This window comes from Myodes glareolus, chromosome 17 (genome assembly GCF_982192425.1).
Source record: "Myodes glareolus chromosome 17, mMyoGla1.1, whole genome shotgun sequence".
Lineage (NCBI taxonomy): Eukaryota > Metazoa > Chordata > Mammalia > Rodentia > Cricetidae > Myodes > Myodes glareolus.
The window spans coordinates 68,650,679-68,722,489 of NC_142042.1; the positions used below are offsets into that span (position 1 = coordinate 68,650,679).

The 71,811-nt window shown below is 41.5% G+C and overlaps 2 protein-coding genes across 7 annotated transcripts; both read right to left on the reverse strand.

Moving 5' to 3' along the window:
• Positions 1 to 5,759: 5,759 nt before the first annotated feature.
• Positions 5,760 to 20,380, reverse strand: LOC125412791 (Fc receptor-like protein 1). 6 transcript variants are annotated; one of them, XM_048453610.3, is made up of 11 exons: positions 20,234 to 20,360; positions 16,870 to 16,890; positions 14,335 to 14,619; positions 13,258 to 13,545; positions 12,823 to 13,101; positions 12,198 to 12,311; positions 11,228 to 11,252; positions 8,774 to 8,856; positions 8,515 to 8,586; positions 7,929 to 7,960; positions 5,760 to 6,837 (listed from the first exon to the last, which is right to left on the reverse strand). In XM_048453610.3, the coding sequence occupies exons 1-11, from the start codon at positions 20,262 to 20,264 to the stop codon at positions 6,766 to 6,768; spliced, it is 1,302 nt and encodes a 433-aa protein (XP_048309567.3). In that variant the 5' UTR covers positions 20,265 to 20,360; the 3' UTR covers positions 5,760 to 6,765. The 6 variants fall into 6 exon arrangements, with proteins under 6 accessions (XP_048309567.3, XP_048309585.3, XP_048309594.3 ...); XM_048453628.3 differs by lacking the exon at positions 16,870 to 16,890 and having other exon boundaries at positions 20,234 to 20,380; XM_048453637.3 differs by lacking the exons at positions 16,870 to 16,890; positions 20,234 to 20,360 and adding an exon at positions 16,682 to 16,851.
• Positions 20,381 to 25,651: 5,271 nt separating this feature from the next.
• Cd5l (CD5 molecule like) lies at positions 25,652 to 36,190 on the reverse strand. The gene is made up of 6 exons (XM_048453541.3): positions 36,015 to 36,190; positions 34,613 to 34,648; positions 30,003 to 30,326; positions 28,741 to 29,058; positions 27,858 to 28,178; positions 25,652 to 26,517 (listed from the first exon to the last, which is right to left on the reverse strand). Exons 1-6 carry the CDS (start codon positions 36,040 to 36,042, stop codon positions 26,492 to 26,494), a joined length of 1,053 nt encoding a protein of 350 aa, XP_048309498.3. The 5' UTR covers positions 36,043 to 36,190; the 3' UTR covers positions 25,652 to 26,491.
• Positions 36,191 to 71,811: the final 35,621 nt, after the last annotated feature.

The following is a 71,811-nucleotide window of genomic DNA, read 5'->3' on the forward strand; positions in this document are numbered from 1 at the left end:
TTATCCTAGCACTTCTTTAATTGGGTCATTTGTTTCCTTGATGCTTCTTTTGAATTCTTTATATATTCTGGGTATTAACCCTCTGTCAGAAGTATAGATGGCAAAGTTTTAATGGAGCTACCCTACACAATGGAGAGTGCTCCTCTTGGAAACCATGGGTTATAAAAATAAAAATCCATGTGCTAGGTATGGGATATCTTCCTGTGGATTCTCTGTACCCTCCATGACCAGCAGAGTGATGTTCCACAGGAGGCAAGAAGGCAGTTTGGTTCAATGTGACAAAGTAGCCTGTGTTGGTTCAAACTTTGAGAGTCTGACCTCAAGAAGTTTATTTCAGGCATATTTAAGCACAGTGCAATTTGCTGAAGGCTTTCATGGTGATAATTAACACGTTAACTCTCGAGGAGCAAAGTAACTAACTAAAGGTTGGGCATGACTACAAGACAAACTGTGTAGTACTTGTGACCTTTCATAAAGATAGGTTCTATAGACTGATAGAAAAAAATATGCTTATGATATGGGTTTGGGGGAGGGACCAGTGTAGTCTCTGACCACACAGCACCAAGATCACTGGGCTACTAAACATGTTCACTCCCAGCCTTCTGGGTGGATAACAGGTTTTATAGCCTTTCCCTTGAGGGAACAGCTGTGTGTGCTAACATTCCAGGGCCCTCTAGTGCTTGTCTTTGAGCACAAGGACTACTGTGACTCCTGAGCCATTGTTGAAAGGAGTCTCAGAAGCTCCTTGTATAATGCAGGCTAAGGTCATTGCTCTTGGTTTCCCACCAGGACTAGATGGAAAGACCCTATTGCAGAAGATACCACACATTTTAATTGCAGGCACTGGTAAATCAAGCTGAAACTGAGATGGGTGCTTCCTACCTGCTAGCTAGCTTTCATAGTACCTGAAGGTGTTACTCAAGATGAAACAATGCAAAACTCATCAATGGTCTCATCTAGCATTGCACCCAGAAAGTTTAAATAAAAACCTCCTCGACAAGATGTGCCTATTGGTTCAATAATTGCATGGTTATTATATGGACAACCAAGGACATTCTGGTTTTTAAGACCTGTTCCACAGGAGGAAACTTACACTGTTTATTTTAAATCTGATTCCCAGTGGTAGGGAGGTCACAAGCTCTGGTGAGGGGGGAAATTATCATTTTACTAAATGTATGTGTTATAAAACTGTCTTCTTGCTACTTAATATTTATATCAACAAACTAGACCAGCTCTCAGTCTAGATCAGAGAAACTTCTCTTGCAGTGCATGGCAGTTAATGCAAAGGCTCCTAACTAATCAAAATCCTGAGAATGACTGGTGAGTGATCAACCCTTACCTCAAGGTTCTGTATGAGCTGGTGAATGGTGAGGTATACTGTGAGACAATATCTTACAGACATTTCAAGGATGTTTGTTGTGTGACTTATCCTGGTGCAGCATGAACAGATATTTACTTTAAATATGGCACCAATGATTAGCCAAAAATATGATTCCATCAAAGCTCACTTTGGTGAGGTAATTGGGGCTACTTACACGAGTATGGACGAGGGGACAATCCACCTAAGCATTGGTGATGACCATGAAATCTTCAACCTTGGAGCTCAGAACATTTCCTCGAGGCAGCTCTGCTGGTCTGAGTGTCTTATCCCCCAGCAGTTTATGCTTCCATAATTTTGGGGAGGATGTTTGTGAATCTTGTTAGTTTCAGGTACTTTCTGAGACTTATGAATTTTTACTTCCTCTTTCTTTTCCCTCCTGGAGGGATTATTTGAAGTTGGAGAAAGTTGCTGCATGACATAATTGCACGATGAGATCACTACAGCTGTGCTTATCCCTCAGAAGATCAGAGTAGACTAGTCCCCATTCAATATGGGAAGGAAAAGGGCTCCTAAATCCCCACACCTTCCTGTGATCTATTGGCAGCTAATGGTTGCATATTTGTGTGTGTGTCATTTTCATCAATGGTGTGGTCACTGATAATTTGCCCATGCTCCAGTAAGTAGCTACCTACCATGCTTACAAAAGTACCTCTAACTAAACTCAGTAGGTCACAAACATTTTTTTTTTAAGACACGAAACTAGGAAGGGAACAGAAGGGTTTGGCCAGAAGGGTTTCATCAGGAAAGGGAACAGTGAAAACAGCAAAAATTATATATGCATGGATATATGTATGTATCTATGAAATCGACAAATAATAAAATGTACTACACAAACACAGATGCAAAAATTCATAACAAATTCTAGTAAACCTAATTCAAAAATAATGAAAGATTCAATGTATTATGATTATGTGTAATTTATCCTTGGAATGCAAAAATGCTGTAACATAAACAAATCAATAAATGGATACACTAATAATAAATGAGAGATTGTAACATGAAAAGGCTGGGCCTGCTTGTTTGTGTTTCAGTCCTGCCTGCCCCCCCAGCTGTTTAGTCCCAGAGAAAAATCACACAAAGGACTCTGTAAGTTATAATGCTGATTGGGGCAGCTCACATTCTGCTGCTTCAGTGATCTGGGCAGGAGTGGGAGGAATCAACTTCCTCCTCCCCAGAATTCTCCTGCTCTCCTTGCATCATTTCCACTTCCTGTCTGGTTTTCCCTCCTACACTTCCTGCCTGGTCAATCAGCGTTTATTTAAGACATGATTGACAGAATACAGACAATTCTCCCGCACCATGCTGTAACATAAACAAATCAATAAATGAATACATTAATAATAAATGAGAGATACTGAGAGTGAGTTAGTATTTTTTGCAGACTGACAGTGAGGGAAAAGGAGATCTAGGTTGACACAGTTTTGCCACAGCATGTCCTAAGGTGGTGGAGTCAGAACCCAATGATAGACGGAGAGACTGGAGTAGAAGGCATTATCTTGGCCTTCAGGGGGTCTAAGAAAGGTCAAAGCAAGTCTATGAATTTATAAATGGCAGATTTTTAACTCAACCAGCCACTGTTAAAAGCTTCAGAAGCTGGCCACTGAGCCAGGAAAGCCACTAAATGGTTTGATTCAGGCAGCTACTGTGGTGTTTTGCAACCATGATCAGGAACCGTATATAGGAAAGCAAGGATATAGAGAAGGAAGGATGCAATGGCAAACATCATGAAGAACTTTGGTTGCCATCAAGGAAGCGCCTGAGGGAACACAGTCTAACCCAGGGTCCTGCTTTCTCTGTGAGTGGGAAGGCCATCTCCAAAGTTAGTATCTTCAGAGATGTAGGCCACCCTGGGACTTTGCCCCACTTATAAAGGCAATCGCTTGGAAGGATCAATGCCCCAAGAATCTGTTGAGGCAGAGGTCTCAGGGCCTCGGCTCCTGCTCCAAAAGCAGATCTTTAGGGGCCCTGAACAATAATGTCTGCAGGAGAGTGGCAGATCAGTTTCCTTCTCAATACAGGTCCTTGATTCTCACCCCCTCTGTTCCCCTGGCCCTAAATCCCAACAAACGACTATCATGTGGGAATATCCAACTAATCCCTTAAAAGATATTTTACTCAACCTGTTGCCTTCTCCTGGTGGAGATCTCCATTTCTGTCACTCCTTCCTAATAGATCCCGAGACCCCAGATCTTCTGGAAGAGACTTCTTGCTTAGAACAAAGACTAAACTCCTCCTTTCCTCAGTAGAGTATTGTTGTTTGCCATTGGTAGAAGCCAAAATTAGCCTTACAGTGTCTTTGTTACTGCTCTATTACTGTGAAGAGACACCATGACCAGGCTAAAGAAAGCATTTAATTGGGTCTTGTCTACAGCTTCAGAGGTTTAGTCCATTACCATCATGGTGGGGTTCATGGTGACATGCAAGATGTTGGAGCAGTAACTGAAAGAACAGAGGAAGAGAATTGGGTTGGCCACATCTCCTAACGTCTATTCCTATCAAAAAGTTCCACTCTCTAGTGACTAAGCATTCAAATATATGAGCCCATGGGGACCAGTTCTTATTCAGACCACTGCATACAGTCACCTGCACCATCCTGCCACAGGGATTTTGAGAGAGCCCACACTTGTTTGCAGCAGCTTGCTCCTGGGACCGAATAGATTGGACACAACTCCAAACGGTGCTGCTCCGAATGGATTGCCTTGTCTTCTGTGGAAACTCTGAGGGAGTAATATTCCAGGGTACAGAGTCTTTTTGGAATCTCTTGGGAAAGAAGGAGGTTAAAGTATTTCAAATTAAGACCAAACTCTATAAACCCAATGTCATGTGTCTGGGTCTAACCTTAAAAAAGGGCACCAGGGCCTTGTGACCTGAATGACTCCAATGTATTTTAAACTTCCTTTAAATCTTGAAACATCTAAGAGCCTTCCTGGAAGTTACTGGATATTGTAGAATTTGGGTTCGTAGGTATGCGGAACTGGTTAGATCTCTTTATAAGTCCTGAGAAGAAACTCAAACTTAGAGACATTCATTAGGGATATGGACCCTTGAATCTCAATGTGCTTTTCAAAAGAAAAAGGGAGCCAGACTCCTGCTTTGGGACTATGCATTCAAATCCAGTTTCATCAGTATGTGACAGAAAGGGGGTGGCTTTGAGTATGATTGCATAACTTGTAGGCTCAACTGCTCAGCTAATAGGCTACCTAAGTAAGATTTAGACCAGGTAGCAGAGGGGCAGCTTGCTTATTGCTGGGCAGTTGCAGACATGGGACTTTAGACTCCAGAAGTTCAATATTTACCCTTGGGTATTCTAATGGTTTACACCCTACATGCTATTGATGTATTTTCAACTCTAAGGAGAATCTGTGATATCAAATTCCCTTACTACATACCAAGCCCTTTTGTTGGAAGGTCCTGAAGTGATGCGTCAGGCTTGTCAAAATTTAAATTCTTCCTCATGTTTTCCACAAGGATATTGGAAACCCCTCCATTCCTGTGAAGAGGTCCTCCTAGTAGATAGCTAAGCTAAGCCGCTCATCTCGACTGAAATACTCAGCCTCCAAAGAATTCCAATTTAATATTGTACACTGAGGGGAGCTCTTTCTTCAAGGATGGAATTAGATATTTAGTTACACTGTGGTTATGAGTTTAGGTGCCCTTGCCTTGAGGACTCTACTCCAGAATTCTACTGCCCAACTTACTATGCTCTTTGCTTTCACTAGAGCCTCTGAGTTATTCCAGCAAAAAAATGTTTATGAAGATCCTACATACGCCTTCCTAATTCTGCTTGTCTACGCAGCTATTGGAGGGAAAGAAATCTTTTAAATACCACTGAACTTCCCTATCCCTATTAGACATTCACAGAAAAGCTCTCAAACTTTTAGATGCTGTCCTTCTCAACCAAGTTTCTGTAATTCTTTGCTCAGGATACAAAAATGGGAAGATCTGTGGCCAGGGGAAATCAAGCAGCTGCCTCCAAGTGTAAAGGGGCAGCCCTGGATAACAAATAACATGGGACATGCCTTGTTCTTTGGAAGAATTCCCACAACCTCTTGAGAGAATCCAATAGTTCCCCACCAAACCATCTTTGACCTCAAAGAAAGAATGTCAGCTAGACTCTTGCAAAAGACAGCTTCCTCCCAATGCAATTGTTACCTGAACTCCTTCAGTGGTGAAAGGTATTAAAATGTGAGAGTAGGTGACGTCTCTAGACCATACATTTAAAACTGTTAAAATGAGTAGTGCATGGTGGCACATGCCTGTAGACCCAGTACTTGGGAGACTGAAGAAGAAGAATCTCAAATTTCAGGTGCATTTGGTGTACATAGCAAGGTCCTGACTCAAAAAAAAGTTAAAATGCTTAAAAAATTAAAATAATCAGTTTTAGGTTATATATATTTATTACTATGTAAAAGGAAAAATGCATCCATTATGATATAAACACATGACAGAATATTTCAGAGTCTTTTGAAATAGTATAATAGACTCACACACATACTTGGACATGTTTCAGCTACTTGAGTAGCTATACTTTTGACTATCTATATTTATATTCAAGTGTTTGTGCACAAGCAGAAATCATCTGGAGAAATACAGGATACGTTTTTACAGTAGTCGTCATTTGTGGTATCTCATAGCCAAGACTTTACTTTTCACTTTATTTTTAAATTGTTTTAATATATAAACGCAAATATGTAATTGATTTAAAATTAAAATAGACTTTGAGCCAAATGACTATATTTAAAAAGTTTGACAATTCAAAGAGAAGCACTGTACTTAAATATATTCATAAAGTTTAGTCTAAATACTGTACAAAGTTCAAAACTTAGAACTTGGTGAGCCTTTCAATGACTATTATAAAATCACGAGAGGATTTAGACTAGCCTATACACCCAAAATATGTCACTAAAGTTAGGTGTAGTCACAGTAAATTTTTTCCAACTGTGCTTTAATTCTAAATCGATGCCATGACTCAAAGTACATTGACTCAGGTGTTCTAAGTGTAGACAGGACATGTGCATAGGGGAAGCATAGCTCTCTATTCACAACAGACCTGCAAAGTCATTGATGTTGGCTTTGTGCACTCTAAGTTCCTCTGCTCCAAAATCTCAGTGGCTTTCATCACACCACTTTCCTCTTGTAAATAAAGAGTAGCACGCGATTTGTCACACCCCACAGTGAATGGGCAACAAGCAGATCCTTCCAGCTTCTGGATCTAAGTCAATTTTCCCGGGTGGTTTCTTCAGGACTTGTACCAACTTCACACTGCATAGGTGAAGGAACCTTCTCACAAAAGGAAGCATGTGGGGAAGGTGTACTGACAAGGTATCCTTCCTCAGTATCCTCAGAGTACTCCTCAGGCCTACAAAGATGCTGTTCACATAATTTTATATAGTGTCTTCATAGTCCATGTACGTAATATCTTTCTTTCTTGCCTTAGAATAGATTTCAGAGGAGACCTGGAAGGACCAAAGAAGAGAAGACAAAGAACAAGTCTTCCACTGGGCCTCTTCCCAGTCAGCCCAGATGAATTTTGTCATATGCAACTACAACACTTTAAAAGGAGCGTCTTGGAAGCCAGAATCCTTCTGTCAGTGTGGTCAAAGAAGCCTGTCACTCCTGAAGCTTCTAGAAGTTCTCCTGCTGGACAGTCTTATGAGAGGTCATTTCTCAAAGACATTAGAATGAATAAACTAAACTGAGAATACTCTGTTTTCCAAGGAGTTGGGCTCTGCCCCGAGACTACCTTTACACAGGACGAAACTGTGAAAGTACCTGTGATACTTGTTGGAACAAAGTCAAAACACCTGCAATTCAGAAAGTACTTATGTAGCACCATGGAAGGATTTTAGAATTTTTTTAAACTGTGCACATATGTGTTGTCTGTGTGTGGGTATGTGCCCATGGGGAGCAGAGAAATGCATCGGATTCCCCTGAATGTGGAGAGGTGGTAAGCCACCCAATTGGGTGCTGGGAACTGAATCCTGTTCCTCGGTAAGAGCAGTAAGGCCATCTCTCCAGCCCCTGCCATGAATATCTTCAATTATCCAGGAGTTGTAAATTAAGAATTTTTCATAATACAAATCATTTTTGTGCAAAGTAGATCCCAGCGCTGCTGTTAGAATGGTGTCATGCATGTGTCACAGGCCTGCTTTTAAAGGCAGCATCAGTTTTAGTTAGTATTATTCGGTATTAACTTAGTTCACTTCATATTGCTAGTTATATAGCACTAGTTGACAGCTATACAGTTCAGTAGTATTTTAGGATAGAAATTTTCAAATAAATAGAACTTTTAAAATAAGTATAAACCAAGATTGAGCAATACATCAGCACATTGCTCAGGGAAATGTACCCATAAGCCTCCAAAACTCCCTCATGTAGTGATTCTTCATTGCTATAACTAAATGCTTTTTATCTCTACTGTGTTGGTAAATAAGGGACCCTGAAATTTATTTTCCTCCTCCTAAGTAGCAATACTGTGGAAAACTAGTCCAACAGTCTCCAGAGGGAACAGAGGAAGCACACAGAGAACAGTGAAGAGCCTGCTTACCTCCCTGGCCCCACGCGTCTTCATGTGCTGGGCTGTGGAGGAATGAAGAAGCACTGTGAGGTTCCCTTATATTTAGTTTTTTACAAACTCCCCTTAGTGAAACTTTCTTTTTCTCCAGCCTGTTTTCCATGGACTGAGCTACAGTATTATTTCCTGTCTTTCTTTTTATGCATGAACAATTCTCTTAGTGTTCACAGAAGAACAGGAGCCTGGGTGGGTGAGTCTGTAGGGCCTTCTGGCACTAGAGACACTTGATACCTCTCTCCTTTTCGGGGTCTACCATACATAGGATGGGGCAAGAGTGGCAGCCAAGGTGAAGCATTGCAGGGGGCGTGTAGGGTCACTTGGCAGAGGCTGACATTTTTGGGCTGCCATTAAAAACGGGCCATGTGAAGCATGCACTAAGGACAGCAATGGGCTCTACTTGACACAGCTTCAAGGTCAGTTTTAAAGTAACTACAGTGACCCCTACAGTCAGTTCTAAGGACAAACACTGCCCTATTGCCAAGCAGAGCCACTGACTGTCTTCTTGGTTCTGGGACAGGCAAAAGTTTGGGAAAAAAAATCATTCCATTCCATGTCTCACCTGCTACTGGTTCCAGCTCCTGTTGGATATGGTACACCAGTGAGTAAATTTCATCACCACGTACAACATTCACTGAAACAATAAAGGAGATTCATGGGAGCAGTCCTTTCTTTCTGCTCTATCACTTACTCTACACCCACCTCCTATTACAAACTCAGAGGCAGGTGAATCGTCTGTTTGTAGAAGGATTGGGAGGCAGCAGAATTGGCTTTGGCAAGCAACCTGTGCCGTGTTGACTCAGGTCATTGGGAAGCCTCACCGTTCTCGTACACGCACTCTATCTGCTCTGGGTCAGGTGAGTTGAGGTAGCTGGATTCTTGGAGCACGGGCCTCGGAGGGCTCCTGTAAGCACAAAACACATGGCATCCCAGATGCTCTGGGTGTTACAGTCTAAGATTGTAAACTGTGAAGGAAAAGGTCCTGTACAGGACACTAATTCACGGAAAAATTAGCAGCTGGACGGGACAGCTGTGTGGTATAAACTAAAGCCTCATCCATGGGCAGAATGGGGTCCGTGCGCTGCACCAGTGCATAAGTTCCCCGGGCACAGGTTCACTATGACGTCGCCCACACAGGGAGCTGTTACCATCTAGGGATCTCCACTGGGCTCATTTTCTCTGCCAGTTAAAGAATTCAAAGGCAGAAAAAGCCTTGAGTGCAACTGGTGACAGCAGAGAGACCGTGAGCACCTGCAGGACGGCAGAAGACAGTTTACTGGGGTGAGGAAGCGCACACATACGGCAGACACAGAGAAAGATCCCCAGCAAAGCCACGGGGTGGCTTGAAAATTTGAAGTCCAGCTTGTCTTTGAGGATTGATTCTTTTTTTTTTTTTTTTTTTGTAAGTCATTGAAGAATTGTTCTCCCCTTATCTGGGTTGGTTGGTTGAAGAAAGACTGGGTGTCTGATTGGACTATAACTGTTGTGTAAATGTGTCCTGATAAAACCTTGAACTTGAGCCAATATATCATCAGGAGCTACTGGCAGGAGAGAAATCCCACAAGGTCTTTGCTTGCAGTTGTAAGGCTTTTTTGTCCCTAAGTCAGGAGGGTGAGAAAGAAGCCAGTGCCTTGGAAATCCAACCATTTAATTACCAAGTCATGGTCCCTCTCCTTTTCTGTCTGCTTATCAGGGAGTCTACCTGCAAGTCCATTGGAACAGAGCAGGGTTACACTAAGGAAAAAAATAGTGATTATCTCAGTGAAAATAGACACTTGGCCAGAATAAGCAACTTGAGGAAGGAACAAAAGAAAATGGTCATGCACACGCACACTGGAGATGTGGAAAGTGTTTGTTGTTGGTGTGGAAAATACACAAGCTAAGTCTGGAGCCGGCAAGCATTTTAGAAATGTTTTCCTCCTCTCAGCTTCTAGAAAATGTGGCCCACAATATTTCCAGTGTGTTTATTGCTCTCTGTCTTGTGTTTCAGAGATATGTAACGTATATATCTTACCTGTCCTAAACTGCTTTTGAGTCTCGGGGTCTTTACATTAGTCAAACCTCTGCTATAGGCAAGTTGACTGTATGAATAAAGCAGTGGCAGGGTCAAAAGAAACCAAAAGAAGATAGCTGCAGAGGCATGGGAAGGACACAATAAAGAAAATGGGGGAATAATTTAAAGTAATTAGTGAAAGAGAAATAGCAATTTAATGCTCAAAGTTGCCAATGGGGGAACTCACGAGTGAGCTTTAGTTGCATTTCAACAGGAAAACAGCTCAAGAGAGAGGACATCATGGTTTTAAAAGTAAGTTTTCATGGTAGCAGAAGGCAACATGCAAGTTTCCTAAGGAGGGAAGCAACCAACTGTCCTATCCAGCGATGATACCGATGAACCACAACAACCAGTATGACATGATGACCCGAGGGCCCAGAAGTGGTCAGTAGTACTCAGGGCTAGTGAAGACATCAATCTTAGAGGAGCACATCCGACCACCCTGTATTAGACCAGCACAATTCCTAACTGTATTTGAAATATTTGACCTTACACTTGCAAATAAGTTAATCCCTCAACAAAGAACCTTCTCTTTGCAAACAGACTGAGTCCACTACAGAAAACCACAAACAATCAAAACATGGAGTTGTGAAGTTTATTCCCAATGGACACATTTATAAAATACTCCTGCACCAAAGGCTCGGGGCATTGTAGACGAGGGGGTGGGAAGTTTGTGAGAGCCAAGAGAGTCAGAAAGTTTGCTGTGAGAGTGTCTTCCAGAAATGTTAGAAGCTACACCCATAAAGTCTCACCAACATGGCTGTCTAAACAAAGCAACAAAAATAGACACACTAAAGTGGACAGGGAAAGACTGTACATGAGGAACTACAGAGGCAACTAAGCAATGCTAACAGTGGAAGATACACTCTTCCTTGGGGAATAGCATACCAACTGGCTATCCAACACCAAATGGTTGGTCCTGGAAACAAACATACAGGCAATATACAGACTGAACATGTTGTATTTAGGTTTAAAAATATATACATATGTACATGCACATATATGTATATACATGCGCATATATCTATATAACAACAATAAAAAGAAAAAGGATACCATGAGTTTGAAAAAGAGCAGGGAGCGGTATATGGGAGTGTTTGGAGGAAGGAAAAAAAAGGGAGAAATGATGTAATAATACTATAATCTTAAAAAAATAAAAGAATTAACTTTTTAAAAGTAAGTTTTCAGCATCATGAGCACATAGAGAAAGCAGGGCCCTCACCTGAGTAGATCATCCGACTGTCTTCCTGCAAGGCAGAAAAATGAGAGCATGTATCAGTGGGGCCCACTTTCACTGCTCTCCTGCCTGTGGTGCTCAGTTGGGATGGCACTATGGCCCCAGCAGACACCTGGCAGACACTTACAGAGTCTTTATGTCACAACTAAGGCCAATAAGGTCCAGAAGAGTCAAGTAAACTTCCCAAAGCTGGAAGTCAACAAGTTCCCAAAGCCACTAAGTACCAGAAACAGGAGTTGGAACTTGTCACCTGCTACATGCTTTGCTTTGGATTTTACAATAACCCTCGTGACTCTTATCCTGCCCAGGGTCCCAGAGTCAGGTGCTGCCATGGCCAAGTTATAGCTGGGAAGAGGTGTCCAAAGATGTTGGAAAAGCTTGAAATTCAAGTGATATTTGAATTGCCTCCCATTGTCCTCTATGGGCCATCTTTAACTTGCTCAGTGAAGAGTAGGAGACCATAGATATCTGTGAAATTGTGGGTAGTGATAAACTCGGAAGGTAAATAACCTAAAATTCAGAATGGAGAGCAGTTGTTGGCTATGTTACAGGGTGAGACTTTCAGGAGAAAAAGAACATTTCACCCAAAAGGTGAGAAAGATCCAGGAATGACCAGAGCCCTAGGGACGTGACTTGTGTTCCAGGGAGGGAGAGAAGCTTGTGACAGCACCCTTGGGTAAGAGCACGGCACTGACGTCAGGACCAAGTGTTCCATCTCTCTAGTTCAAAAAATTGTTATATTTTATAAAAATTTAAATCACAGAAGAACAAGGTATCAGCTGGAGAAATTAAAGAACTTTCTTAAAAGTGGGGCTTAAACCAGTTTTGAAAGTTTTCGAGAAGATAGAGGCAAGGTAGCCAGGGCACGCGCTTACGGCAGTATGTGAGCCACACGTGCTGTCTGTTTCAGAAAACTAAAGGCTACAGTAGCGAAATATATATATAAGTTACTAACCTATTTTTCTTTTGATCCAGTAGCAAAATATTAGGGCCATAGTGATGGGGCCAAGACAGCCAAGCAGCCACTCAGTGACTCCTGAGGTGAGATTGTTTCCAGACTCAATGGGCACTGAGGAGAGACCGGCACATGTGCTCTGGTAAGGAAGGGGTTGGGTTTTGAAAGCAGACATCTTGTGTGTGGATTACGTTCAAAGACTGCCCCTCATGGGAGGAAGGTGTCTTTGTTTATCTAGAAAACCCCTGCTTCCCACACTGATGAAAGAAGATAGGCACTCAAACTTTATCTTCCACACCTCTCCTGTTCATTAACCATGACAGCGTCATGTACAGAAGCCCTGCCCCTCTCATGAATATCACTATGACAGCATCGCATATTGAAACCCCGTCCTCTTATGTTTCCCACTCATGACAACATCATGTACAGAAGCCCTGCCCCTTTCATGTTCATCACCTGTGGCGTCATTGCTTACAGAAGTCCTGCCCCTCTCACATACATCACCCATGACAGCGTCACATACAGAAGCCCTGCCCTGGACAACAGACCCCTTGAAACACTGAAGCTCTCTTAGCATGCTGGGGAAGAGACATTGACCTTAAGATTCTCAAAGCCTAACCAATACCTGTTATGTTGAGAGTCACCACCTCACTGCGTTGGGCACCCTGGCCATTGTTGGCCTCACAGTAGTAGTTTCCAGAATTTTCTGCAGTCAGGGACAAGTTGAAGGATGCTCCTCCTCCAGAGGAAGCTGAGCTGTTCCCCAGAATGACATTCTCGTGATAGAACTGGTAGAAGATCGGGGGAGAGCCTCTCAGGGCTTCACAGTGAAGCTCCACCAGGTCCCCCAGCACAGCCTGGATTCCAGGTTCTCCAAAGGTAAGGACAGGGCGAGACACTGGAACTGTGTAACAGCGGACAGTTAGAGAAAGGCGCCTTGATGGTACGACAGACCCATAATTTCTGCCTATTCTCTAGAGGCTCAATCCCACTAAAGTTGCTAAGGGCCACTCAGGGGAGTGAGACTTGCTGGTTGAGATGAGGTCGCTATGCCACGTACCTCTGACAGCGATGCTCACCAGCTCACTGAGAACAGGGCCGTAGCCATTGTCAGCTGCACAGTAGTACTGCTCAGCATCCCTTCTCTTCATTTCAGTGATCTCAAATTCTGCTGACAGTGAATGCTGTGTCTTTGTTTCCAGGTTCGAACCCAGTGCCCCTCTGTACCAGAGATACGTTATGTTTCCAGTGGCATTAACAACTGAGCAAATGAGGACCAGTTTGCTTCCCTCCATCACCCATCCCCCAGTGGGCCGTGTCTCCAAGCTCACGTCAGAGACAGGGATTCCTGTGGGAATAAAAGATAATGAAGAGGACCCTGAGTAGGGAACTTTTCAGGGAGGAGTAGGTGCGGTGGTTCTGAAAGCAAAGACTGTTGGCAAAGTCAATGATTTTAATAGCTTACATTGGGGCTAGTGTTCTGCTGACTTAGAATCGTCTTAGATTAGGCTGATAGTCACAGGCTAAGAAAAAGCACTCTACTGTAGAGAATGTGATGTCATCTTCCACCCTATAGTGATTTCAAGTTCAAGTTATAAACCAAACTGCTGGGCTGTGAAGTCTTTCAAACCCTTATTTGCTGTGTATGTTTGATCAAACGACTTCACTTCTCTTATCCAATTTCCATTTGTAAGTGTGTGACTGTCATTACCTCCTGTAGCACTAGAGGTCAGGTACACCACAAGTACAAAGTACTAGAGTAGGTTCTGCTTTGCGTGAACTGTTCAAGGTTTTTTACAGGTTGGGGTACATTTTGTTTTTATCAGTGTTGAAGCTTTAGCAAGTTTGAGACTACTCAGCCTTCTGTAGGTACTGGAAATTTGTTTTTGATGATCAACACTGACAAGGAATCACATGATACAGGATAATAAAACATGATTTTTCTATTGTAGTGTCTCCTATAAACTCTTTTCCAATAACCTGTTCTACACACTTCTACCAGAAACCTTTTCTTCCTACTTCACCAGGGCAACTAGTAGTTCCTCCCAATGTCTACCTTCTCAGGAGCATGTAAGACAACCTGTTCTGCTATCTTTTACCCAGCTCCGACTCGGGAAGAGCAAGCTCAGATACTCACTCTGCACGGGTATCTTGGTTGGCAGGCTCCACTTTCTGATCTTGTTAATTGTTTCTTCTGCCATGCACCAGTAAACCTCTGGATTTTTCCTCCATATGGCAGGGAACTGAAGCTTTGGGGAGCTGCTGCAGCCTGACCCAAGAAACTTGCCATCACTAAAGAAGCAGAAGCGGAACTGGTTATCTGGCCTCTGTGTCCGGAGCTGGGTCTTGCATGTCAGGGTCATGGAATGCCCCTCTACTGGACGGGAAGGACTGACTTCTAGCACAGGTAACGGAAACAGCACTAGAGAGAAGACATACACATAAACTCCGGGGCAATATTCATGATTAGAACACACAACATCTCCCATCACCTCCCTCATAGCCATGTGTTTCTCTTTGCTGTGAACCCGTCCTGCTCTTTCTGGTGCACCCTAAGCCTGTGATGGCATCAGCCTCCAGACCGTGGCTTAGATCTCATTAACTTATTTTTTAAGTTTCTGGCATAATTTTTAAAGTTATGCCAAAGCTGGTATATTGAAGACAACTGGATATGGTGAAGCTTGAAGTTCTAGAAAACTGTCTCTGTCTCTCCTTTCACCTTTCCCTGTCTTTCCTCCCTCTCCTCTTTCCTTCCTGTCTTTCTCCTCCTCCTGTTGTTGTTCTCCCCCTTCTTCTCCTTCTCCTTTTTCTCCTCTTCTTCCTTTTCCTCCTCCTCCTTCTCCATTTTGTCTTTTTCCTTCTCCTTCTTTTTTGATAGTACTGAGAATCAAAGCAGCATAGCATTATATAGACTGGGCAAGAGTTCTACCACTGAGTTAAAACTCACCTCATTTCATTTACCTTTGTTATAAATCATATTGATAAGAAAAAGGTTCCCCTTTCCCTGATATCTCAGACCAATGAAATTACATTTAAACACACAACAGGGGACCTGGAGGACCTCGTTGTTATGAAAGCAACACCATAGAAACAAGAGGGGCTTGGTTCTCTGTTGACTCTTCTCTGAGCCTCCTATTGCAGTTCCTGATGGAGAGAAGTGAGTCCCTGATTCCATCATCCACACAACCCAGACCCCTTGATTCAGGACTTCTATACAAACCTCTGTGGAATCCATGAGATGAGACGAAAACTTACTCTGCCTGAAGTCTAGAGGTACATGCTTTGGAGTGTTAGGGCTTGTTTCTGAATATGTAAAGATGGTTGAAGCTGCTCTCCTCCCTCCTCCTCTTCACTGTCCCATCAGTCCATGAAATGCCTTAGTCTCTTTGGGCATCTGTTAATCCTTAGAGCCTCTCAGTTTGGGAAGTTTTTATAGTTTTCATAAAAGAAACTTTTTTTTTTCTCTTTACCAGATGAAAGTCTTCTGGGTCCTCTGGGTCCCCAGTGATACCTAGTTCAGTGTCTATGAACTCAGTCTTTCCTACAAGAAGCTTTTTTGCATAATCCTTTTAGGCATCAGTTATGCGTACAGTAAGCACCTACCCTGAGTATGAAATACTCTGCGTCTTCTCTTTGTGAACATCTGTGGTTTTCACAGGACTGATAAACTCCACAGCATTTGACACTTAGCTGAGAAGAAAGGTGTTAGGTACCTACAGGCCTCTTTCCTGACTGGGCCAGCAAAACAAGGAGCAAGAGGCTAGAAACTCACTGCAAGAAGTTCTGCTTTGTGGTTCCCAGCTTGTTTCAGATCATTCTCAACATCAGAGAATTCCTTAAACACATGTAAAACTGATGATTTCCTTGCCCTTGATGTGGGTTTGTATTTCTCTTTGGGCTGTGATTGAGTGTCTGGGCTTAAAGGGAAAGGGGAAACCAAGCACACAGCACACATAACATTAACATGAATGAGTTAAATTTGGATATCAGTGAGTGACCCAGGACACTAGAGTCTTTTGATTCCCTTGACCATAGGGCATCTCTGATCCTGTGCTGCTGGGTGCACCAGACAATCTTTTTTTAACCTCGTGTTTGTGTGCAAGAGATCAGTTCATACCTGGTAGATTTGCATAAACTTCACAAGAGAAAGTTCCTTCTGGTAAGAAAATCAATTAAATTTGCATATACCGAGGGGGGGGGAGAGAGAGAGAGAGAGAGAGAGAGAGAACAAAAAGCTACAACTACAGAGCACTGCTTAAAATAGCATGAGGCAGCAATCCTGTTGGATTCTGCACTGGCTGGGGGACTAAGTGTAGTGCTGTGCTCTGTGACTCTGTGACTTTGTGTTCTCAGCCACTGGAAGTGGATTCCCCAGCTGAAGAGCACAGTGAGGACCTAGGGCCTCTGAAGAATAGACTCCTTCAAATATAAATAAATCCCTGATGCTTGCTTTCTGCCACCTATGTGTGATCTTATTTCCCTACTTGTGCTGAGGTGGCTCCAGACCAGCTCCCCCTCTTGGGCAGATACAGGTCACAGCCTCCATCCAGAAGTCTCTGAAGTTCCTGTGCTGTTCAGGCATGGGCTATTCAGTCATCCACAAGGCTTGTGTGCTGATTGCGATGACAAGGTACTCCCTAGACTGTAAGGAAGACTGGGAAGCACAACTCACCATCAGGTTCACAGAGTGGAGCTGGAAAAGAAACCAGTACAGGCTGAACCAAGAAGCAAGATGCACAGACACAGCTAAACTCCTCCAAAGGGCTCTCCCACAGTGCTCTCTCCTTCCCTGTGCCTTCCCCACAACTCCCTCTTCTTCCCCTTCTTTTGCCATCTTCCATACCTCCCCGCCCCAAATTCCTTTCTTCTTTCTCTGTTTCTTTCCCCATATTCTAATCATCCAGAAAAGATACAAGTTCTTTTTATGATCATAAGGTAATTTTCAGTAGCCCTTGTCCCTATGGTGAAGGGATGGAGTCTCGCTAGTAACTGCCTGTCAGTGTGTTTCTCTGCCCTTATTCTCTACTTTCTTCTCCTCTTAAAGATCTTAAGTTTCACCTCTGTACCTGCTGCCAGGTGTAACAAAGTCAAATAAGAGGGATAAAGGTCTCAATCTCAAGGCATGGGACCCTGCGGGCACCAACTTCCCATCAGAGGAGTTCTGGGTTCAAAGGAGAGTTAGCGTTCTTCAAATAGTCTCTCCTTTTGTGATATAATTGGTCAAGAAGGAGAAATTCTGGAGAAAACTTGGATTTTGTCACTAAACAGTAGGGATACAGGTATTCTTTCTTCCTCTTGAAGGCCCTGAGATCCTGGGAAGCATGCTTCTCCTCTGTCAGCTTTATTTTTGGTGAGACTGAGAAGGTGACTTGTAAAGACAAGCGGGCATGACCGGAGCACTGAGGATAATGCCCAGCATTTCTTTAAGATCTAATCAAGATTTTTCATAGTTATTGTTTTAATTATGCTTAGTTTGAAATACCTATTTGATTAAATGCTTATTTGAATAACTAGTTCCTCAGGTAGTAGCAAGCAATCAGAAGGAGCTAGCAGAAAAATAATATTTATATATTTGTTTATAAAGAAATACTTTTGAATACTTGACTATCAAGGAATCTACACTACAGTGGGAGACAACTCTGGTACCTAAGACTTAGAGAACAATGCAGAAGAGGAGGCAAAAAGAGTGGAAGAGCAGAGCACCAGAAGGTTTGTTGTGGAATTATGTATCCAAGGTATAACAGGAACTCATGACACCTCAACACTATGGCTGCCTACAGAAGACCAGAACAATGACAACACAAGCACACGCTAACACACAAAGGGACATGTCATGGGTCCCCACCCCTAGACAAAGAAATTCAGGCAAATAATGACATGTGTGTGTGTGGAGGAACATCCCCTTCCATGGGTGAGTCCCTAAGTCGTTGTCCAATACAAAGTGATCAGCCCTGGAATTGTACACAAATAAGCCCCACTTGACTCAACAGCTGTAGTTATATATTTATGTACATATATGGAACAACAATAATAGAAAGTTTATTAATGTGTGAGGGTAGAAGTGATATAATTACACTTTAATGTAAAAGTTTTTCATAAAAACAGAACATTATTTCAGAGAGTAGTGCTCAAATGAAAAACAAAACAGAGAAATAAGTTTGTATTAAAGTTTCAGACAATCTGGGCACTCAGAGTTCTGCTGGTACAGAGCAGCAACTGTGAAGAGAGTGGAAATGAGAGGGAGGGAGAGAGAAAGAAAGATGGGGGATAGAGAGAGGAAGAGAAGGAAGGAGATGGAGAGAAGGCGAGAGAGGTTAAGTACTATTCCTCAAATTTTTGCCCAGAGTGACTGGAAAAATGGTGATAACATTTATTGAAACAGAAGAGTTATGGGAAAAATGGATAAATTTTGTGTAGTGGTAACAGATGTAGAAATCAAGAAAGCTGGTTAGGATGTCTGATAGACACCTGAGCAACCATTGGCAACTCTTTAAAGAAGAAGTCAAATCTGGTGAGAAAAGCTTAAGTTAGACAACTTGGCACCTTAAGTGACAAAGTTGTATAAATTTGGAGAAGAAACTACAGATGAAGTCTAGGTCTCCTTTTTAAAGCTGTCAATAAGTTGAGGACAGATTCAGTTCAGCAGAAGAACTAAGAACTGCAAATGTGAAGCAGAAGGGAAACAGGAACACGGCCTTCTGGAGACCAAGTGAAGTGTCCTGCAGAAGGAGTGACTGACTGGACCTTCCCCTGAGAGGCGAAGGAAATAAAAAATGGAAATGACCTCTGGGTGAGGCACTGTGGAAGTGGTGGATGATGCTAGAAAGAATAGTTTCCAAGGACTGGTAGAGACAAAAGGTTGATTAAAGTGAATTCACAAAAAGAGACCTGGAACAATTGAAAAAAGACCAGGTCAAGAACGAGAGAGGAGCTCATGAGACAAGATTGAGAGTGTGAAGAGATCTTTGATGAGACAGAGATGTTCTCTGTTTTGGTTTTGCTTTGGACAACATGTTAAACATCTGGAAAAAGGTATCAAGAGCTTCAGAAAGGCCAATCTGACTAAAAATGAAGTTTTAAAAGAGAAAGAATCAGGGAAGTGAAATAGTCACCGTGAGCAGGGTGAAGGGAGAAAGAAATGGAGCATGAAAGAGAAAAAAAATTCCAAGCAAACAGGTGCATTGATGGGAATAAGTTGGAATGCAGAAACATCTGAGTGGAGGGGACAAGTTTTAGCGCAGGAGGAGAGCCTTGCATTAATAAGCAGAGACTCCTGTCTTTGAGACAAGATGAACTCATGGTGCAAGAAGACATGTAGGCATCTGGTAGACATGGCAGTAGAAATATGGAGGCTTTTCTTCTTGTTGTTTTTACTTTTTGAATAAAGTATTAATCAAAGTTATAAAATGGGACCAAAAGTTTGAGGAGAAATGAGAAGATTTGAAATAATAGTTCTCATGAGTGGAAAAACAGGGTTGTAGATGTGTATATGAGGTTTCCAGCAGAGGTGAAGAACATGTGTGTCTTGGTTTCTACATTCCATGGTGGTAAGCAGTCAGGCAAGCCTTTCTGTAGAGTACTGCTCATCTGCTCAGGCAGTGAGGGCACCTGGGAATGTGTCATCTGATCGTGCAGTGGAGAAAGAGGGTGAAAGAGCACCCACCCTAAGCTGATCGGATGAACCGCAGAATCTGAGTTCTGTCAGGAGTAAACCTACTAACAATAGAAAAACAATCTTTCCATTTAAATAGATGACACCAGAGAAGCTTAACTGGAATGAAGAGGGGGTGATGAGAAATGCTAAAGTTTAATACTTCAAAAGAAATAGTGTTGATAGAAGAAAAGGAACCGAGAGACCAGTTTGTTGCCTATATTGTATGTGTGTGTACATGCCTATTTGTGTATAAGAAAGAGAGAGAGACAGAGAGAGAGACAGAGACAACACAACCATACCCAGGCAGAAGCTTAATCCTATAATTCTCAACACCTTTTCAAGAAGTGAGATCCCGGACCCCACTCTCAGTTGTCCAACTCACCACAGATCAACAGCAGGAGCCAAGGTAGCATGAGGGCCAAGATGGGGATGGTAACTTGAAGGTGCCTTATACCAAAAGAAGAAAAGAAAGTAAAACCAAGCTATTCACATGGGAGTCAACGGCTGACAACATCTCCGAGGTTTGAGGAAGTCAGGATCGGACGTTAACCTTCAGCACGAGTTTACAGAAATAGACATACAGAGGAGGTTAATCTCTATTTCCTCCTCCATGAAAGCTGAAAAAAATGAAGTTTCTACTTTGTATGGTTTGGTTCAGCTTCATGATTTGGAGATTTTGTGCATTGGGAGATGAGGGTGTCTTTTCTTTAGGAACTCACGTATCTTGGGAATTTCCAGGAGAGGGTTCTGGCTTTAACAAGTCTCACTGAGCTTTAGTCCTGCAGAGTTTCACACAGCACATCGTCATCTTTGGGAAGGATGTTGACTTAAGTGTCTGCTCAAATACACCTTCTTTCTTCAAAGCTTTGCCTGTGGTCCCACACTCGACTGTCAGATTCAGGGACTGAAGGAGACTGTTCCCAGGTTATGGTCGGTGCTCACAATTACATATGCTGATTTATATGGGGTTCAGCTATTTATATAGATAGCTCTCCCATTTTAAAATTTCAGTGTCCCAATAAGTGAACATGAAACACTTTTCAAAAAGTTGTAGAAAGTTATAAACTGGGAAATGTTTGCAATACAATACAGGCAGCGAGTACTCACCCACTAGTCTCTGTGCACTGGAAGGAGTTCACCTTGATCTGATGTTCCTGGGTCATGATTCCTCTCCTTACCCCAGTTGGGGTGTGCAATTCCTCCATGGCTTTCTTTAGCATTTGTGTCACCATTTCTTTGTTACCCAAAGCTTGTATGTGATTCACATTGTGGATTAACGGGGAATAGACTATTTTATTTCTCAACATTTCTTGAATCTTTAATCATCTAACATTAAGGATAGCTAGGCAATCCACAAAGGCTGGGTTATTAGAAAGATTGAGAAGTCCATCTAAGTCTGGGGATCAAGGACATCTGAAGAAAAGGGTTAGGGAAAGAAGTCAGCAGAGGTGGATACACTCAACTTTAGGAAAAAGAGATTGGCATTGACAAACCACCTAAATGTTCAGGGGAATCGCTGAGCACCGGACAGTTGTGCCAGCAACTGTGGTTGTGGCTTGGGAAACCCAGATGAAGATATCTGCCACATTTAACCCTTAAGGACCAATACAAAAGCCCCAGCCCTTGAAATGCAGAAACCAGAAGTCTGGGAGTGGGGAGTTTTGCAACTGTTTCAGATCTCTTTTCTTGTGTGTTCTACTCCAGCGCCCTTAGATTTCTTCAGATTAAAATATATTTTCACACTGCCCCGATAGATTTAAAGGCATTTAAAAAATCTGCTCATTGGAGTACCATTAGTATGAACTAGAATGGGTTCATTATAAGTACACAGTGTAAATATTTTTGACAAAAATAAACTGTTATAAATACAACCATAGTAATGGTTGTAGAATATTGAGTGTATTGTGTGTGTGTGTGCGTGCGTGTGTGTCTTACTAGACATGGGGTCACAGTCTGTACCCAGCTGTCACAGTCTGTAGCCTGTAAAAGGAAAATTCTGGAAAGAAACTGTGTCTGTAAAGGCTAATTGACTGACTACAACTTCAGTGGTGTGGAGAGGTTGGAATATTACCAAGTCTAGGGTCAGATTATCTTGGGCATCTTGTCTTCATTAATAATTACTCTTCTCTATACATGAACTAACCTTTTTGTCACTATTGTATGAATGCTTTGGGAATGTCTATTTTCCAAATGTCTAATAATTCTTTCATGCCCTTCTGCTCTGCTATAACCCTCCTACTTGATATACCTAGTGATTTTGTATTTGAAAACTGTGTTACTTTATGACTTGGTTCGAGAGAATTGTCTGTATTCTGTCAATCATGTTTTAAATAAACACTGATTGGCCAGGCAGGAAGAAGAAATTATGCAATGAGAACAGGAGAATTCTGGGAAGGAGGAAGTTGATTCCTCCCAGTCCTGCGCAGATCACCGAGGAAGCAGGATGTGACCTGTCAGCTGAAAAAGGTACCAAGCCATGTGGCTAGCATCGATAAGAACAATGGACTAATATAAGCTACAAGAGCTAATAAGAAGACTGAGCTAATGGGCCAATCAGTTTATAACCTAATGTAGACTCTGTGTGATTTTCTTTGGGGCTAAACAGCTGTGGAAACCAGGCAGGACAGAAAACCCCAACAAGCCGGCCCTCATGTTACATGACTGACTTTCTTCTGTTACTACAAAAGGTTAATGAACTTAATACCTCTTTGGAAGGCATATTTGGAAAAAGAAGAAAAACCTGAACCTGTGTTCCTGGGCCATGATTGCTCATATTCACTCCAGAATAAATCAAGTCTTTATTCTTTTGCAGCAGGAACTCTTTCCTTCCTAGAGGGTTGTAGACAAGGCTACAAGGCCAGGTTCAGTCAGAGAGCCCCTATTCCATTGTGTCTCAGTGTTTTGGGGACAGGGGTTTGCTTTGGCCCCTTCCTGCTTAAAGAATACTAGTCAGGTGCAGCCACTCACCTTCAATAAGTGGCTTAACATGGCCAAATAAATACCAGGAAACCAGAAAAAAGGGTATTTATTCAGTGTGGCCATATTAAGAGGGACAAGAGATACAGTGGCCTCCCTACTTCATCCTTAGGGCTCAAAATGAGATTGAAGTTTAAATAGAGGGTCAGTGATATGCACATCAAAGCAGTCCTGGTCCGCCCATTCTTGTGTAGGCTTGAGTTTCATCCTGTTATGGTTAGTAATGTGTGGAATCTCTTTCCTGGAGGCAAAGTCCCCACTTGGCTGGTCCAGGCTTCGTTCAGCCTTTCACTTTCCATAGTATTAAAAGTTCTATAGGAGGTTCAGTGTCTTGGAGTCCAGTGTTTCACTTCTCCCAGACCAGCTGTGGTGTGTGTGTGTGTGTGTGTGTGTGTGTGTGCATGCGCCTACCCCTTCTCAGGCACCTCAAGCCTGTAACTGTTAATCTGTATTCTGTTATGTTACATTAATTTCTGTGGCTTCCTAAAATTAAAAATACATAATATTTATTGTTTCTAAATTGTTTTTCTTAGCTTGACATTTCTGAGATTCATTCATTGCCTTATGATCAAAATTGCTGTAAATATTCACGTATAAGTATTTGAATGGAATTGTTGAGTGTGGAGATAATTAACTTTTAAAGAAACTGCCAAGTTATTTCCACAAGTGATTTACATTCCTACTAGGAGTCCATTCTTGGTTCAGTCTTTCAGACACACCAGCTTCCTCCTCACTGATGATGCCTGAGTAAGCTGGCTGAGTATTTGTCGTGTTTGTAATATTTTTACATGCTTTCTGTCTTTCATTGTCTTGTCCTATCTTAGAGATGCAATTTTGGTTCAACATATGTAAACTGATAAATGTCACTCACCATATAAAGAGATGGAAAGTCAAAAACTGCGTGATCATCTCATTAGATGCAAAAGAGGCATTTGACAAGATCTAACACCTCTCCAGAAGATCAACAATTAATAAATGGGACCTCATGAAGTTTAACTTTGTATGGCAAGGACATCATTGTTCAGACAAAGCTATAGGCCACAGGATGGGAAAAGATCTTTATCAATTAGACATCCAATAAAGGGTTAGTATCTGAAACGCATAAAGAACTAAAAGTATTGGGCATAAAGAAATCAAACAACTCATTTAAAAAAATGGGGCACAGAACTAAGTAGAGAATTCTCAAAGGATGAAACACAAATGGCTGAGAAATACTTAAATAAATTACTTAAATAAATTTTCACCACCCTTCTTCATCAGGGAAATGTAAATCAAAACTACTTTGAAATTTCATCTTATACCAATCAGAATGGCCAAGATCAATAAAACAAAAGGCAGCCCATGCTGGTGAAGATATGGGGAAAAGAGAACACTTATCCATTGCTGGTAGGAGGGAAAACTTGTACAGTCACTATGGAGATCAGTGGGCGTTTCCTCAGGAAACTGGGAATAGAGCTACCCCAAGATCCAGCTAAACTACTCTTGGTCATATACCCAAAGGCCAGGCCTCTACAGCCTCTATAGCCTCTACAGCCTCTACAGCCTCTACAGCCTTCTCTAGAGATACTTGATCACCATGTGTAACATGAGGGCCGGCTTGTTGGGGTATCTGTCCCGCCCAGTACCCCAACAAGCCAGCAAGTCCCAAGGAAAATCACACAGAGTCTACATTAGGTTATAAACTGATTGGCCCATTAGGTCAGGCTTCTTGTTAACTCTTATAATTTATATTAACCCATTATTCTCATCTATGTTAGCCATAATGGCTCCGTACCTTTCTCAGCTGGGCAAGTTACATGCTGCCTCTTCAGTGGTCTGCACAGGAGTGGAGAGAGAGCTTCCTGTATCCCAGAATACTCCCAGTCTCTCTGCTCCACCCCTACTTCCTGTCTGGCTTTCCCGTCTATACTGCCTGCCTGGCCAATCAGCGTTTTATTAAAATATGATTGACAGAATACAGACAATTCTCCCACACCAACCATGTTCATTGTTGCTTTATTCAAAATTGTCAGAAACTGTTAGCAGCATAGACATTTGTCAACTGGTGACTAACAAAGCTGTGGCACAAATACACAATAGAATATTATTCAGCTATTAAAAATAAATTATTATTTATTAGCAGAAAATGAATCAAACTAGAAAAATCATCGTGAATAATGTAACCCAAACCTCCAAAAGCAAATACTGTTATGTTTTTTTCGTATTTGTGAATATTAGCTTTTAAGCATTCAGCAGGCAAACCAGGGCACTCATGGTCAACACCTCAGAGAAGTACTCCTCTTATAGGCCCTTGTCCTCATGCTATTGTATCTGTGAGTTTGGTTGTATAAATTCCATGACAATACCTGCATTGCTGACAACTGACTTATCTGGGCAGCCTCGGGTGTATCATCACTTTGTTAACACGAAAAATACTAGATAACTCAGAGTTTAAAATGACTATGAATACATAGCAGTTTGTTGCATAAAGTCAGGAATGCCACTGGATCCCAAGAGCTGACCTCATGTGTGTTTCTGCTTGAGCCCGAGTTTTGCAGTTACTTGTCTATCTCAATGGAAGGTTTCTTCTGATTATCTGGTCTCTGTCATATGTGAGAAATGCTCATTCCCACCTGGAGAAGTCAATCTACTTTGTGTCAGAGTTTCCAATTACTGAAAAGTGTGAATTAACCCTTGAGACAGCTGGAGCTACCAACAGGGTCTAAGAGGGCAGGGCTGCACTGCTCAAAGAGTTTACGATGATCTCTCCACTGGGATGAGATGGCCATGTGCATAAAAATGCAACTGACTTTTGGGCACAAATCCAAGAAAATAAATCAGCATATCAAGAAATACCCACACACTCATGTTTATTGCAGCATAATTCACAAAAGCTAAGATATAGAATCAACCCTTGAATACAGGAAGGGGATCAAACTGTGAACAAAATGTCCCCTTCCAAAGGCATGCCCCAGTGACCTTCTTCCTCTAGTAGGTCCCAACTCCTGAAGTTTCTATCACCTCCCAGTAGATTCATCAGGGCTTAATCCATTCATAAGGGTTGAGGGATCAGACCATGTGATGCAGTTAGGTCCTAAAGACCCTGCCTCAGGATACTGTTTGAATCAGACACCAAACTTCAAATTTATGAGTTTTGGGTAGATATATAGAACTCAATGAGAAACATCCAAGGGCTACAGGAAACCACTCTGCAACTTTCTGAGAGATGACAGAGTAGTGAAGTGTTATTGTTATGATCACTTCACTTGTTCTAAAATTTACAAAGCCTCAAAAGAGTCTATTTTCTCCATACTCCTAAAGTGCTGTCTACCCATAATTCCCTTTAAGCCCTCCTTTTGTTGTCATAGTCTTGATGTTGTTACAGACAGGCTGTGCCTTAGTCACAAGTGAGGTCACAAGTGAGGCCCAAGAGTTGCAGGTAGGCTGGGAAGAGAAAAGAAGGCATAGGGCAACTAGAAACACTTCTTCAGCCAGGGAGCTCAGCAGCTCTTATATTGAGGTGATTATGGGGTGTGCATCCCTGAGATCAAGATATGAGTACATTGTCCACTCTCCCAAGGAACTCAGGGAGAGGTGGCTAAAGTCCATGGCCAGTTATAATCACTTGGAGAATCAGGGCCCAAGTGAGTAAGCAGCAGGGATCCAGGTCAGGCAGGGATCAAGGTTACACACCAAAGTCCGGGGTGTTTTCTGTAAAGAGGAAAATGCAGAGAGGGAGAAATTAGGCCGAGAAAGGTTTGTTCCCCTCAAGCTAAACTGACCAAGGGAGCAGATTGAGGGCCAGAAAAGGAAAGAGCTAATCCACATGCATAGCCCATAATGATATGGTCACAAACTGAAGCTGTACTCCAAAGGTACAAGAGTTATGTCCCCTATGAGTCATGAACAGCACAGGCCTTCTTTTCATTGACAGACAATGGATGTCAGCTTCCCCAAGGATGCCAAAATCCACAGGTGGGATGGTCTCCCATGAAGTATACAAAAATTTGCAGACAACCCGAGCACATCCTTCTATGTGCTTTAAACCATGTCTAGATTACTTATAACACCAGAAGCAATACAACTGCAGTATAAATAGTTGCCATGCTATTAAAGGAATAACAATAAGGTAAATCAGTGTGTTCAGTACAGGTGTAGCTTTGTTCTTCAGATACATCTGAATCCATAGATGCAGAATGCAGGGAAAATATGGTTGACTGTATTCGTGCCTGATCCTTATACACTCACAAAGATCTTTGAGGTAAATGAGACAAGAATCTTTTTGTCTGAATTTCAGAGTGAAGCAATTGTCAGAGAGTACACAATTCAATGTTTTCTGGGCATTACTGTTCCACATCTTTTTTGGTTAAAATCAGTTCTCAGCTCACTTCAAAGTTAATTACTTAAAGCAAAATGCTCCACACAGCCACCTCTCCATCCTAATTCCATAGCTGGGCTACAGTCCTTCAGTTAGTTCAGGGCTACACTTGAATTTCCTCTCCTTCAACTCTTCGAAGAGGCCAATGGTTGATGACTATGATCCTGTACTTTCTGGCAAGATACTCACAGGAATTATCAAAAGATCGTTCTGCCCAGCTCTCCTACATACACACTGGAAATAAGATTCAGGAAACATAACAGAGTGAGGTCAAGACACCTCCTACAGTTAGCTCAAATGTAGGACTTGAAGGTTGGGGTCACCTAAGGGAACTAACCTGGCACAGAAAGCAAAGATTAATCCATTTAGTTCTGTTGTGTGATTTTAAAGTCATTTTCATGGTTTGGCAAACTATTTTCTTGACTTTTTTCATGTTTAATATAAGGACACTAACCAACTCCTATTATTCTTACATTCAATAATTATATTTTAAAAATGGTCCTTGCCCATCACCAACCACTCCTCCACTTCAAAGTAAAACAAAACTACTGCTAAGAGCCTGGCTCTAACCCTGGAGGTATGCACAGAGCAGGTTAATGACTAGTGTGGCTCTGCAGCCCTGGTGGAATTACCTGACCACTAGAGTGCACCTTAGTGTGGCAATAGGACTTACCTGAGCACATCACTTCCACATCTTCCTTGTGGGTACAGTCATGATACCCCCACAGCCTGTGCTGGCAGGACTCCAGGGACTTCTCCTTCCCCGAGCAAACCACATCATCCAGCCAGATGCGGCCTGCCCCAGGTCTGTAGCTTTTTCCGGCTTTGGAGGATGGAGAGAGGGACCTCCCACAGCCCAGTTGCTTGCATACCACTTGGTCCTCTTCTTCTCCCCAGCTATCATCACAGACAGAGCCCCATGTACCCTTGTGTAGCACTTCCAACCTCCCAGCACAGGGGTTGTCTCCTCCAACCAGCCTCAACTCAAAGGGATCTGCAGGTTGAAGGAGGAAGGTGATAACATAAAAGAGATGAAAGGGAAAGAGAAAAAGTAAGATTATATACATAGTCACCAAAACCTCACCAATACGTTTGAAGCTCTCTATGTGTGTATTGGTGACAACATCTCCTTCCCTAAATCTCCTTTCATTTATTTCCAGTTCCTGTGGCCAAGTCTGTTTCCCTAAGTAGAATGATTTCACTCCACTTTTAAAACACAATACCTATATATTGTATTCATAAATATATATTGTTTATTTATACATACCATGTATAAGGAAATTTCTAGTGGTTATTATAAACCAAAGGGCACAGCAGATATTCCAATTTACAGCATTCCATATCATAGCTCATAGTATGATTGAACAATGCACAATTTTGTTTCCCTCTACAAAGGGAGTCATTCTTAAGAAAATTGGCAATCTACACAAAAATAAAAATTTGCAGTGACCTTTAGTGCATGAGTAGCTTTGTAAATATCATTTGCCTGGCTTTCCATTTAACCACATTTATGAATAAAACTAATCTTTGAATCCTGGATCATCATCTTCCATTACCTTCACATTCCATCCATGTGTCCTCATCATGGGTACAATTGTTCTCCAACGGCCTTAAAGGGCAGTCCTGAAGGTTTGCTTCTTGTCCAGAACATGACATCTGTCTCATCCAGATGGGTCCTTTGCCCTGAGTCATCTTGTTGCAGCATCTGCGGGTCAGTAGTGCCCGCCCACATCCCAGCTGTCTGCACACCACCTTTGCAGCCCGTAAGTTCCAGCCTGCTTTGCACACAGTGCTCCACTGTCCCTGGTGTAGCACCTCCACTCGACCCTGGCAGCGCCCCGGGCCATCTACCAGTCGCACATCACTGTCTGGGTCTGGAAAGAAAGGGATAAGCAGTGTCTGTTCCATGTCAGAACATGGAGTCTGGTTACACGTGGCTCAGTTCTTGGTGGCCAGTACAAGGCCATTAGAGTAGTGGCTAAGGTAATGAAGTCATGGTTTCTCAGTCCCTAAATAAATCATAATCATTTCTGTAACATTTTAGTTTTTCAAATGACTTTCATATTCAACTTATTTTTCCTCATAAGAGAAAGTTAAGAGCTATAGATTTAATATTAATCTATAGATTCAAACATTAATAAACACATATTAACATTAAATGTGAAAATATTTTTGGCTCAATGTTGCCATAAATCAAATATTCCAGACTAATGCTCCCAAATCCTGACTTTCCTAAAAGTTTTCATTAAGGCATCTTTTCCTTAATGATAAATCCTGTGGGGAGACAAAAGAAGGGGACAGAATCAGCCTCGCAGTGATTTCACAGTCTTCGCAGAAAGCACACGCACACTGTTAATTCATAGAAAGATAATTGTGTAGAACAGTAAAGGGTCACATAATATTGTGTTCATTTATCTGGGAAACTGCATTGGTTGCATATTTATAAACATGTCCATCTGTCTGTGAGGTTGCTTTGTCTTCCTACCAGCATCTCCTGTCTCCCCAACTAGGCTGACCACTTAAGAACTGAAATGTTCACAAGAGCTCTTCCATAATTCCTCAGTTACAGACACAGACATTGAATAGATCTGTGTATATTTGTTTGCATGTATGTAAATAAGAGAAATTGAACATCATCTCTAACTGGAACTAAGAAAGAAACAATTGTGGCCATTATGATATCCACATTTCACAGTCAAAGTGTGAAATGTAAAGGCTGGCGTTGCCATCGTTCACTGTAGCACCGTGTGAAAGTCCAGGACAGCAAATAATGACTAATGGAATGGCCACATGTGGTCTTTGAGCCTCCCATACTTACTCACACACCGTGCTCCAGCATCTTCTGCATGTGGGCAGTCATAAACGTCCTCACTTTGCTCACACTGAAACAATGTATCTTCTATCCCACTGCAGTTGACGTCTTGAATAAGAACTTTTTGATCTTCTGGTGCCGGTGGCCTGTATGATGCACCACTTTGGGTTCTGTTGGCTGCTCCACAATTCAGTTCCCGGCAAACTACTACCAAATCATTCCAGTCCCAGCCATCATCACATACAGTCCCCCATTGGCCATTGCGTTCTACTTCCACTCGGCCTTCGCAGCGGTGAGCACCTCCTACTAGCCGAACTTTGGATGGAGACTCTACAAAGAGATGACATACTAGCTGGAGGCCTCAGAGAAGCAAATGTGTGCTTAGAGGCATATGCAGTCGTTCTGGGGCCCATATACCTTTGACAGACAGCACGGGGGAGTTGGAGTCAGAATAGGAGAGGTAAAAGAACTTCAGGATGTGTTTATGCTCTTAATTGTATGCAACCAAGAAATGCCATTTAAAAACACACAGACATACTGATATCCTTATCAGATCCACAATTGAGACAAAGAAGCTGACTGAAGACTTGGCGGAGATTTTAGACCCTCTAGTGGTCAGAATGAGAGGACAAATAAATGTCTACCCTCGATTTCATAGAGAAGGAAAGCTCTCCTCATAGAAGTAGTGGCTCTTACTGTGGGCCCTGGTCCAGAACAAAGTGTAAGGATGATAGTTTTTCAGTTCTTTCAGTTTTCATGACTTTCTCTTGTGGTAGCCAGATTGAGATAGTAGCAACACATTTTCTTCTCTTTGCTCTGGTCTCACCTCTCGCCATTTCCTCCATATTCCCCTTCCCCTTCTACCCCCCCTTCTTCTTTCTCTTTCCTTCTCCCGCTGTTTCCTATAACACCAACCCTGTCCAAAAACCTAGCTCAGAAGAAATTAGCAAGGGGAGAGTTAGTGCTTCAAAGTCACTGATGGTTTGACTAGAGGTCTATGGGAAAGTTCTTTGGAGCCTCTCTATAGGTTCTGAGGAAACAAGGATTTAGTTGTATTTTCTTACTAAAACTCTGTGTATGGGAAAAAATCATAAATTTTATCTCTCCAACTAGAAAGTAAGGAAGAGAAGGCATTTAGGGAAATCGACGACAAGCCTTTCAGATAATACATATGAACTGAAAAATTCCATGCTTCCAGTATTGCTTTGGGAACTCAGAAAAGAATGAGGGACAAGTTGGGATTTATTCCCTTTGAGAGATTTTATTCTATTTCAAAACAATCTTGCCAAATTGCTGTAGCCTCCAAGTAGTACAACAGAGGGCTGAATTAATAACATCTTTAATTAATGACAAAGTCAACTGAGAGGTCAAATGTAGTAGAAGAGACCACATTTGGTCTGGTGTTCTGTGGCTGGACCTGAGATTGACACCTTAGTAGAAGTCACCGTGATTGACATGGTCACAGTCTGATTCCCAAAGATTGGATTTCCCACTCTCTACTCTATTTCAACCTTGCACAAACTCCCAAGATTTGGAGTCAACTCGGGAACAGCAGTTGACTAAGACCAGTTTGATCTGCCTAGCTTTAAGCTTTATTTGGAAATTTGTGTTTTGTTGAGTGGTTCATTTTAATTGTTTTCTTTATTTTTTTTTGTGGGGAAAGCAGTATTATGAATTGAAACTAAGCCTACAAGTTAAAATGTAACCATTAAAAAACTAAGAAAAGACAGGAAGTAGAATTAGCCTAGATGTCTATCAACAGAAAAATGGACAATGAAAATATGGTACATATACACAATGGAAATTTACTAGCCTTAAAGAAAAATGAAATTATGAAATCTGCTGGAAAATGGATGGATCTGGAAAATAGTGTACTGAGGTCACCCAGACCCAGAATGGTGAACATCACGAGCTCTCTCTCTCTCTCTCTCTCTCTCTCTCTCTCTCTCTCTCTCGGATCCTAGCATGAAATGTTTAGGTTTGTATGTTTAATTTGGAGTGTTTATGAAGAAAGCTAGAAAGACCCATGAGAGGGGAAGAGAAAGAGATCTTAAGGAATGAGGGAGATAGCAGGATAGACTAAAGGTAGAGTAATAATCTTAGAAGTTAAAGTTTAAATAGGATTAGGGGCTTGAGAGAGGAAAGTGTGGGATAATTTAGCCAAAAGCAAGGATCTATGAAGACCTGTTATGGAAACTTTGTAGGATAATTAAAAACACATTTTTTTGAAAGAATGAATTTGAACACAGATACCCTATGTGGGTGCATAATGCTTCTCACTAAAAGACATGAAAATCTCATTGTTCAGCCTGAAATACTTCTTTGTGAGTTATTGGCTAGGGAGGCCCAGAGGCTCCATAAACAACACAGACTATTGCCATTGTTCTTGGTTGCTGGCCATAAATAGATGTTAAGGTACTGTTGCTGCAGATGCATCATTCGGTTGTAGGATGTAAAGAAGTCAAGCTGGAACTGATCTGAAAATTTCCTCCCTGCTCACTTTTGTAGCATCAAAATTGCTATGCAGACTGAAGGGGGGAGAAAAGTCACCAGTGGTATACCTAGTAGTGAATCTTGCCTTCTCTAAATTGACTTTCCAGGTAAACTATGCCAGCTCACTGACTGGTGCAATACAGTGGCAAGAAAGTGATGGGATAATCAACTGCTTTTAGATTGAACTTGAGGCCTGCTCCACAAGAGAGAATTCATACTTGGTACTATAAGTCCTATCAAAAGTTCATGACTGGGGAGTCCATGACTGGGGAGGTCATGGGAGTAACTTATTGCTTTTGTCCTACTAAATGGACATGTTGTCAAATTGTTTTCTAAATATTTGTGTTTGTACAGGTATATTAGCGCTTTCTTCAATTTTGGCCAGAGAATCTTCTCTCTGCAGTGCGCATCAGTTAATAAAGAGGATCATAGCTGGCCAAAGTACTGAGAATAAGTGACCATTGAATAAGATATCTATATCAGCACCCCAGGGAACATGGTGGAAGAAGGAGAAGGAGACGGAGAGGTAAAGGGTGAGGAGGAGGGCTATGAAGTGCTTTCTTCTGAGCACCATGCAGTAATTTTCCAACTCATAGCAGCTACAGTTAGCAGCATTAGACTTGCACAAGATGACACCAACAATATCAACTGACAGTCCAATAGGCAGCACCAATCGAAATCAGTGTCTCTTTTGGACTTTTAAGGTGGTTTTCGTTTGTTTTAAGGAGAGGACATGAAGGAGGAAGGGGGACATGTTGAGGGTGTCCGGAGAAGTGGGAGGGAGAAGTTGAGAAGGGTTATTATCAAGATACATAGTTTACATGTACAGAATTGTCAAAAATACAAATGAAGAATGCTCTATTTCTAACAAAGAATGTTTCCATTGTTGTGCACTTGAGTTTCAAGTTTATGAATCTTGGTACAGATATAAACCAAGAGTGTCATGTGGAAGCAATTACTGCATCATTGGATCTAAGATTAGAGTCTGGTTTGGCATTATTTTACAGAGCAGGAAAAAGTTGCTATCAGGATCATGCATTGGCTAACTTACTTTATTTTGTACTATAAAAGTCTTGTTCTAATGAATTTTATATTTACTTATTTTTATGAAGTAAGAAACTAGAGAGCAGTTTCTAGAACACATGACATAGAGCAAGATGTCAGTAAGGATGAATGGAAAAGAATTGACTGGAGATAATCGAGTTGAGGAAATTCAGCTTGAGGGAAGAGGCAGGAGGGCAACTGCAATCTTGGCAGCGTCCTAACAGTGGGTTTGAAAGAAGGAAGATAGGGTTTGTTGGGGGACAACATCCTTGGTGTGAGGAGACTGCAATGAGACCAGGTAGTGCCGTGTTGGTGACAACCACGGAGGCTAAGAGAAAAAGATCAAGTGATATCATCACCAGGATGGGAACCCAGAAGCCGCACCCTAACACATCAAGATGCATCTGTGTGGCAGAGGGTCTCACTATAATAACGTGTGAATCTGTGTCTGGTCACGCTTCCATCATCCAGCAGAAGAGAGCTCGGAGTGGTAATGTAAAAGAAACTGAAAGCACTGTCTGTGTTCCTCCTCTCCCCTTCTCTTTCTCTGCCCTCAGCATTGTCACCCTCACCACTGTGCAGGCTCCTCCTGGAGACAGCTAATGGGGGCTGACCTCCGGGCTCCCTTTTACTGGTCAAGCTACAAAATGCACAGGGGAAGCATTGCTTCTTCAAAGCTGTCAATAAGGCTGAAGCAAACATGAACTGCAAAAATCTGGAAGGGGAAAAGGAATCTCTCTCTTGGGCAAGGCCACAAAGGGCCTGATGTGAAGACCTATGTATCCTGTTTGAATGTAGCATGGATTGCTATGGCCACAGAGGACTGTTGGCAGGAAAATCACCTTGGCTCGTGTAGGAGTCTCTGGAGGTGGAACCCATCCACACAAGGCCAATTTGTTGGCCTACATCTAGAAAGGTGGTTGTTTGACCTGTTTTCAATCTCTTCACAGTCCAGGAAGCTACAGATTTTCTTCAGTCCTAAACCTAGAGGTTTCTCTCTTGAGAACTCAACAAGCAAACTAACAAGCAAAACAAACCCCCCAAAACCCAGATAGACAAAAAAAAAAAGAAATCCTTACCTGAGAGGCAGGGTTCAACAAAAATGGTTGAGATGGCTAAGGAAAGCAAAAGGAAGTAAGGTCAGAGAGTAAATTTCCAAGTCTTTGTTTAAATCACCCTTGCCAAACTTCTTAAGGGGACATGGGAGACACATAGCCTCCAAGGGCAGCCCTGTCATGGCCTTCTTCTCCTGGCACCAGCCTCAAAGGAAACTATGGGAACCACAGAGGTCAATTCTAGCAAACCAGCTGACTTGACTGTCCTTTGCTTTTGACTGTAACTCCACTCAGGCATTGGCCCTGGCAGTATCTACTACTGCTATTTACACCGATTGACTGTAGCTGCCTCAAGTGTGAGTGTGGTGGTGCAGCATTTTGGTTCACAGAAAAGAATACTGGAGGCCACCAAGCAGTCACTGGTGGGGAAGGAAATGACAACATGGGAAGGTAGAGAGGTGTGATCAGCTGTGTTTGCTGGCACTGCATTTAGATGGGAGCAGGCAAACTCCTTTGTATGGAACCAATAGTAAAAGTTTAGATTCGAAAAAAAAAGTTTAGATTTGGGAGGCTGCATGCTCAGTTACAACTGCTCAGCTCTGCCCCAGTGATGCAGAGAAGCATTGCCTAATTCCCGGGGAACCTTGGTTCATGGACATAATTTTAAATTTCAGGTATTTTTTATGCATTGTGAAATGATATTTTCATTTTGATTTCCCTCCACCATTTAACATTGTAAAAATCACTCACAGCTTGTAAACTGTGATTCATCAAAACTTAATTTTACTCAGCAGGCCAGGGCAGCTTTGTATGAATCCCCAGATTCCAGCACACCTTTGGATATGAGCGACTTTCTAGTCTGTGTGCTTGGACTCTTCGGCCAGCTTCTTCACACTGCACAGTCCTGTAACCCTCAGTTGCCCCTGAAGCTCAGCATTTTCAATTGTGTAATTTGTCCACCACTTCAGAGGACACTAGACTAATGGACAAATGAAAGGTGATTATCTTGCAGCTCTGCTTTCTTTGTTTCTTTTTCTTAAATAAATACTTTTTAAAAGAACTGAGGTACAGAAATAAAATACTCCCAGGGGTAAGTATGAGCTACTCAAGAAAATTCCCATGACTTTTTCCTTCCTCTGTCTGACTATTACCCACCATCTCGTCTTCTCCCTTAGTAATAGTACATTTAGGGAAACGTGTGTACAGGAAATGCAGGTAAGATGTGTAAATACAGGGAAATAGACAAAAACCTGGCAATTAAGGCAAACTTCAAATGTGGATTTAGGGGCTTTCTAAGCTTTAGAGCAAGTTACCATCTATAGAAAGCTATTCTTGAAAGATACCTGAATCAGGACCAGAGACTACCCTCCCGGTAAAGTTTCCAGAAAGCCCTGAAGTCTAGACAAACAGGAGCAGAGACACTCACCGAGCATCAAGTTTAACAGGAGAGCCATGAGCCAGGCAGCTGAAGATGGTGTGCCGAGTGGGGCTGGATTCAGGTCTCAGGCAGCAATGTTGGGTTTGAATGCTATTGGAAGGAAGAGAGACAAGTCCTGCGTGCAGCAGGGGTTTTATCAAATGGCCCAAAGCCAGTGGGACCAGGGGGATGGAAGACAGATATGCTGAGCTCAGGGATGATAGAGACAGATGTGCTGAGCTCAGCATGCCTACAGGAAGGGAGGTGACTGAGAGTGGCAAAGATCCTGAAAAGGGCATGGGGGAGGCTCTTATTGTCCTATCTTCACTGTACCGAAAGCCTCGTTCAACCTTTCATTGCTTCATTCTCTCTTCTATGTTCTCATAAGGGAAGGTAGGTACCCAAGTATGGTCCTCTTTCATTAGAAGCCTAGACCATAATTAGCCTCCAAAGGTGAGTCTGTGGGGCAAGTAAGTCAATTTGAATGACTTCATTTCCAAATGAAGCACCTAGAGACCACAGGGCCTAGAGGTCAAAGAATGAATGTGAATGTCTTTTGAAGGCCCATCCATGAACATGATTGGGTATTTATCTCTGCTGGTAGGGCTGGCTTTCCTGCCTTCAACCAGCTTCCCAAGTGCTGAAAAGAAGAAGGCCTAATACTTTGCTGGTTGTGCCCACCTTTGGAACTTGTATGGCCACAGATACCTATAGTGATGAACAGGTAGCCTTTCCTAAACTCAGGTGGCCTTCAGTCTAAATTATGATGGAAACAAATTGAGCCACATATCCCTCAGGCTCCTCAGCCCTCTGACTTTCTTTTTTTTAAAAATTTATTTATTTGTTAAAAATTTCTACTTCCTCTCCCCCTCTCTTTTCCCTCCTCCCTCCCCCTCCCTCTCCAGTCCTAAGAGCAGCCCTCTGACTTTCTTTATTGCTCAGTACACCTTCCTTTCAAGAGCTATCAGACCGATTTGGTGGAGCATGCAGCTTCCCGCACTGATGCAGCCTTCACTCTTTCTAACACAGTCAATATTCCCTGGTGATGGGCTATCTTAGCTCACTTGGCATGAGACTTGGATTATCGTAGGATTTAGGCTTAATGTTGAACTTCTCTGCTTATTTGTTTTAAATATAATAAAAAGATAATACCAGGAGCCAGCTCAGGATGGGAGACTAACACATAATTCAGGGTTCCCTTCAGATATGAAGTTTATTAGAAAAGAGAAGACTGGGGCCATGACGGGGCCTTGAGGTGGAAGGTAGAACATTAGAAAGTATAATTTGGAGAGCTAAACATGACAGGGCTTTAAAGGGAAAAGACCGGTTTCCCTTTAACACTTGGAGGGGAATTTCATTGTGAGTAAGACTGAGGGGACACACGGAGAGGGTTTTGTGGGAGGAGACCAAAGGAGTCTTCAGAGTACCTCCCTGAGAAAATCCCCATGAGGAGTATCAGGTCAATCCTGAGAACAAAGGAAAGGTCTAACATTTTGTAAACTTTTAGGAGTGGCAGGAAGTTCCACATCACATGATACTGCATGACAAAGAACATGGAGAGCTATCAAGTCCCAGCACACATTTTCTTCACGTTGTTCCAGAGAGTGCTACAAGGGTCTGGTCTAAAGGAAAATATTAATTTCCTTCAAAAACAGTTTTCAGTAGCTGTGAGTGCCAGATAATTTGTTGACTGGAGTGAGTGACTGGGTGAATAATAATACCAAAGTTATTATTTTGGTTTATAATACCAAAGGAATAAATCTAATAATTACAATAGCACAAAAACATCTGTTCTAAGAGAGGCAAGTAGAGGAACTTTGGGGATACAATGTAGGAAATGACTACTTTTACTTGGGGAAATTTAAAGTGACATCACTTGATCAGGGCTTAAGAGGTAAGTGAGTGAAGTTTTGGCAAGAGAAAAGCTGGGCTGAGCACGTGCAAACAAAAGTACGATTGTCCATTTACAGAACAACAGGTAGGCAGTTGAGGTGGCCTGATGGCGGGAGCGGTCAGCATTCTAGGACTATTGGGTCAGATTGAAAGTAAAATGCTCTGCATTCTCTTCCATCCTTTGGGTCCCTGACACAAATAATAGTTTACCTTGAAAAGTAAAAGCCTTGGTTGTACCCTGTGGGCAAAAAACACCCTGGAGAGCACATACTTGTGGTTGAGGAATGTATTTGACATATGAGATTGAGTGAAAGAGGAGGAAGGAGTGGGGGGGAGGGAAGTCAAAATAGTTTCTTGATGAAATACCTTAATAACACACGAGGAAAGGAAAACAAACTTGCCAGTCAGCAGAGACGTTGTTTTATAGGACACAGACCGCTATTAACGGCATTTTGCATATGTTGTGGAACTCTTTGCTCAAGCACAACATCTCATTACCATCCTAACCAGAGCAGCCAGAATGACCTACAAGGGGCCTTTAACAAAATTGGCCTGTGTACATTCCCTAAGAGAGGAGGGAGAGGGAAGATAGTTAGGACCTCACCTGAGGTCACAGCCACTACCTCCTCCCGTGTCGCCCAACCCAGGGGAGGCAATTCTCCCCCAGCTGCAAATGGGCTTTGCAGGTAGGAGTTTTTATAGGAGGTGGAAAGTTAACTGCAACAGGGAGAGAGTCCACACAGCTGTAGATGTGGCCATCACACTGGAACCTGACTTTTCAGTGATACAGCTCTCTTGGGGTTACCCAAGCCAAATAAGCTTGTTGCTTCAGCAGGTTGAATGTGGGTGGGACTATTACTTTGAACTGTTGACTGGGGTAAGACATCAGTTCATGTCTCTCCAGTAAAAATTCCCACAACAGCATTGTAAAGCATATGTTCAGGTTTCAGCATGGAAAACCTGGAAGGGAGGAAGACTATTACTGGGTCATGGAGACCCATTAATAGAACACTGGGATGGAACTTTGTGGCCCTTGCCTGTGATACTAGCATTCCAGAGACTGAAACAGTATCAATCCAGTCTGTCTCAAAAGATGGGGGAAGGGGAGGAAGTGAGGGAGACAGTAGGGAGAGAGAGGGATGGAAGGAAACAGAGGGAGGGAGGGTGGGAGAAAGAGAGCTCACTGGGCCATTGACCTAGTTCACAGGAAAGAGTATGTGATCAGAAAGTGTAGTGTTTAGAGTGGAGGACAAAATGAATAGGATGTTTATCATAAATCTGCAAGGCTGTATTGGGCTGGGAGCTTTTAGAAACTAGAAGTCTTGAAATTATTTTATTAAAAACATTTATTTATTTTTCTTTTATGAGACTGAGTGTTTGCTAGCGTTTACGTATGTACGTATACCACATGTGCTGGTGCTCCAGGAGGCCAAAAGAGGACACTGGATTTCCTGGAACTAAAGTCACAGATGGTTGTGGGCCTCCTTGTGGATACTGGAAACCAAACCTGGGTCCTCCTCAGATCAGCCATTGTGCTGAGCCATGCCTCATTTTTCCATTTCTTTTGTTTGTTTGTTTTTAAATTTTTTATTGTTAGACCATGTCTCACTCTACAGCCAGGCTAGTTTGCAGCTTAGAGTGTAAACAAGGCTGTGATAACTCTCCTGGTTCAGCTTTTGAGTGCTAGTGCTGGGATTAAAGACAGGCTAGAGAAGCTTTTTTTTTTTAACTTATGAGAAAAACAACAGAAAATAGGTGTCTGTCCGTGTTCATACCGTAATCAAATGACCTACTAATAAGCTCTCTATTACTTACATTCATTTCCATCATTGGAGAATTTCATACGTGCCCGTAATATGTTTTAATCAAACCTCTCCCTGATTCCTTCCTTTCTTATTCCCCCAACCACTTTTACCTCCAAAATTCCTGTTCTGTTTCTGAGCCACTGAATTCACTTAGTTCTGTCTGCATATCACGGGTGCAAGATCATCTATGGAACCTTGGTAGCCTCTCAGAGAACATATTCCTGACTAAAACTGAATCTCCCTCTCCCATTAGCCAGGAATTGCAATAGCTCCAAAGGTAGGCTCAGGACTTCATGAACCCCTCCTCCATCCACAATGAGATTTCAGCTGGTTTGGTGTTGCACAGGCAGGCTGTCATGGCTGCTGGGGGTTTATGTCTGCAATATTCCTGTCATATCCAGCAAACACTGTTTCACCACAGAAGCTGTCACAGGCTCTTACAATTGTTCTCCCCCGCCCCCAAATGACACCTTATGACTGTATAGTTATGAACCTTGTTTGTCTGTTTATTTATTTATTTATTTATTTATTTTTGTTTTGGGGGGAAGGTTGGGCATGTGCATATGAATGTATCTTGCCTGTAGAAGCAAGGATCCCTTTGGAGCTGATGATAGACAGCTGTGAGACACATGATATGAGTACTGGGGATTGAACTTGGATCCTCTGGAAGAACAATACATGCTGCTCACCCCTGAAACATGGGCTGGAGAGATGGCTCAGCAGTTATAAGCACTAGCTGCTCTTCCAGAGGATCTGAGTTCAAATCTCTCTTGATATCTATGCCATAATAATCCATGAGGCTTGGAGCTATTGATTGGGTATACCATAGATGTCATATTTAGAACAGAACACTACACAGTCTTTTATTCTCTGTATGTTGTTGACCAGTTGTGAACTCCGTATTAATTAGCATCTACTGCTAAAAGAAGCTCCAATGGGGGTTGGTTTATAAATCTATGGGTATGTAGTTAAGAACTCAGGAGGCAATTTTTACTATGTCCACTGTGCTTGCTGATTTTTTATGCCAACTTGACACAGACTAGAATCATTTTAGCAGAGTGGAACTCAAGTGAGAAAATGCCCCATTTGTATTTTCTTGATTGAGTGAACCCATTCCGTGAGAGGGTGCAGCTCTGGATGGGTGATCCTGGGTTCTGTAAGAAAGCAGGCTGAGCAAGTGATAAGGAGCAAGCAAGTACCACTCCACCATGGCCTCTGTTTCAGCTCCTGACCAGGTTCCTGCCCTGATTTCCCTCAATTATGAACTGTAATGTGGAACTTACAGCTGAAATAAACACTTTCCTCCACCAGTTGCTTTTGGTTGTGGTATTTTATCACAGCAATAGAAACCCACTTATCGAAATAATACTATTAGGTGCTCCCCTAGGGCCTATGATCTACATAACCATGGATTCTTGGTCTAACTAAATCTCCCAGACATGAGCTCTGTTGTGTGGAACAGGCCTTAAATCCAATTAGAAGTGCTTGTTTATGCCCATAAGAGTTGGTACCCAGCACATTTTTCAAGCACATTGTTAAAGTAGCTGAGTCCACTGCTGACTTTTCTCCCCCAGTAATGTGCATAGAAACTTCCAGCACTATGGAACCTAGCTAGAAGGGATAAAGCTTAACTTCTGTATCCTATAGCTCAAGTAAATGATATCTTCAGAATGAGGTCTTTATGTTAAATTCTGGAAAGTAACCAAGACCAGTGGTAATAGTCTACAATGTTTGGGAAGGGCTGCTTATGGGAATCCACTGACCAACAACTTGAAAAGAGTTAATCCATACCTGTCAATGAGTTTTTGTTTGATAGACTATGATGTCTGGAGGAGTTATTGTTCTCCCATTATAGCCTAACTTCATTTAAACCCCTGTTGTATATGTATGTATTTTAGGGAACATCTTGATTTCCTTACGGATTTTCAAAGGTCTTCAGTGTTAGTAAGTCATTACCATACTCCCTCCTCTACTCTGCCTCCCATCCTCCAGGGCTTATAATTCTTCCTATTTCGTTATTCACCTTTGTGCATTCAGGTCACTTACATTCTATCCTCTTTCCCTTAAAATATGCACTGCCATTCTGTGGTTCCCTATTTTTAAGGGCACTCCAATTTAAACGCACACACACACACACACACACACACACACACACACACACACACACACAAAGAGAACATGCAGCTTCTGTCTTTCAGGGTCTGTATTGCCTCACTCAAGGTGATTATTTCCAGCTCCAGTGAACATTTTTTTTTTTGCTTTTTTATCATTAAATATAAGTCTGTTATTGAAAAAAAAACAAACCAAAGCAAAAAACACTCTAATCACTCACAGAAATGAGACCTAAGGACTTTAAACCCCAGCAGTGACCCTGTCAGTCTGGGGCACTGTGACAGCTGAGAAATACACAGGACATGAAGTCTGTGCCCTCCACTGGGGTCACAACAAAGCCACAGTGGTCTCCTTTCCTGCAGGTACATGAGTGAGAGGTACAGGCTCAAGGCTAATAGCAGATGGCAGTCAAGAGGGACATCCACTGGAGGAGCCTGCTAGCCTGACTGCCAAGGCCACGTCCACTGGCTGCTGTGTCCTGCTTACCCCAAAACTTGCCCCAGTGTGTTTATGATCCCACTGGGCTCTGCCTGAGCTTTTCTGGGCTCCCTGGGAACTGCCCCTAAAATGAAGCATTGTAGCTGGGAGGCTAAGAGCCTGGCTTTACTGATCAGGAAACCCCAATCCACTCCCCTTTAGCCACATTCCAGCCATGGTGTTGTGAACAAGATCGATGACAGCCCTTTTGGGGGTGGTTTTGCTGGCTAGGATTTGCCCTGCTTTTTGCTAGCATAATCAGTTTTTCATTTCTGCTTTCCCTTAGGTAAGGAGTGTTTATGTAATTTGATCTTGATTAACCCATATTCCTGTTCCTCTTTTCAATGGGAATTCAACAGTGACAAGTACTTTCTGTGACTCCTCAGAGTAGCAACAAGAGGGGAGGTCAGCCAATTCCTAGTGCCAGTAAGTCCTCAGTCTCCCATAGAAGCTTCCCCGGACATCTCTGCTCCAAACCTAGGCCTTGTGATGGACACAGACTCTCATGAGAAAAGGCCCCTCACCTCAAGATTTCTGACTAAATGTCTCAGCATAAGCCCATGAGAAAAGAGGAAAGAGGTGTAGGTACCAAGGTCTTTTTCCCTTCTTCCTGGCGATTCACAGGGCCGTGTGACCTCTGGCTCCCTGGAGATTCTGCACTAGCACTGGCTTGAGGAGATAGCTTAGGAAGAACCTGGCTCTCTTTGTTATGGTGATTCCACCTGTAATCAAGGTTCTAGCAGTGGGCTCCACACGCCTGGCCCCTCCCAGCTGATTCTGCCTGAGGCGCCGGGGCCTTTATTCCCCTTCTCCTGCTCCTGATGGGAGGAGGCCTTGCCCTTTTGATCCCGGTTGCCCACTGGTATAAATACCCGACTTGAGTTTAATAAAGTGGCCATTTACTCTTGGTAAGTGAGCAGGTCTCTTTTGTGTGTGTCTGTTTTAAACCCTCAGGACAATTGTCCATTCTCGTGTGCCCGAGTTCAGGAAGACGCTCGCCTGGATTGGATGTGGGTATCCACAGAAAAGTGCAGGGTCCAACAAAGAGGCACTGTCCGGGGAGGTCCGCCATTGGGAAGCATCCCCACCAAGGCTGGCCGTCCCTGGACTGTGCTGCCCTTCATGGAGGACAATGTCCTGATGGAGAAATGAGGGTCTCTCTGGAGTCACACTCACAGTTTTGTCCTGGGCATTTTTTGCCTGCCGTGGGAATGGTGCACTGGGAAATCCCAGTCTTCCTCACTAGAGAGGGGATGGTTTCCTTTGACCTGTGTGACCAAGACTGCTGATTTTCCCATAGGCCCCACCCCCTTGGTGCCTGAAGTATTCCTAAGAGAGCCTAAGAGAGTGTCCTTTAGGCTAACCCTTTTATTTACTGGAACATGTTGCCTACTCTTGTCAAGAAGGTAAAGGTGAAGATGGCTGTAATGTTCAGAAAGGCTAAAGTCATCTAGTAAAGGGAGGAAGAGGGAAAAGAGACCTGGGCATTCTGAACATTCTGTCATCTGCACCCTCACTCATCGTTCTCAGAAATCTCAAGACTGGTGGAAGCAGTTTACTAAAAGGCTGTATTCATCCTAATTCCCTGCTGGGAGCTCTTCCTGACTCCCCATGGGACCTGACTAAAGACGGAGGACACTTAGAGATGAGTTTATTATAATCAGTGGTCCATCTTCATGCCGCTGAGGAATTCTTTCTAACAAATTCTACTCAGGGATTGAAATGGGATTCTTAACTTTACCACAGAAAAGTATTTTGGGACAAACAATTGTGAAGTAGAGTTGGAGGTTATTAAGAGTAAATTTTAACATAGATTTATTCATTTACCTAATAAGGGAAACTGGGGGAAAGAATAAGACACAACCAAGAATATGGATGTGGGGTCTCAAGGAAGCCTAGTTTAAATGTTTTAGCTGAAGCCATTGGACAGTTTTGGTTGTTCTCGAGTTATAGCTCAAAAGTTTACTAAGAGACTCCTTTCCTGCTTTTTTTTAATATATATATAAAAGAGATTCTAGGGTGGTTTTCTGGAGGTGTTTGGCTAGGACTGTAATAGGCCACCCAGTTTGTACAGGCAGTTAAAACAGGTTTATTTTCATTTTTACTATAAATGGGGTTTCTTGTGATATATCTATAAACTTGAAGATTTGATCTGGGAAAGAGAAAGGCCATACTTAAAAGTTATTAATACCTAGGATTTTTATCGTGGTTCATTGTCATTTGATTATTTTTTGAACTATCACGATAAAAAGAAATAGTATCTCTCTGTACACAACCTTCACAGCAGATATTAACTGCACTGAAATTCCCAACTATCCGTTGACAAGACGCTTCATCCAGAATGCAAGTTCAGGGCTTCTTTCCCTTCCTGCATTACCTATGTCTGCTATCTTCCTATCTGCATACTAATAACATTTTTTCAAGACCTAAGTATCATAATAAAATTCTTAATCCTAGCATATAAACAAAGATTCTTTTGTTCCTGTATTGAGGTAGAGATTCACCACGTGACCCAGGATTACCTAGAAATCACTGCAGTAGTCCAAGCTCATCTCATATTTGTGGCAATCCTTCTCCCTCAGCTTCCCACGTTCTGGGATCACAGGCACGCACCATCATGTGTATTAAACATAAGGATTTTAAGGGATTCTCTTATTTGTAATTCTGTTGTATTCTTTTGTTCATTCATACAGTATTTGTCCTTAACATTTGGCCAACATTAATAATTTAACTATATATTAATAAATGTTATGAATAATAATTGGCTAAAATTTTTACTTAGTAAAAAGATCTTAATAGTGATCTTTACCACTTGACCAATATCAGTAAGTTGTAAGCAGTGGTATAAAATAAATTTGGTAATGCAATTTCCATCCAACTATAAATGAAAAAACTGAGGTAGGAGAATAGGGATTTATACAGGAGAAGGGTCCAGGTATTATTGCCAACAGAGAATGCCTGGAAGCCCTTATTCTCAGAATTCATTTACTCAATAGAGCATCACTTGAGTCATAAGAATTTGGAGAGGTGGGTGTTGTGTTAATGACTCATAAAAGATCTCTAGCCTGCTCCTCAGCCCCATTTTGCTCTCTTAGAGGTAGGCGACAACCCGACACACCTCTACACTCCTCTGTACCTCTCCTTACTAAAGTATTCTCTTTGCTCTAACTGTTCACGTGAAAACATCCTGCAGAGAGCCACAAGAGCTAGGAAACCCCAGGAGTTTCCCCGCACACTGGAAGCATGACTATGTAGTGTGGGGCAATAGCTCTATACAAATGGCAATATACTTCTATATGGACTAAGATGCATGTGACATTGATACTGAAGCCTTATATCCTAAAAGGCAATATCAAGACTCAACATCTTCGAGATGTAGAAATATATTTTAAAGATAGTCAAACTGTTTTATAGGGTTTTGTCTGGTTTATGTTATTGCAAGAGGCTAACACAAACTTGACATCTCTCCTCTTTCTCAATTCATCACTACAAAATCCTTGATAACAGCTGCTTACTGGAAACTACTGTTTTCCGAATGATCTTAGTTTGGGCAGAAACATTAAAGCCTAAAAATGTAATTACTACCATACTTGCTTTGGGGCATGTGTGAAGCTGTGAAACAGGTCAATGCTGCCAATGTTAAGCCATCTTGCACATTTGGGTTTTATAAGACAAACCAAGACTTTATCCAATGACAAGGAATGGAATCGAAGAATGACTTTAAATAGAGCTTCCAGTGTACTTGTTTTTACCTTTCTCCTAATAAATTAAATATCTCAGCTATCCCTCAGAACATTTTACATGTGTTCACTGACATTTGGAGGAATGTACATGTCCCTGGCTCAAATCTTCATATATCTATGGGAGAGTGGCTGTCTAGAGCCTGTCCACCAGGTTTCAGCTTAGAAATATGGAGGTTTGATGTAGATGTCCATCCACTTAAGGCTGAGTACTTCACACTCTATTATTCACCACATGGTAATGGATTTCTGTTGAACAGCATCCACTGCAAATAAAAGCTTCTCCAATTATAATCAAGATACATAATTGTGACTTGGTTTTGGATTATGTTCTAATAGCAGAATAACAGTAGGAGGTACTCCCTAGGGTCTATAATTTGTCTAGCTGTAAGTTCTTGGTTCTAGGTATGGGTTTCATACTGTGGAACAGGGCTTAAAATTTAATCAGAAAGTGGTTGGTTACTCAAATGATTTTTTTGAGCCAACATTGTACCAGTAAACATGTCTTGCCAGACCAGTCAATATTGTAGTTTGCAGGATATAGTTGATTTCTAGAGACCTGCTTCAGTGGAGTTCAGGTCCCAATGAGTAAGTGTGAAGTCACTGGGGAGAGAGACACAACCTGATCATGAATTAGTATGGCTACTAGTGCATTTATTGAAAAAAGAATACACTTTTTTTTGTAAGTCAATAATTTAGTCACAGGTGACATTGAGAGCAGACTCAATGACTCAATGGACTCAATAGAAAGCGGCTATTAGCTTTGTTACAACATTTTTCCTGAGACAACAGCAGTTAGTTCAGCAAGTATCTAAATGCCTACTGTCCTCATAGTCCACCAGGAGCCCTCTTAACATCATTGTACGGGCCACAGGTTTCTCCTGTTAGAGCTAAGGAGAATGACTGTTTCTAGTAAGCAGGAACTTTTCTTAAGTCCCTGTGGGAATGGAAGCTCTTATCCAAATGCCTGAACTTGGAGAAAGAACTTCTGGGGACCAAACTCTACACTACAATTTAAGAGCAGTTTTCATTCCTCAAGAGTATGACGTAGGATAAGAACTGTTGCTCCCTAGTTGCATTCTTTTGTGTCTTAGTCTTACTATATGAGCCTGTTCCCCTCATATGCTCCCCAAAGGGAAGGTAGGTCCTGATGCCTTACTCCTTTCCAATTATATAGTACCATCCTGATTTCTCTATACCTCGTTACTAAACTCTTGCCCTTAATGGCCTCAGGCTCTGGATGTAGAGTGCAGGTGTTTCATCCTTGGGGTCAGGTGTGTCCAGTTAGTAAATCTCTAACTTCCCATTCTTGGTATAATTAGGAGGGCACAATGGAATTCCTATGTGCAGGCAGAGTCTTCTCATCACACTATATGGTTTCATGGTGGTGGAGTTTTTTTTTTCTAAGAATTATTTTGTTTAAAGAAGCTATGGTTTTATACATTTTCATCCTTCAAAGCCCATATAAAATTTCCCAAAGGGAGACATAACAGTGAGAGTCATTAAACATGAAGCTGAAGGGCTCTGGAGAACTGTGAGCTGTAAAGTCAGAGTGCTGGAACTGTGTCAGGCTGCAGGGCTTGCCTTGTGGCCCACAACAACTGATGATTATTTTCTCCTCCACCTTCTTGCACTATGAAATCTCGTCAGTAGGGATAAAGCATTCAGCTGGGAACCAGTTTTGTTCTCTATGTTCTGTAACTCAAGTATGTGGTGTCTTCAGCAATAAGGTCTGACCACCAAGTTCTGAAGGCTAACCAAGAGTAACGGCAATAGCCTGGAATGTCTGGAGGTCTATGGTATCTTACTGGCAACAGCTTCAAAAGAAGTAAGCTATTTCTGTCCCTGGTCTGCTCATTTGTCAGCCTCTGTGTCTAGTGTCTATAAGGGGTATTGCTGACCCCTTATAGGGAAACTCTTCCATAGCCCTCAATTTTAAATGTTTATATATCTATTTCAGGAAACTTCTACTGTAATAGAAGACCTTTTTTGGAAAGGTCTTTAGTGTTATTTGTCCCTCCCCATACTCCCCCCTCTACTTTGCCACCCACTTCTCCACTCAGATTTAACCCTTCTTGTTCCATTATTCTCTTTTAACTCTTTATGCCAGCATGTTCTATCTTCCCTATCTTGAAAGTCCCTCCAAATGGCCCCTAAATAATTTCCTGCCACCTTTGAATGTTCAAATGAAACATATCTATCTGGAGATCTAAGCTAGCATTCACAGACGGGAGAAAATGTGATGCTGATATTCTGAGTCTGGGTTTTCTCACTCAGAACAAGTGTTTCCAGCTCTATCTATTTAGCTGCAAGTTCCATAATTTTATGTTTCTTGATAACTGAATAGTATTCAATTGTAAAAATATACAAAATTTCATTTCCATTGCTAGACCGTTTCCATTTCTTGGCTATGATGAACAGAAGAGCAGCAAACGGGGAAGAGTGGACGTCTCTAGATCGGATTCACTGGGTTTCTATCCAAGAGTGGCATAGCTGGATCATGCAGTAGATTTATTTTTAGCTGTTTTAGGAAATTCCACAGTTTCATAGGGCTACACCAGTATGCACTTCCACCAACAGTGAATAAGTAAGTCTTCCTCTTTCCTCACATCCAGGCCAGCATTTTTTAACTTTCATCATTCTGCCAACAGTGAAATAAAATCGCAAAGATGCTTTAATTTGCATTTCCCTGATGACCAAAAAATGTTAAGCAATTTTCTTTTTAAAATAAACTTTTTATTGCTTCTTTGTGAATTTCATATCATGTATCTAGATCTCCCTGTCCCTTCCCTCTACCATTTACCCCTGCAACCTCCCTCACCAGGATAAAACAAGATAAAATTTAAAGAAAAAAACTTATTGCAGAAACTGTAGTGTGACACAGTGAGTAACATAGTCCTTTAGTCCATATGTTGTCACTTGCTAGTGTCCATTGCATTGAGTTGTTGGTCTGGCTCGAGGTCTCTGGCTTTTGCTACATCATTAATACTGTGCCCTCACTTGGGCTTCTCTTGGCTATCCTGTTGTCCTGTGTCCTGCAGATCCTGTAACTCTGGGTCTCCAGGGCTGGTCCCTTTACATGCTCCAGCAGATCATAGATGGGGTAGCTGATGGGGTGGATCAATTCATAGCTCTGGTTCTGGTTCTGGGTGGTTGCTGAGTTGGTCAGCCTGACAGCTCTTCTTCATCCTCAATGCTAGGATGAGCTCTCCAGTACTTCCCTGGCTAGTTCACCCTATGAAGCAAGCAGCAAGGGGCGGGGGACAATTCTCCTGTTCTTGTATCCTCAGACTCAGCTTCACCCATACCCACACCACCAGGGCCAGCTCTACTTTTGCCTAGTTGAGGTAGATGTAGGAGTCGCTCTGCCTGGTGATGCAACTGGTGAGAGGCAGGGCCAACTCTCTCACTTTAGTGATGTCAGGGATAGCTTTCCTGCCTACCACAGGCCTCAAGGGTCATCAGGGGACTTCTCTTGCTCATATCACCATATGGTAGGTGAGGGGCAGGGCTTGGTCTCTCACACGCATGTTTTCAGGGCCAGCTTCCCCACACCTTCATCAATGGAGTCAACTCTACTATACTGGGCAGGCAAGGTGCAGGGCCCACTCTCCCTAGTTCTGCATCTGTTAAGGAGCAGGATCAGTTCTCTCATCTGCCGCAGGTGGCAAGAAACAAGGCAGGTAGGGCATCTTTCCCTCTATCTCACCACCACATGGCACGTGAGGGGTACAGGGCCTGTTCTCTCACTTTTATGACCTCATGGAAGGCTTACCTTGCCCTCACCAGCAGGTTCCCCACTACTATGGTGCCCAGGTGAGGTGCAGGGCCTGCTCTCCTGAGTGTTGTATTCAACAGGGCATGAGGGGTAAGGGGGCATAGCTCCCCTGCTCATGCTGCATGACAGATGGAGAAGTGGATCTAGCTCTCCCACACTTATGGCCTCTGGTCAGCAAACCTGCACCATCACCAGCAGGATCAGCTCTACTGAGTTGCCCAGGTAAGGGAACAGGGCCTACTTTTCCTAGTGCTACAGCCTGTGTGATGCTGGGCCAGCTCATCAGTTCTCTTGACTTCAGGACCAGCTCTCCGACCTGCACGAGGTGGTGAGGGCTGAGAGAGAGGAAGACATATCCCGCTTGCTCACACCAACATGTAGCAGATGGGGGGCAGGACTACATCTCCCACACTCATAAAAACATTGAACATTTTAAAAAAGATTTTCCCAGCCTTATTTGTATTTCATCTTTTGACAATTCTGCTTAGTTCTATGACCATTTATTTCTTTAATTGATTTTATTGAACCATACATTTTTCTCTGCTCCTGTCTCTTCCTCTCTCCTCCCCTTCAACTCTCTCCTATGGTCTCCATGTTCCCAGTTTACTCAGGAAATCTTGTCTTTTTCTACTTCCCATATAGATTAGATCCATGTATTTCTCTCATTGTTGTCTAAGTTATCTGGGATTGTGAATTGTAGTCTGGTTTTATTTGTTTTATGACTAAAAGTCACTTATGAGTGAGTACATGTGATGTTCGTCTTTCTGGGTCTGAGTTACCTTGCTCAGTATGATTTTTCTGAGATCCATCCATTTGCCTGCAAATCTTAAGATGTCACATTTTTTTCTGCTGTGTAGTACTCCATTGTGTAAATGTACCACATTTTACTTATCCAGGGACATTTAGGTTGTTTCCAGGTTCTGGATATTACAAACAATGTTGCAATGAGCATAGTTGTGCACATGTCCTTGTGGCATGATTGAACATCCTTTGGATATATACCCAAAAGTGGTATTACTGGGTCTTGAGGAAGATTGTTTTCTAATTTTCTGAGAAATCGTCATACTGATATCCAAAGAGGTTGTACCAGCTTGCACTCCCACCAGCAATGCAGAAGTGTTCCCTTTACCCCACATCCTCTCCAGTATAAGTGATCATTAGTTTTAGATCTTGGCCATTCTTTCAAGTATACGATAGAATCTCAGAGTTGTTCTGATTTGCATTTCTCTGATGGCTAAGAATATTGAGCGTTTCCTTAAGTGTCTTTCAGCCATTTTAGATTCCTCTGTTGAGACTTCTCTTTTTAGATCTGTACCCCATTTTTTTTACTGGATTTTTTGTTTGAGTTATTTATATATTTCAGAGATCAGCCCTCTGTCTGAAGTGGGGTTGGTGAAGATCTTTCCCCATTTTGTAGGTTGCCGTTTTGTTTTGTTGACCGTATCCTTTGCTTTACAGAAGCTTTTCAGTTTCAGGAGGTCCCATTTATTAATTGTTTCTCTCAGTGTTTGTGCTACTAGGGTTATAGTTAGGAAGTGGTCTTCTGTGCCAATGCATTCAAGTGTACTTCCCATTTTCTCTTCTATGAGGTTTAGTTATGGCCCATTTTTGATTGGGTTGTTTACTTTCTTATTTAAGTTTTAGAGTTCTGGTCACTAACCTTCTGTCAGATATGCAGTTGATATTTTTCCCATTCTGTAAGCTGCTTCTTCCCTTACACGATGGTGTCCTTCACTGTACAGAAATTTTAATTTTCATGAGGTTCCATTTTAAATCACTAGCTTTAATTCTGCTGCTATTGGGGCTCTGTTCAAAAAGTCCTTTTCTGGGCTAATGAGTTCAAGTGTAATCCCACTTTTTCCTCTATCAGAGTCAGATATCAGGCCTTATGTAAGGATCTTTGATTAAGATGGAGTTGACTTTTGCGTGGGGTGAGAGATGAGGATTGACTTTCATTCTCCCACATGAAGCCTTCCATTCTGGTCAGCACCAGCTCTTGAAGATGTTGTCTTTTTTCCAATATATATTGTTTTCTCCTTTGTCAAAAATCAGGTGTCTAAGTACTGTGTTGAACAGGAGTAGGGAGAGTGGACATTCCTGTCTTGTCTCTGATTTTAGTGGAAATGCTTTGAGGTTGCCTTTATTGTACCCTGTATATTGCCTTTTTAAAAAAAGATTTATTTATTTATTATGGATACAGCATTCTGTCTGCATGCATGCCTGCACACCAGAAGAGGGCACCAGATTTCATCATAGATGGTTGTGAGCCACCATGTGGTTGCTGGGAATTGAACTCGGGATCTCTGTAAGAGCAACCAGTGTTCTTAACCTCTGAGCCATCTCTCCAGCCCCATACATTGCCTTTATTATGTTGAGATATGCCCTGTATTCCTATTCTCAGACTTTTATTGTGAAGGAATGTTAGATTTTGTCAAAGTTCTTTTGTGAATCTAATGAGATGATCCTGTGGTTTCTGTTCTTTAGCGTACACATGTGGCTGACTATGTTTATTTATTTATTTATGTATATTAAACCATCCCTACATCTCTGAGACAAAGCCAATTTGATCATGATGAATAATCTTTTTGATGTGTTCTTGAATTCTGTTTGCAAATATTTCATTGAGAATTTTAACAAAAACAATATTGGACTATAATTTTCTTTTGTTGCGGTTGTTCTTTGTCTAGCTTTGATATCAGGACATAAGTAGCCTCATGAGAAGGAGTTTTGAAATTTCACATGGAATAATTTGACGAGTATTAGCATTACTTTTTAAAAATATGGCAGAATTCTCTACCAATCCATCTAGCCATTGGAAGATTTTAAATTACAGATATATTTCACTGGGTATTATGGGTCTATTTAAGCTATCTAGCTAATCTTCATTTAATTTTGGAATGTTGTATATATCTAGACATCTATTCATTTATATTAGATTTTTTGGTTTGGTAGAGCATAAATCTTTAAAGACTTATTCTTTTTTTCTAAGTTTGAAGCTAGCCTGGACTATAGAGTGAGTTCCAGGAAAGCTAGATCTACACAGAGAAATTCTTTCTTAAAAACAAGCAAACAAACAAACAAACAAAATGAAACAAACCAAAACCAGTCAGGAAAAAAGATCAAGAAAGGCACTGCATACTCATCAAAGGAAAATCCACCTAGAGGATATTGCAATATTTAGGATCTATGCACCAAACACAAGGGCACCTAAGTACATAAAAGAAATGCTACTACTGCTTAAATCACACAGCAATATTGGGAGGCTTTAATACCTCACTCTCTTCGTCAGACAAGTCATCCACACAAGAATGAAACAGAGAAATTTTTGAGCTGACAGATGTTATAAATCAAATGAACCTAACAGATATCTACAGAACATTTCACCCAAACACAAAAGAATGCACATTGTTCTCTACACCTTATGGAACTTTGTCCAAAACTGACCACATTCTTGGACACAAAGCAAGTCTCAACAAAGACAAGAAAATTAAAATAAGATCCTAAATCCTATCAGACCACCACAAATTAAAGTTGGAAATCAACAATAGAAAGCTTACAAAGTCATGGAAAACGAACAATTCACTTCTGAATGAAAAACAGGTCAAGACAGAAATTAAGAAAAAAATTAAAGACTTGAATGAATACAACTTACCCAAACTTATAGGGCACGATAAAGGCATGTCTAAGAGGCAAGTTCATAGCACTAAGTGTCTATATTTAATTTTTAAAAAATGAAGAGACCTCATCCTAGTAACTTAACAGCACATCTGAAAGCTCTAGAATAAAAAGAAGAAGGAGTAGACAGCTGGAAATAAACTCAGGGCTAAATCAGTAAAATAGAAACAAACAATACAATACAATGCAATGCACAGAATCAAGGAAGCAAAGAGTTGGTTGAGAAAATTAATAAAATCAACAAACCTTTATCCAAATTAACTAAAAGTCAGAGAGAGAAGATGCAAATTTTAACAAAATTAGAGATAAAATGAATGAGTTATAAAAGTTAAATCAAGATCAGATAAGCAATTTAAGGAGACCTATTTAATTAAAAGTCTTTTTAAAAAGTCCAAGGCCAGATGGTTTTAGCACAGAATTCTATCAGACTTCCTTTTTTTATATCATTTTAAAAACTTATTTATATTTTAGGGTTTACAAGAGACTTGATTATAAATGGGATCCCAGGTCCAAGGAGAGATCCCAGATTGTTCTCTGGACAGAGGAGAGGGTGCCTGAACCGGCCTTGGCCTATAACCATACTGATGAATATTTTGCTTATCACCATAGAACCTTCATCTGGCAATGGATGGAGATAGAGACAGAGACCCACATTGGAACACTGGACTTAACTCCCTAGGTCCAAACGAGAAGCAGAAGGAAAGAGAATGTGAGCAAAGAAGGCAAGACCAGAGGGAACCTTCATCCGACAATGGATGGCGATACAGACGGAGACCCACATTGGAGCACTGGACTGAGCCCCCCAAGGTCCAAATGAGGAGCAGGAGAAAGAACATGAAAAAGGAAATTAGGACCGCGAGGGGTGCGATCACCCACTGATACAAGGGGACTGATCTAAGGAGAGTTCACCAAGGCCAGTTGGACTGGGACTGAACGAGTACGTGATCCAATCAGATTCTCTGAATGTGGCCGGATTCTCTGAATGTGGCTGGCCAGGAGTCTTTCTGAAAAGCCATTGACAATGACACTGGGACTTGTTTCCTCTGCATATACTGGATTTTTGGGATCCAGTCTGTTTGGATACTCACCTTCCTGGACCTGGAGGGAGGGGGTTGGAACTTGAACTTCCCACAGGGCAGGAAACCCTGACTGCTCTTAAGGATGGAGAGGGAGGAGGAGGGGGAGTGGGGGGAGTGGGAGGGTGTTGGGAGGAGGGGCGGAAATGGAAACTTTTATAATTTAATAAACTTTGAAAAAAAATAAAAACTTATTTATTTGCTTTACATCCTGACCCAAGCCTCCCTTCTCTGCTCTCCTCCCACTTCTCCCTCCTCCCTACTTCAGTGTTACCCCTCTTCTGTAGTTGCTCAGAAAGGGGAAGGTCTCCCATGGGTTTCAGCCCTGTATCCAGGCTGAGCAAGGCAGTCTAGCATGAGAGAAACATTTCCTTCCACTTTGTCAGCTATCTTTTAACTTCATTCTTTCTTTTGCAATACAGAATCATTTTTAGCTCCATAATATCCCATTTGCTAGTTGCTGGCCTTAGTTCCTGCGACACTAGAGTCCTATTCAAACAGCCTTTGCCTACACCTATGGGTTAAAGCACACTCCACATTTCCCCCTCCAGCAACTCCAGGGCACAAGGTCTTCTATTAGGGTTCTTGTTCCATTTGGAGTGGAGTTTTGTTCAGGGTGAGATATAGCCATCTAATTTCATTCTTCTACATGTTAGACATCTTGTCTTTTAAACTTGTTCATATCAGGACAACAGTAGAAGGAAATAAGTAAACATTTTCATTTGGGCTTTTTTGTTGTTCATGTTCTTAGTCTCAATTTTAAACCAATTGTCTTTTATATTTTTAAATTTTAAGGAATCAATATTAAGTAAAGTCACCATTGAGATTTCCTGTTTCCATATCTAACCACAACTATACCTCAAACACTCATAATTTTAATTCTCAATCTATTTTTAGACGATACTTAAAGCTTCTTGAAAAATTAAAACTGCATTTCTATATTCTGAGATTTATGAAGCCAGTGGTTTGGTAAGTTTATACATTCCAAGAGGTTTTTCTAAGTAGTTGATAGGGTGTTAGGAACTAAAGGAGACAAGGAATGATTATTGAAGAGATTAAATCCCAAGATAATTTTGACTCTTCTGCAACATTCCAGTCTTCACAATTACAAAGTTTTCATCAGCCAGTCAGTCAGTCTTATTCTTATATTTAAAATAGGTTTGGGATTTTTTTTCAGAGAACCTAGGTCCCTGATTTTTCACCAAAACCATTTTGACAAGGCAGCATGATAAACAAACAAACAAACAAACAAGCACACAGAAATAAAACTTTTGAAAGTCTTGATCCTTGAAGAGGTGGCAGAAAGGAGGGTTGTTAAAATTTGTGAATGGCGTGGCCCCAAGGGCAGCCTTCTGAAGGTCTCTTTTTCTTGTCTTTACACATTGTTATATTTTATTGAATAAATAATTTATTGAATAAATTCAAGAGGCATAGTGGTTGCATTGGGAACAACTTTCCAGATACGTTCACTGCCTTTCATTGTCATAGCTAAGGCATATGCAGTTTCTATCTATCTATTTACTTGTTTGTTTGTTTGTTTATTAAAAATTTCCACCTCCTCCCCACCTCCCTTTTCCCTCCCCCTCCTCACCTCCCCCTTTCTCTCTAGTCCTAAGAGCAGTCAGGGTTCCCTGCCCCGTGGGAAGTCCAAGGTCCTCCCCCCTCCATCCAGGTATATAAAGGTGAGCATCCAAACAAACCAGGCTCCCACAAAGTCAGTTCATGCAGTAGAATAGAAACCCAGTGCCATTGTCCTTGACTTCTCAGTCAGCCCTCATTGACAGCCACATTCAGAGGGTTCAGTTTGATCACATCAGTACCAGTCCAGCTGGCCTTGGTGAGCTCCCATTAGATCAGTCCCACCATCTCAGTGGGTGGACGCACCCCTTGTGGTCCTGACTTCCTTGCTCATGTTCTCCCTCCTTCTGCTCCTCATTTGGACCTTGGGAGCTCAGTCCAGCTACAGTCACCCTGATACCAAAACCACACAAAGACGTAACCAAGAAAGAGAATTACAGACTAATCTCACTCATGAACATCGATGCAAAAATTCTCAATAAAATACTGGCAAACAGAATCCAAGAACACATCCAAAAAAGTATATTGTGATCAAGTAGGCTTTATCCCAGAGATGCAGGGCTGGTTCAGCATATGAAAATCTATCAACGTAATCCATCATATAAATAAACTGAAGGAAAAAAAACCATGTGATCATTTCATTAGATGCTGAAAAAGCATTTGACAAAATTCAACACCCTTTTATGATAAAGGTCTTGGAGAGATTAGGGATACAAGGTTCATTCCTAAATATAATAAAAGCAATATACAGTCAGCCAACAGCTAACATTAAATTAAATGGAGAGAAACTCAAAGCCATCCCACTAAAATCAGGAACAAGACAAGGCTCTTCACTCTCTCCACACCTCTTCAATATAGTGCTTGAAGTTCTAGCAATAAGACAGCATAAAGAGATCAAGAGGATTCCAACTGGAAAGGAAGAAGTCAAACTTTCATTATTTGCAGATGATATGTAGTGTACATAAGCGACCCCAAAAACTCTACCAGAGAACTCCCACAGCTGATAAACACCTTTAGTACTGTGGCAGGATACAAGATCAACTCCAAAAATCAGTTGCCCTCCTATACACGAAGAACAAAGATACAGAGAGGGAAATCAGAGAAACATCACCTTTCACGATAGCCACAAATAGCATAAAGTATCTTGGGGTAACCCTAACCAAGGAAGTGAAAGATCTATTTGACAAGAACTTTAAGGTTTTGAAGAAAGAAATTGAAGAGGATACCAGAAAATGGAAGAATCTCCCATGCTCTTGGATTGGGAGGATCAATGTAGTAAAAATGGCAATTCTACCAAAAGCAATCTATAGATTCAATGCAATCCCCATCAAAATCCCAACAAAATTCTTCACAGACCTTGAGAGAACAATAATCAAGTTTATATGGCAAAATAAAAAACCTAGGATAACCAAAACAATTATACAATAAAAGTACTTCCTGAAGGTCTCTTTAGGAGATGTCCCAAAGTTCTCTTACCACAGCACCTGCTTTCTCCAAATCTCTTTTCCTCCAAGCCTTTGATTTCCTGATCGAATGCTAGATTCTTATCCCAACTGCTTTACTTTTCTGATCTTGTTCCCTACCTTCTAGAATTTTCTTATATATTTTGTTCTGTGTACTTAAGATATTCCTTCTTTTTTTTTTTTTTAAAAAAAAGACAGGGTTTATCTGTGTAGCGCTGGATGTCCTAAACTTGCTCTGTAGACCAGGTTGGCCTTGAATTAATAGAGATCCACCTGCCTCTGCCTCCCACATGTTGGGATTAAAGGCATGCACCACCACCGCCCGACTTGATTCTCCTGTCTTAATGAAGAGAAACCCCCATAAGCTGTCATTTCTGATTCAGAGGCTACAACAACAACAGAGCATACAGCTCTGTAAATTTCTCTGAGAGATATGCTTAAAGAAAAGTTAGAGTACAGTTAGTTAAGTGCAGTCTAGCGGGAAGGAAGCTGGAAGACTGATGAAGGTGAGCACACAGTCTAACCAGATTTGGAATTTTGTTGAGATCTAATTTGAACCTAAGGGTACTTAGCTGAAAGACTCGTGTGGGTTTAAGGGTCTTTATTGAGAATTATAAAGCAGGGGTTGACTTCATTTTCAGCTGAGGAGAGATATTCTGAAGGTCTATAGCCATGACCACATGCCTCAGCCCAAACCTCTGATCTCTGTGAACACTTGTCCACAACTCTTGAGGGCCAAGGTGATTGTCAGAATGACAGGCCTGACTGTGATTGCTCTGCAGTGGATCTTCCCCTTTGAGTCACTGCAGGAGACAGTAATGTGAGATTTCTCTCTTGCCCTTTTGCAGACAGGGTGTTAAAATGATCGCATCCTGGCAATGATATGTGAATAGAAATTGCTGGGTACTACTTCTGAAAAATCCCTCAAAGGAAAGGGGCTGACTCAACTGGGAAGTGTTGCTGTTCTTCCTTCTTTACCCTCAGAAGGAGAATGCTGTAGCTGTGGTTTTTATAATAGAAGGCATGTGTTGAGAATGACACAATAGTAAACTAAAAGAGTCCAGAACATTGAAACAAACAGATATAAAATGCAGCAGGAAGATAGTAAATATCATAGATGACGGCCAGACATTGAAATGGAAGGGATATTGCATCAGTCTTTGAGCCAAGTGCATATCTATAAACCCAAAACTGAAAAATCTTAGGCAGGAGAACCATGAATTTGAGGCCAACCCTGACTATTTATGAAAAATTTGTTGCAACTTCTTTTAAGCAATCATTGTAGAAATAGGCATAGTTTGACAATTTTGTGCATGTACACAATGTATGTTGATCAGATTGACTCCCCATGGCTCTATTTTGTTTCTCTGTCTCTCTTGTAGAACCCTTCTTCTTTACACCTACTCTCCCTTTTACTTTCACTGAGTTTGGAAAACTTACCAGTGGCTAAACCACTGAGGAAATCTGTTAACTGTTAATAGTTCCTCAAGGAGGACTGGGGTCCCATCATCCCCCTTCCCATCAGTGACTGAATGTTGATGGGACCAGTCTTATGCCATTAACCACAGCTGCTGTGGGTTTGTGATCACAATGCCTATGTCATATTCAGAAGACCATATTTCAGAGAACCTAGCTCTCCCCCTAATCTTCTGGCTCTTACTTTCTACCTCCTCTTCTGTAATGTCCACTGAGGCTTGAAAACAATAACACAAAGGCCCATATTTTACGAGCCCACACCTTTCAGTTTGCACCAAACAGCCAATCACATGGGACTGGAAGTTTAGCTCCTACCACTGAGCTGATACAGTCACCACCTATGTCAGGGATAAAAAGACAGAGGTCACTTTGGTGGCATCTGCTCACTAGCCAGTTCTGGGTTTTGGAACACTCCCTTTGCAAAAAGAAGTTAACTTGACAAGATACTTTTGCTTTATATGTGTGTTCCTTTGTGCAATAGTGAAGTTATTCTTTTCCAAAGATTTGGGAGTTCATCCTGGATTTAGAATGCATCTAGAAGAGTTTTCAGATTCTCCCCTTTAGGAGAGATGCGTCCACACCATGCTGCAGTGGCGCTCAGGTTTCAGATTGGTCAGTAACTATCCCAGAATATAAAATTCCCTTGCAGTGTAGGAAAGGGCCCAGAATAATACATCAGTGACCAGAGAACTCAGTCCACAGGAAATGGAAGGAACAGCAAACAATTCCTCGGTGGTCAGAATAATACAAAAGTTGTTTGAGAGTCTAAGGTACTCTCAGTTTACATGCCTAAAATATCTTCCTTATGGATGGGGGATCAGACTCTAGGGAATAGAAAGGAAAATTATCAGACCAAATTCAACTGCAAGAAAAATAAACAGGTTTTCTAAGACAGGGGGAAATTAATTCCTGTGGTGAGTACAGAGGATCCCCTACTCCATTCAATATACTCCTCCCAGCCTACAAAAATAGATTGGACACTGAAAGATGCCTCCAAACCTAAAGTTCAAGTACTTCCTCTTTATGGGCCCAGAATTCTCCTTCTTTCCCTCAGAGAACCTGGGAGACTTTGGATCTGGTTTGAGGAAAGGGGAAACAGACAATTGCTTGGTGTGATAGGTCTGATACTGGTCCTGGTAAGTTAAATTCTGAATAAAAATGCCATTCAAGGCTACTAAGTTTTAAATCAGAATTAACTAATTTTTTATGGGTTTATGGGTTTCTGTGAGGGCCCACAGTCTTGGATCTATTCTATCTTGACTAAAGGTAAGAGTTCAATCCTATTCTTGCTCCTCAAGGATGAACAAGAGGATGCATGACAAAAGGTGTGGCTACTGGATGCTTTGCTCCGCAAAGGCTAGACGACAGGATGTTTGACTTATGGCATAGTTACTGGGTGGTTTCTATTTATTTATTTGTTTGTTTTAAAAAAGAAAACAAACTATCTATTTTTTTCATTTTACATACCAATCTCAGTTCCTACTACCTCCCCTCCTCCCATTTCCTCCACCTATCCCCTCACCTCACCATCATCCACTCCTCAGAGAGGGTAAGGCACATTGCTTTGGAGAAGGTCTAAGGCCCTCCCTACTGTATTTAGGCTGAGCAAGGTATCCAACCAAAGAGATTAGGTTCCCAAAAGCCAGTACAATCAGTAGGGATAAATTCTGGTGCCTCTGCCAGTAGCCCCACAGTCTGCCCCAGCCATACAACTGTCAGCCACATTCAGAGGGACTAGTTTGGATCTATTTTGGTTCCTTCCCTGTCCGGATGGAGCTGGTGGGCTCCCATTAGCTCAGGAAGAATGTTTCAGTGGGTGTCCCCATCATAGTCTTGACCTCTTTGCTCATACTCTCACTCCTCCCACACTTCAACTGGACTTGACTGGACACAGACCAGTGCTTCACTGAGGGTCTCTGCCTCTGTTTCCATCAGTTGCTGGATGAAAATTCTATGGTGACATTTAATATACTCATCAATCTAACTACAGGGCAAGGGCAATTGGGGCACCCTCTCCTCTATTGCTTAGGATCTTAGTTGGGGTCATCCTTGTGGATTCCTGAGAATTTTTCTAGTGCCAGGTTTCTTGATAGCCCCATAATGGCTTCCTCAATCAACTTATCTCTTTCCTTGCTCTCATTTCTGTTCTTCCTCCATCTCGACTATCCTGTTCCCTCGAGTTCTCCTTCACCTTTCCCTTTTCCTTTCCTCTTCCCTTTTCTCCCTCCCTTCTCCCCCCATTCCCATACCCCCAATTTTGTCAGGTGTTCTCGTCTATTTCACCTTTCCAGGTGAATCTATGTATGTGTTTCTTAGTGTTCACCTTGTTACTTAGCTTCTCTAGGATCATGAACTGTAGGCTCAATATCCTTTGCTTTACAGTTAGTATTCACTTATGAGTGAATTTTCTGGGTCTGGGCTACCTCACTCAGAATTTTTTTTTCTAGTTCCATTCATTTGCATGCAAATTTCAAGATGTCTTTTTTTTCTTCCATTGAGTAGTACTCCAATGTGTAAATTGCCATATTTTCTTTATCCATTCTTCAGTTGAGGGGCATTTAGGTTGTTTCTAAGTCCTGGCTATTATAAATAATGCTGCTATGAACATAGTTGAACAAATGTCCTTGTATTATGATTGAAAATCTTTTGGGTATACGCCCAAGAGTTGATATTGCTGGGTCCTGAGGTAGGTTGATTCCCAATTTTCTGAGAAACTGCCATATTGATTTCAAGAGTGGTTGTACAAGTTTGCATTCCCACCATCAATGGAGGAGTGTTATCCTTACTCCACATCCTCACCAGCATAAGCTATTATTGGTGCTTTTGATATTAGCCATGCTGACTGACATAAGATGGTACCTCAGAGTCATTTTGATTTGCATTTCCCTGATGGCTAAGGATGTTGAAAATTTCCTGAAGTGTCTTTCAGCCCTTGGAGATTCTTCTGTTGAGAATTCTCTGTTTAGTTCTGTATGGTACCTCATTTTTAAATTGGATTATTTGAAATTTTGATGCCTAACTTTTTGAGTTATTTATATATACAAATGTATATATATATTTATATATTTTGGAGATTAGTCCTTTGTCTGTTATAATTGGTGAAGAGCTTTTCCCATTCAGAAGGCTGCTTTTTGTCTTACTGACTTCCTTTGCTTTACAGAAGCTTCTCAGTTTCAGGGGGTTCATTTATTTCCTGTTGCTCTCAATGTCTGTCCGACTGATGTTATATTTAGGAAGTGTTCTCCTGTGCTCATGCATTGAAGGCTACTTCCTACTCTCTCATCTATCAGGTTCAGTGTGGTCAGATTTATATTTTATTATGTTTAGATATGTTCCTTGTATCCCTGATCTCTCCAAGACTTTTGTCATGAAGGTATGTTGGATTTTGTTGAATGCTTTTTCAGAATCTATAAAAAAAATCTATGAGATGATCATATGGTTTTTAAATTTTATTTTATATGGTGGATTACATTGATAGATTTTCATATATTGAACCACCCCTGCATCTCTGAGATGAAGCCAACTTGCTCATGGTGGATGATTTTTTTTTGATGTGTTCTTGGATTCGGTTTGTTAGTATTCTATTGAATATTTTTCATCTATGTTCGTGAGTGAGATTGATCTGTAAAGCTCTTTCTTGGTTGAGTCTTTGTATGGTTTCAATATCAGGGTACTGTAGCCTCATAAAAAGAGTTTGGCAATGTTCCTTCTGTTTCTATTATGTGGAACAATTTGAGTAGTATAGTTATTAGTTCGTCTTTGAAGTTCTGGTAGAATTCTGCACTGAAACCATTTGGCCCTGGGCTTTTTTTGGTGGGGGGCTTTTGATGACTGCTTCTATTTCCTTGTAGAGTATATGTCTATTTAAATTGTTCATCTGGTCTTGATTTAATTTTGGTGCATGGTAGCTATCCACAAAATTGTCCATTTACTTTGAAAAGGACTCTGGGCCACCAGCTAAACTGCCCCCCGCCTTTGGGAACCAGGAACCTGATAATCACCCATGCATGCATTACAGCTTTGGGTACTTTCCCCTGCAGCTCTCCGTCCCCTTTGTAGTTTTTCTTCAATAGACCCAGGCCCTGGAACTGGAGCAAAATGACCTGAAGATGACCTTCAGGTATTTCTCCTTGTTCAACCAACCCAGCAATCGCCATAGCAACGACCCATCATAGTTAGCTGACCACTAAACGAGCTAGTCACAACAGTTGACAAACAACTTCTGCACTTCCCCTTTTGATTCTGCACCCCCCCCCTTTTTGGTTCTACAGTTTTTCTCTTTAAAAGAAGCCTGTAATAGCTTTTTGAGGTCCTTCTCCTCCTGAGGCTGGGGGACCTCTGTTGTGGCAGAAATAAAAATTCCTCTTGCTTTTGCATCAATTGCAGTGTGAGGATGGTCTCTTGGGAAGACTCCTCCTTGGTGATTGGAGTTTAGGGTCCAACAACTTTACATTTTCCAATTTAGTGAGTAAAGGTATTTGTAGTATGACCAAATGATTCTCTGGATTTCTTCAGTGACTGTTGTTATGCACCCCTTTTTATTTCTGATTTTGTTAATTTGGATATTCTCTCTCTACCTTTTGATTAATTTGGATAAGGATTTGTCTGTCTTGCTGATTTTCTCAGAGAACCAGACCTTTGTTTCGTTGATTCTTTGTATTGTTTTTTTTGTTTCTATTTTATTGATTTCAGCCCTCAATTTGATTATTTGTTGTCTACTCCTCCTGAGTGAGTCTGCTTCTTTTTGTTCTAGAGCTTTCAGGTGTGCTGTTAAGTTGTTAATGTGAACTTTCTCCATTTTCTTTATGCTTATAAAGTGCTATGAATTTTCCTCTCAGCGCTGCTTCCATAGTGTCCTATAAGTTTGGGTATGTTGTGCTTTTGTTTTGTTGAATTTTAGAAAGTCTTTCTTTCTTTATTTCTTCCTTAACCCAGGGGTGATTCAATTGAGCACTTCAATTTCCATGAGTTTGTAGGCTTTCTGCGATTAGTGTTGTGGTTAAATTCTAACTTTAAGCCATGGTGATCCAAAAAGATACAGGGGGTTACTCCAATTTTTTTGTATCTTTTTAGGTTTGCTTTGTTACTGAGTATGTGGTCAGTTTTAGAGAAGGATTCATGAGGTGCTGAGAAGAAGGTATATTCTTTTGTGTTTGGGTGGAATGTCCTATAGATGTTGTTAAATCCATTTGAGTTATGACATCTGTTAGTTCTCTTATTTCTCTGTTAAGTTTCTGTCTGGGTGACCTGTCCATGGGTGAGAGTGGGGTGTTGAAGTCTCCTGCTATTAGTGTGTGGGGTTTGATGTGCTATTTAAGCTTAGTAATGTTTCTTTTACATATGCAGGCGCTCTTGTATTTGGGGCATAGATGTTAAGGACTGAGACTTCATCTTGATGGATTGTTCCAGTTAAGAATATATAGTGTCTTTCCATCTCTTCTGATTGATTTTAGTTTGAAGTGTATTTTGTTAGATATTAGGATAGCTATACCTGCTTGTTTCTTAGGTCCATTTGATTAGAAAATCTTTTCTTAACCCTTTACTCTGAGGTAATGTTTGTCTTTGAGGTTGAGGTGTGTTTATTGTATACAGCAGAAGACTGAATACTGTTTTCATATTCATTCTCTTAGCCTGTGTCTTTTTAATAGGTGAATTGAGTCCATTGATATTAACACATGTTAATGACCAGTGATTGTTAATTCCCATTATTTTTTAGTGGTAGTGTTTGTGTGTTTCCCTTTTTGGGGGGTTTGCTGGTGTGAGGTTATCTGTTGTCTGTGTTTTGTGGGTACAGTTAGCTTCCTTGGATTGGATTTTTTCTTCTAGTATTTTCTGTAGGACTGGATTTGTGGGTAGGTATTGTTTTAATCTGGTTTTGTCAGAGAATATCTTGTTTTCTCAGTCTATGGTGATTGAAAGTTTGCCAGGTTTAGTAATCTGGGATGGCACCCATGGTCTCTTAGTGTCTGCAAAATGTCTGTCCAGGACTTTCTGGCATTCAGAGTCTCCACTGAGAAGTCAGGTATTATTCTTATAGGTCTGCCTTTAAACGTTATTTGGCCTTTCTCCTTTGCAGCTTTTAATATCATTTCTTTGTTTTGTATGCTTAGTGTTTTGATTATTATGTGATGAGGGTATTTTTTATCCATTCTATTTGTAAACTTCTTGTATCTTCATAGGCATGTCCTTCTTTAGCTTCAAAAATTTTATTCTGTGATTATTTTTAAATTTAGTTTTAGTGCCTTTGAGCTGGATTTCTTCTCCTCCTTCTATACTTATTATTTTTTTACCCTTTTTTATTGATTTTTATTGAGCTCTACATTTTCTATGCTCCCATCCCTGACTCTTTCCTCCCTCTTCCACCCTCCCCAAAGGTTCCCATGCTCTCAATTTACTCAGAAGATCTTGTCTTTTTCTACTTTCTACTTCCCATGTAGATTAGATCTATGTATGTCTCTCTTAGTATCCTCATTGTTGTCTAAGTTCTCCAGAATTTTGTTTTGTAGGCTGGTTTTCTTTGGCTTTATGTTTAAAAACCACCTATGAGTGAGTACATGTGATAATTGTCTTTCTGTGTCTGGGTTACCTTACTGAAAATAATATTTTCTAGCTCCATCTATTTTTCTGCAAAATTCAAGATGTCATTATTTTTTCCTGCTATGTAGTACTCCATTGTGCAAATGTACCACATTTTCCTCATCTATTCTTTGGTTGAGGGGCATTTAGGTTGCTTCCAGGTTCTGACTATGACAAATAAAGCTGCTATGAACATAGTTGAGCACATATCCTTGTGGCACGATTGAGCATCCGTTAGATATATACCTAAAAGTGGTATTACTGGGTCTTGAGGAAGGTTGTTTGCTAATTTTCTGAGAAATCACCACACTGACATCCAAGGGGGTTGTATCAGCTTGTATTCCCACCAGCAATGCAGAAGTGTTGCCGTTTTCCCACAACCTCTCCAGCATAAGTTGTTATCAGTGTTTTTGATCTTGGCCATTCTTACATGTGTAAGATGGAATGTCAGAGTTGTTTTGATTTGCATTTCTCTGATGACTAAGGATATAGAACATTTTTTAAAGTGTCTTTCAGCCATTTTAGATTCCTTTGTTGAGGGTTCTCTGTTTAGGTCTGTACTCCATTTTTAAAATTGGATTATGTGTTCTTTTGGTGTCCAATTTCTTGAGTTCTTTGTATATTTTGGAGATCAGACCTCTGTCTGATGTGTGGTTAGTGAAGATCTTTTCCCATTCTGTAGGCTGCCAGTTTGTCTTGTTGACTGTGTCCTTTGCTTTACAGAAGCTTTTTAGTTTTAGGAGGTCCCATTTATTAATTGTTTCTCTCAGTGTCTGTGTTGCTGGGGTTATATTTAGGAAGTGGTCTCCAGTGCCAATGCATTCAAGTGTTATCTCCCACTTTCTCTTCTATAAGTTTCAGTGTGTCTGGCTTTATGTTGAGGTCTTTGATCCATATGAACTTGCATTTCATGTATGGTGATAGATATGGTTCTATTTTCATTCTTCTACATGTTGATATCCACTTGTTAAATATAATTTCTTTTTTCCATTTGTATTTTTTTGCTTCTTTGTCAAAAATCAGGTGTTTGAAGATGTGTGGATTGATATCTGGGTCTTCTATCCGGTTTCATTGGGCCCCCTGTCTGTTCTTATACTAATACCAGGCTGTTTTCAGTACTGTAGCTCTGGTGTAGACTTTGAAGTCAGGGATTGTGATGCCTCCAGAAGTTCTTTTATTGTACAGGATTGTTCTGGCTATCCTGGGTTTTTTGCTTTTCTGTATGAAGTTGAGTACTGTTCTTTAGAGGTCTGTGAAGAATTTTTCTGGGATTTTGATGGCCATTGCATTGAATCTGTAGATTGCTTTTGGTAAGATTGCCATTTTTACTATGTTAATTCTACCTACCCAAGAGCATGGGAGATCTTTCCACTTTTTGGTGTCTTCTTCAATTTCTTTCTTCAAAGATTTAAAGTTCTTGTCATATAAGTCTTTCACTTGTTTGGTTAGAGTTACTCCAAGATATTTTATGCTATTTTTGCCTATTGTGAAGGATGTTGATTATTTGATTTCTTCCCCAGTCCTTTTATCATCTGTGTACAGGAGGGCTACTGATTTTTATTTTAGTTAATCTTTATCCTGCTACATTACTGAAAGTGTTTATGAGTTGTAGAAGTTCCTTAGTAGAATTTTTGAGATCACTTATGTAAACTATCATACAGTGAGAGTTTGACTCCTTCTTTTCCAATTTGTATCCCTTTGATCTCCTTTTGGTGTCTTATTTCTCTTGCTAGGACCTCAAGAACTATATTGAAGAGTTATAAAGAGTGGACAACCTTGTTTCATTCCTGATTTGTGTGGAATTGCCGTATCCCTATTATTCTTTTCATGGTTTTATCTTTTCATGGTGTCCCAGATTTCCCGGATGTTTTGTTAAGAATTTGTTGGGCTTAATGTTTTCTTTGACCAATGACTCTATTTCCTCTATAGTATCTTCAATGCCTGAGATTCTCTCTTCCATCTCTTGCATTCTGTTGGTTATGCTTGTCTCTGTAGTTCCTGTTAATTTACCCAGATTTTCCATATCTAGAATTCCCTTAGCTTGTCCTTTCTTTATAGTCTTTTCTTCAAATCTTGAACTGTTTAAACTGTTTGCTTCACCTGTTTTATTTGTTTTTTCTTGGGTTTCTTTGAGAGATATATTGATTTCTTGCAATTTTTTTGTTTTCTCCATTTCTTTTTTTTGAGTTGCATTCCTGTTTTTAGTTTTAGTTTTTAGTTCTACAATTGTACGTTGATATCTTTTTTTTTCCATTAGACTTGTTTATTCAAGTATCCAAAAACACTCTTTCCACTTCCTCCCCTCCTCCCAATACCCTCTCGCTGCCCCCACTCCCCCCACTCCCTCTCCTCCTCCCTCACCATTCCCAAGAACAGTCAGGGTTTCCTGCCCTGTGGGAAATCCAAGTTCCTTCCCCCTCCCTCCAAGTCCAGGAAGGTGAGCATCCAAACAGGCCAGGATCCCAAAAAGCCAGTCCATGCAGACGAAACAAGACCCAGTGCCATTGTCAATGGCTTCTCAGTCTTCATTTGGACTTTGGGGGCTCAGTCAGCCCCCATGTCAACCATTTCTTTAAGGGAATTTTTAAATTTCCTTTTCAAAGGTCTTCATCATCCTCATAAAGTTTAAAATTGTTTTAAATTAAAGTTTATAATTGCTTTCTTCTGCTTCTTCTGGCTTAGAATGACCAAGTCTTCCTGTTGTATGACCACCGGATTTTGCTGCTATCAACTTGCTTCTTAGGTTGTTGGGTGAATTCTTGCATTGGCACCTACACATCTCTTTTTTTCAATTGGTGCTACCAATGTCTTTGCCTCTTGGTTCAATCCTTGCAGTGACTGTCTGTGTCATTGAGAACTGTTCTTGGTCTGCTCTGTACTCTTATTGTCTGTGTCTCAGGGAGCCACTGAGCTCTCTCTTGGCCTGCTCTTTTGATTTGCTCTCTTGGTTCACTCTCTGCAGTCACAGCTTGTGCTTCAGAGTTCCTCCCTTGGTCCTCTCTCTTGTTTCTCTGTCTTCACCCTCTCTATGTAGTTGCAGCTTATGTTTCAGCATTCCTCTGAGGTTGTGGGGGAATGGTGGTGGGATAGGAGGGTTTAGGGGCAGAGTGTGACTAGTAGCTTTCAGGATCCAAAGAATGGGATGGGGGTATTGGAGCAGCCTATATGCAGGAAACTCACCTCATGGCTGGCTAGAGAAGTGGAGGTGGGGGGAGGGACCTGGGGGTTTGCCCCAGAATGGAGGGCTTAGAGAGGGGGATGTACAGATGGATGGATGGGTGGTTACTCACCTCTTGATCTCCTCTGTGCAGTAGCCAACTGTGTTTCAGAATTTCACTGAGGTTGTGGGGTGAAAGGACAGGAGAGTTTGGGGATGGAGTGGGAATTGTAACTTTGAGGGTCCAATGGATAGTATGGGGGTGTTGCAGCAGTCTACCTCTTGGTACTCCCTGTGCAGTAGCCAGTTACCAGGTGTTTTGAGATGTAAGGAGGTAATTATGCTTGCTTGTCCTTTGTATCATAGAAGTTTTATACTTTCCCCTGTTGATTGGGGTATATAAGGACTGTGAGTAATAAAGTTGGGGATTTTTTTGGGACAGAGTTTCTATGTGTAACAGCCCTAACTTTCCTAGAACTAGCTCTTGCAGATCAGATTGGCCTCGAACTCACAGGAATCTACCTGCCTCTGCCTCCCAAGTGCTGGGATTAAGGGAGTACACCTCCACTCAGTTTGAATTTTTTTTAATGTGTGAATGTAAATATGTAGGTATGTGCAAATGAGCACTGTGCTTGAGAAGGGCAAAACATAAACAGATCTTGTCAAAAAATAAAGTAGCTCTTGCAGAAGATTCATCATTGAAACTGAGAAGCTTCTGTAAAGCAAAGGACACTGTCAGTAAGACAAAAAGGCTACCTTCTGACTGGGAAAAGATCTTCACCAACCCCTCATCAGACAAAGGTCTGATCTCCAAAATATACAAAGAACTCAAGAAACTAGACACTAAAACTGAAATTAATCCAATTTTAAAAATGGGGTACTGAACTGAACAGAGAATTCACAACAGATGAACTTCGAATGGCCAAAAGGCACTTAAGGTCATGCTCAACCTCCTTAGCGATCAGGGAAATGCAATTCAAAACAACTTCGAGATACCATCTTACACCTGTCAAAATAGCTAAACTCAAAAATGCCAATGATAGCCTATGCTGGAGAGGATGTGGAGTGAGGGGAACACTCATCCATTGTTGGTGGGAATGCAAACTCGTGCAGCCACTGTGGAAATCAGTGTGGCAGTGTCTCAGGAAACTGGGAGTCAACCTCCCTCAGGACCCAGAAATTCCACTCTTGGGAATATACCCAAGAGATACCCTATCATACTACAAAAGCATTTGTTCAACTATGTTCATAGCTGCATTATTTGTAATAGCCAGAACATGGAAACAACCTAGATGCCCCTCAATAGAAGAATGGTTAAAAAAGGTGTGGAACATATACACATTAGAGTTTTACTCAGTGGTAAAAAACAATGACATCTTGAATTTTGCATGTAAATGGATGGAAATAAAAAACGCTCTACTGAGTGAGGTAACCCAGACCCAAAAAGAGGAATATGGTATGTACTCACTCATAAGTGGTTTCTATCCATAGTTAAAGATCTTTGAATCTATAATTCATGATCCTAGAGAAGCTGAATAAGAAGGTGAACCTGAAGAAAATCATATAGTTATCTTCCTGGATATTAGAAGTAGGCAGGATTGCCAGGCAAACTTGGGTGCACTGGGGGGTGGGGGGGGAAGTACGGGGAGATGGTTAGGGAGAGGGGAGAGGGGAGAGGGGGAGGATCGGGAATGGATTGGGGGAATGGGAGGGGGGGAGGAAGGATGGTTATGGGAGCAGGGAAGTTTATATCTCAACTAAGGGAGCCATTTTAGGGTATGCAAGAGACTTGATTCTGGAGGGGTTCCCAGGCCCAAGGAGAGGTCCCCAGATTGTACTCTGGGCAGCAGAGGAGAGGGTGCCTGATCTGGCCTTGGCCCATAACCATACTGACGAATATTTTGCATATCACCACAGAACCTTCATATGGCGATGGATGGAGATAGAGACAGAGACACATATTGGAACACTGGACTTAACTCCCTAGGCCCAAATGAGAAGCAGAGGGAGGGAGATGTGAGCAAGGAAAGCAAAATCAGAGGGGTCCTTCATCTGATGATGGATGGAGATAGAGACAGAGACCCACATTGGAGCACTGGAAGTCAGGACCGCGAAGGGTGCGTTCACCCACTGATACAAAGGGTCTGATCGAATGAGAGCTCACCAAGGCCAGCTGGACTGGGACTGAATGAGCATGAGATCAAACCGGACTCTCTGAATGTGGTTGATATGGGGGCTGACTGAGCCCCCAAGGTCCAAATGAAGAATGAGAAGCCATTGACAATGGCACTGGGTCTTGTTTCATCTGTATGGACTGGCTTTTTGGGATCCTGGCCTGTCTGGATGCTCACCTTCCTGGACCTGGAGGGAGGGGGGAGGAACTTGGATTTCCCACAGGGCAGGAAACCCTGACTGCTCTGGGGAATGGTGAGGGATGAGGAGAAGGAGTGGGGAGAGTGGGGGGGAGCGGGAGGGTATTGGGAAGAGGGGAGGAAGTGGAAAGAGTGTTTTCAGATACTTGAATAAACAAGTCTAATGGAAAAAAATAAATAAATATGCTTTTTTAAAAAAAAGAAGTGGAAGAGAAGTATAACAAAAAGATTGAAGAAATGAGTAAAGAAATGGAAGAGAAATATAACAAAAGGTTTGAAGAAATGAGTAAATCTGTAGACGACACCCTGGGAAACCAAGAAAAAACAATCAAACAGGTAACTCTTGAAACAGTTCAAGAATTGAAAGCTGAAATGGAAGCAATGAAGAAAACACAAACCGAGGGCCGGCTGGATATGGAATATCGAGGTAAACAAACAGAGACTTCAGAAACAAGTATAACCAATAGAATACAAGAGATAGAAGAACAAATCTCAGATTAAGAAGACACCATAGAGTAAATAAACGCTCTGAAAAAAGAAAACAGCAAATCCAACAAATTCTCATCACAAAACATTCAGGAAATCTGGGACATAATAAAAAAACAAATCTAAGAATAATATGGGTAGA

Coding starts and splice junctions, on each gene's coding strand:
- Cd5l (XM_048453541.3), bottom strand. CDS start 36,042: ATGGCTCTCCTGTTAAACTTGATGCTCG. Junction 28,179..28,740: donor CACATGGATGGAATGTGAAG/GTAATGGAAGAT, acceptor TTCAACCTGCAG/ATCCCTTTGAGTTGAGGCTG. Junction 26,518..27,857: donor TGTGGAAGTGATGTGCTCAG/GTAAGTCCTATT, acceptor TCCTCTTTACAG/AAAACACCCCGGACTTTGGT.
- LOC125412791 (XM_048453610.3), bottom strand. CDS start 20,264: ATGCTACCTTGGCTCCTGCTGTTGATCTGTG. Junction 16,891..20,233: donor GCTCCTGCTGTTGATCTGTG/GTGAGTTGGACA, acceptor TTTCTTTTCCAG/CTCCACTCTGTGAACCTGAT. Junction 11,253..12,197: donor CTGGATCAAAAGAAAAATAG/GTTAGTAACTTA, acceptor TCTGCCTTGCAG/GAAGACAGTCGGATGATCTA.